The following is a 71,673-nucleotide window of genomic DNA, read 5'->3' on the forward strand; positions in this document are numbered from 1 at the left end:
TTATCAACCCTGATCGAAAGGCGGAGCAGACCCAATGGACCGAATGGGCCAATGGACCAAATGGCCAAATTCAATTCTATATCTTATGGTCTTATGGAGTAAATGAACGCATTGTTGTGCTATATTTTGAGATGGATAGAAAACTGCTTGACAGGGAGGAAACAAAAAATAGGAATTAATGGACGCTTTTCAAATTGGCAAGCAGTAACTAGCGGCACACCACAGGGATCAGTGCTGGGATCCCAGCTAGTCACAATATATATTAATGATTTGAATGAGGGAACAAAATGTAACATCTCAAAGTTTACAAATGATATCAAGTTTGGTGGGAGGGTGAACTGTGATGATGAAGCAGAGATCCTTCAGCATGATCTGGACAAGTTGGGTGAGTGGGTAAATCAATGGCAAATGCATATAATTTGGATAAATGTGAGGTTATTCACTTTGGAAGCAAAAACAAAAAGGCAGATTACTATCTGAATGGCTGTAAATTGGGAGAGGGGAGTGTGCAGCAAGACCTGGGTGTCCTTGTACACCAGTCGCTAAAGATAAGCATATACATGCAGCAGATGGTAAAGAAGGTAAGTGGTATTTTGGCCTTCATTTTGAGAGGTTTTGAACACAGAAGCAGGGATATGTTGCAATTACGCAGGCCTTGATGAAGCCACACCTAGAATACTGTATCTCCTTTTCTGAAGAAGGATGTCTTGCTCTCGAGGGAGTGCAGCGAAGGTTTACCAGGCTGTTTCCGGGGATGGCATGACTGATCTATGAGGAGCGATTGACTAGGTTAGAATTATTTTCACTGGAGTTCAGACGAATGAGGGGGGAATCTCATAGAAGCTTATGAAATTCTATCTAGACCGGATAGATGCAGGATGTTCCTGATGGTGGGGGAGTCCAGCACCAGTCTGAGGATGTGGTGTAGACCATTTGGGATGGAGATGAAGAGATATTTCTTCATCCACAGAGTGGTGAGACTGTGGAATTCATTACTACTGGAAGTAGTTGATGCCAAAACACTGAATGCATTCAAGAGGCAGCTAGGTTTGGACTTGGGGTGACTGGGATCAAAAGTTATGGGGAGAAAGCAGGATTATGCTATTGAGTTGGACGATCAGCTGTGATCATAATGAATGGCGGAGCAGGCTTGAGAGTCTTCCTAATGGCCTCCTCCTATCTTCTATGTTTCTATGTTTTTATTTTCTCAGTTATATTACCAAACTCCTCCTTTTCCCTGACTTAGGTCCCAGCCTTTCTTTCAAACCTTGCATGTTGTTGCAGGTCCCTGAGCAATCCCTCCCTCCTCGCATAGTCATCGATTTCAGGAAGCGTAGTGGAGGGCATGCCCCTGTCTACATCAATGGGAGTGAAGTAGACATGGTCGAGAACTTCATGTTTTTAGGTGTCCAGATCACAAGCAATCTGAACTGGTGCCTCCATGCAGAAGCTATAGTTAAGAAAACCCACCAATGCCTCAGTTTTCTCAGAAGACTAAGGAAAAGGATATAGGTCAGTTAGAGACTTGGATGGAGAGATGGCAGATGGAATTTAATCCGTTCAAATGTGAGGTAATGCATTTTGGAAGGTCTAACACAGATAGGAAATATGCAGTGAATGGCAGACTCCTTAAGAATATTGATAGAGGGATCTGGGTGTACAGGTACACAGATCACTGAAAGTGGCAATGCAGGTGCAGAAGGTAGTCAAGAAGGCACACAGCAAGCTTACCTTCATCAGCCAGGACATTGAGTTTAAAAATTGGCAAGTTATGTTGCAGCTTTATAGAACCTTAGTTAGGCAGCACTTGGAACATAGTGTTCAATTCTGGTCGCCACACTACCAGAGGATGTGGAGGCTTTGGGGGGTACAGAAAAGATTTACCAGGATATTGCCTGGTATGGAGAGCGTTAGCTATGAGAAGTTCTCACTGGAATAACGGAGTTTGAGGGGTGATCTGATAGAAGTCTACAAGAATGTGAGAGGCATGGACAGAGTGGATTGTCAGAAGCTTCTTCCAAGGGTGGAAGAGTCAATTACGAGGGGACACAGGTTTAAGGTGCAAGGGGCAAGATTTACAAAGAACAAAAACAGCCCGGGAAACAGGCCCTTCGGCCCAACGAGCCCGCGCCGCCATTTTAATGTTACCAGTCCCCCCCTCCACCCATGACCCTTATCTATTGTTTTTATGGCAATCCACATTGAAGGAAACTAATTTAGGGACAATTTATTACTTCCAATCAGCCTAATAGCACATCTTTGGGGTGTGGGAGGAAACCGGAGCACCCAGAGAAAACCCACACAAGCACGGGGAGAATGCACAAACTCCCACAGACACTGGCCCAACTCCACGTGTCTGCACAGCAAACAGTGATAGTCACTGAGCTGTCGTGTTGCTCAGCATCTGGTCCAGTTTAAGCACACACTAACGACATGAAGCACTAGGCCAATCTCGAACATTCAAGAGCAGCCCAAGTACGACCCATCGCATGTATGCCCCTCGTTGGAGAACAAGGCGGACTGACTTAAAACCTGTGAATTAAAAGAGAAAAAACATTATTATCATACCATATCCTTTTACATTACCAGGAACGTCCCACTGCTAATGAACTTTATTTAAAACAATCTCCTATATCTTCCCATCTCCAACCCACTCATGTTCCTGTCTAAGTTACTCTTAAACAACACCAGTGTGCCTGCCTCCACCACCTTACTTGGCAGAGCATTCCATACCCCCACTACCCTCTGTGTGAAAAACCTCCAATATCTGTGTTATACCTCACCCCCCTCACCTTAAGCCTGTGGCCCCTCGTACTATGTGTCTCTAATGTAGGAAATAGCTTACCTTTGTTTACTCTATCTATTCCCTTCATAATCTTATATACCTCTATTAGATCCCCCCTCAGTCGCCGTCTTTCAAGGGAAAACAGCCCCAATTTGCTCAATCTTTCCTCATAACCCAGTCCTTCCATACCAGGCAACGTCCTGGTAAACCTCCTTTGCACTGTCTCCAGAGTCTCCACATCCTTTCAGTAGTAAGGCGACCAGAACTGGATGCAGTACTCTAAATGCGGCCTAACCAACGTTCTATACAACTGCAACATTAGACTCCAGCTCTTATATTCTATACCCCGTCCTATAAAGGCTAACATACCGTAGGCTTTCTTCACAACCTTCTCCACTTGTACTGCCACCTTCAAAGACTTGTGCACTTGCACCCCCAGGTCTCGCTGCATTTCTATACTCCTTATGGGCTTACCCTTTATCATATAACTTCCCCCTACATTATTCCGGCCAAAATGCATCACCTCACATTTATCCGGATTAAACTCCATTTGCCATATATCTGCCCAATATACCAGCCTATCAGTATCCCATTGTATTGCCAGACACTGCTCCTCACTGCCCGCCAATCCAGCCATCTTGGTGTCATCAGCAAATTTGCTGATGACACCACTTACTCCCTCTTCCAAGTCATTTATATACACTACAAAGAGGTCCCAGTACTGAGCCCTGCGGCACACCACTAGTGACAGACCTCCAGCTAGAAAAGGACCCTTCCACTACTGCTCTCTGTCTCCTCTTAGCAAGCCAGTTCTCCACCCGTCTAGATACCTGGCCTTGTATCCCATGAGCCTTAATCTTTTCTACCAAATTTAGAGATGTACAAGGCAGATTTTTTACACAGAGTAGTGGGTGCCTGGAACTCGTTGCCAGGAAGGTAGTGGAAGTGGCTATGGGGCGTCTTGACAAATGCATGACTAGGATGGGAATAGAAGGATATGGTCCCCGGAAGTGTAGGGGTTTTAGTTCAGTTGGGCAGCATGGTCGGTGCAGGTTTGGAGGGCTGAAGGACCTGTTCCTGTGCCTTAATTTTCTTTGAAATTCAACATGTCTGTTACAACTCTCACCAACCTTTACAGATGCACCATAGAAAGCATTCTTTCTCGATGTATCTCAGCTTGGTATGACTCCTGCTCTGTCCAAGACTGCAAGAAACTACAAAGGACCATGAACGAATTCCAGTCCTTTACGCAAACCAGCTTGCCATTCAATGACTCTGTCTACACGCCTCACTACCTCAGAAAAGCAGCCTGCATAATCAAGGACGCCATGCACCCCAGACATACTCTCTTCCACCTCCTTCCGTCAGAATAAAGATACAAAAGTCTGAGGTCACACACCAACCAACTCAAGAACAGCTTCTTCCCTGTTGCCATCAGACATTTGAATGGACCTACCTCGCATTGTTGATCCTTCTCGGTTGAGCATACCTTTCAAAGAGAAGGAAAGGAGAAGGTGCAGAATGTAGTGTTACGGTCATAGCTAGGGTGTAGAGAAGGATCAACTTAGTGCAAAGTACTAGAGTTTAAAGAGCTAGAATTAGAAGGTATGCTGGGCACAGCTTGCAATAAGTCACTTCACTCCAGCGCCATCTTGAGGATAAGGGGTAAACATTTTAGGACTAAAATGAGGAGAAATTTCTTCACCTAGAGGGTGGTGGATGTGTGGAATTCACTACCACAGAAAGTAGAGGTCAAAACATTGATTTCAAGAAGAAATTAGATTTAACTGTTGGGGCTAAAGGGATCAAGGAATATGAGAGGAAGAGGAGATCAACATATTCAATTTTTTGATCAGCCATGATCAAAATGAATGGTGAAGCAGGCTCGAATGGCCATATGGCCTACTTCTGCTGTTAGTTTCTAAGAACCCATTCAGTTCATTCATGTCTTGTTAGAGAAGGACTTCTGCCAAGTCCGAATGATACATGACTTCAGTCTCACATGACTCTTCCAGCCTGAACATTGAGTTCAACAACTTCAGAGCACGAAGTCTCCCTCCCCCAGCTTCACTCCATTTCCATTTATTTTATTTCTTATTTTCATCTTATTCCTCCGTTTTTATTACTTCATATTCTTATTTTCCCACTTCTGAATCTTGCCTTCCCAATCCTGCCTTCCCCCACCCCCCCCAATCCTGAGCCATGTTCCTCAGTTTGTCCTCTGACAATCTCTCCCTTTGTTCTGACATTCATTCATTCTTTAATGGACGCTTATAGCACCTTTCTCAGCCTTTACCATCAGCATTTACATTCCATTCACATTTCAGCTCTGACAAAGGGTCATCTAGACTCGAAACATTAGCTCTGTTCTCTCTACTAATGCTGTCAGACCTGCTGAGATTTTCCAGCATTTTCTGTTTGTGTCCGCAGTATTTCGCTTTTATCATTTACGTGCCCTTCGTCCAATTATAATATAAATCATGTCCTATTTTCTTTTGGCTTTAGCTCTGAAGAAGGGCTATCCTAACTCAAAATGTTGGCCCTATTCTTTCCCCACAGATGCTGTCAGACCTGCTGAGATTTTCCAGCATTTTCTGTTTTTTGTTTTAGGTTCCAGCATCTGCAGTATTTTGCCTTTAGGACTCTCTCAAATGGCGTAACAAGCCATTCAAGAAAGTGGCTCAACAACACCTTGTCATAAGAACATAAGAACATAAGAAATAGGAGCAGGAGTAGGCCATCTAGCCCTTCGAGCCTGCCCCGCCATTCAATAAGATCATGGCTGATCTGTTGTGGCTCAGTTCCACTTTCCCGCCCTCTCCCCATAACCCTTAATCCCCTCTCTTATCAAGAACCCATCAACCCGCTTCTTAAAAATATTTAGCGAGGCAGCCTCCACCACTTCAACGGGCAGAGAATTCCAGAGATTCACCACCCTTTGCGTGAAGAAGTTCCTCCTCAACTCCGTTCTAAACCGCCTCCCCTTTATCTTGAGGCTGTGCCCCCTAGTCCTACTGTCTTTTTTGAGCGGAAAGAGTCTCTCCACCTCTATCCTATCCATCCCATTCATCATCTTATACGTCTCAATGAGATCTCCCCTCATTCTTCTAAACTCTAACGAGTACAAGCCTAGTTTATTCAGCCTCTCCTCATAGCTCAATCCCCTCAACTCCGGTATCAGCCTAGTAAACCTCCTCTGCACTCCCTCCAGGGCCAAAATATCCTTGCGCAGGTGCGGCGCCCAAAACTGCACACAGTACTCCAGCTGCGGCCTCACCAATGCCCTATACAGCTGCAGCAAGACCTCCCTACTTTTATATTCAATCCCCCTCGCTATGAAGGCCAGCATCCCATTCGCCTTCCTGACCACCTGCTGCACCTGCAAGCTGGGTTTTTGCGACTCATGCACAAGGACCCCGAGGTCCCTCTGCACCGTCGCCTGCTGCAGTTTTTCGCCACGTAAGTAATTGTCAAGGGATAGACAATAAATTCTGGGCTTGCCAATGAAACCCACATCCTGTGAATGAATAATAAAATGTTATTAGGCATTACAGAGAAATTAAGTGGGTGATCTGCAACATGAGGCATCACGTAACATACAAAATCAACATTTTAAAAAGCTCAAACGAACAGCACTTAAGGGTAAAATTTGAACCTTTATTCAAAGAAACACTTTACAATGGTTTAAAATAAATAAATTCACTCCCCATAAATCCACTGGTTTTGGAGCCTGTGAACAGGGCAGTTGTGAACATGGATTTCAGTAGTTTAAATGTGAAGCCATGACAATATTTTGAAGGATGCCAGCAACATTTCTCCATTAAAACCGTATCATAAACACAACACAAAATAATAGTTCTGAGTATATTATTTCTAAGTATACACACAAACACAAATTTTGTTAGATAAAACACAGAGAATTTCAGTGTCCTTGGCATCTACAAATTCTGCAAGTGAAGGAAAAGTTTCTAACGTTCAGGAGAATTTAGCAAACAAATTTCAAAAGATAGAAAATGATCTCTGACTAGAATCAAGTTTAATCAGGTTAAATTTTTGCAATGGAGACCTTAAACAGCTGCGTAAAGTTAATTTATTAGTCACAAGTAGGCTTATGTTAATACCACAATGAAGTCACTGTGAAAATCCTCTAGTCACCACTCTGGCGCTTGTTCGGGTAAACTAAGAGAGAATTTAGTGTGGCCAATGCACCTAACCAATACATCTTTTGGACTGTGAAAGGAAACCGGAGCACCCGGAGGAAACCCACGCAGACACGGGGAGAACATGCAGACTCCACACAGACAGTGACCCAAACCAGGAATTGAACCCGGGTCCCTGGCACTGAGGCAGCAGTGTGAACCCACTGTGCTGGTAAAACTGTTTTTAGACAGATATTTGAAAATTTATGATTGTGGGCAGCACAATATTTTGCACTGCTGCCTCACAGCCTTGGGGGCCCAGGTTCAATTCTGGCCTTGGATGACTGTCTGTGCAGAGCTGGCACGTTCTCCCCATGTTAGTGTGGGTTTCCTCCGGGTGCCCCGGTTTCCTCCCACACTCCAAAGATGTGCAAGTTAGGCGGATTGGCCATGATGAATTGCCAGGGGAATTATAGGATAAATATGTGGTGTTACAGGGATAAGGCTTGGGTGGGATTGTTGTTGGTACAGGCTCGATAAGCCAAATGGCCTCCTTCTGCACTGTAGGGATTCTATTGATAATCAGTTAGTTGTATGTTCAGCTTGTTTTCAGTCAGTCATCAGTTTCCACTAACTTATGTGTCAGGGAGATTAACAGGGTAAATATGTGCATTTATGGGGTTTGTGCCTGGGTGGGACTGTTGTTGGTGCAGGCCCGATGGGAATGAATGGCCTCCTTCCCTACTGGAGGGATTCTATTCTATTCTAAGTCATAGGTTTAAGATACATTCCAGAGATCTGAAGAAGAAATCTAAACAGCCATTACTGAGGGAAATGGAGGTGCCCTCTTTAATGGATACTAATTGGATATCCCAGGTGGATTGAAAAGATCCCATTGCATGATTAAGAACAGCATAATTCTCTCTCGTTTCTTCACTAATATTTATCCCTCATCCACATCTAAAAATCTGATTACTGAGTCATCCAAATTTTGCCATTTGTTGGATTTGCCACATGCAAAATTGGCTGTCATAGTTCACAGAATCCTTATAGTTCAGAAGGAAGCCATTCAGCCCATCAAGTTTGCACCGATCACAATCCCACCCAGGCCCTATTCCCATAACCCCACATATTTACCCTGCTAATCCCCTGGCATTAGTGTCAATTTAGCATGGCCAATCAACCAAACCTGCATACCTTTGGATACATATTGCTATACAGTGAAAAGTATTGCTTATTGCACACTATACAGACAAAGCATACTGAGCCTCCTCCCACCTTACTGCATTTAGCTCTTATCAACATAACCCTCGATTCCTTTCTCTCTCATGATTCTCTAACTTGCCCTGAAATCCTACAATACAGATGCTCAAAGGCAGTTCACTGGTTTCAAAGCACTTTGGGGCATCTTGAAGTTGTGAAAGGTTTAAAGTTTATTTATTAGTGTCACAAGTAAGACTTACATTAACACCACAGTGAAATTACTGTGAAAATCCCCTGTTGCCATATTCCAGCACCTGTTCAGGTCCACACACCTGACCAGCGCGTCTTTCAGAACGTGAGGGGAAATCACAGCACCCAGTGGAAACCCACGCAGACACGTAGGTGGTACATAAATGCAAGTTCTTTCAATCCATACTTGCTGTGGTGGGTGTTATCCAGTGTTATGCCCCCATTTTTCTTTCCTGGAATTCAGACACGCTGCTGAAGGATGCATTCATCCATTCTTTCAGGTTTGTTAATAATTTGCAGCAGTCAGAACATTCACTTGTTAGGCCAATTCTGAATTGATTTCATGAGACAAGATACCATTCATTGCCCTCCTGTTATACTAATGGTGGTTCTCACATGACATACCATTAAATTATAAATAAATTGAAGGTTTGAGCGACACTTTGCTGTCTGAACTTTGTGCACTAAGTTTTAAACAGTACATTAGAGAGTATTTACGATTAAGCAAGGGAACTTGACCCACAAATAAACATACGTAAGTTCTAATATTTCCCATCTTTTGTACATAAGTCACATTTAATAATTAATGTTGAGCTCGTAAATCATTTCAAATGCTTATGCACATGTCACCAAATTTCAAACTAGTGTATTTAAAGCGTGTCCTGAAGAAGTCACATTGGACTCAAAACGTTAACTGATGCTGCCAGACCTGCTGAGATTTTCCAGCACTTCCGGTTTTTACTTCAGATTTTCAACATCTGCACTATATTGCTTTTATTTAAAATAAAGCACTTTAGAGGAAGAGGGGTTTTTGTTACATCGACTATATTATTTAGTAACAGCAATGTGATGAATAAGAGGAACCACAGTGCAGATTTAATATAGGCTTCAATGATCTGAGCACCTTGTGACACAGCACTGTCTAATGCCCTGAATGCAGTTGGCTTAGACTTAAGTTCCAACCATAACATTAATCAGTCTTTCGGATGCTGACTGATTCATTGGACGTGTCCTTCAGTTTTATTACACTCCGATCTCAAAGTTAATAATAAACAGTACATAACAGGGTGAGTTTTAAACACAAATAGAAAACTGAATTTTGAATACAGCTGCACAGAATTCAGTGTGCGCGACATGCAAAATTTTGCTAAGTACTTGTGTTACAAATGCAATATTCTTCAATCAACTCAATGTCAGCAGGTACAGTTAGTCACTCCAAAACTTTACTGCTGCAACATAAATAGGTACAAATGTAAAAATCGATGTCTGTAATCAGCGTTCTACAGAGATTGCTTAAACGGAGAAGGAAAATCATTGGCTAAATATCATTAGCAGATATTAGCTCAGAGGTTATATTTGCCTTTTAAGTGTTCTAAGTTTAAAGTTTATTTATTAGTGTCACAAGTAGGTTTACATTAATATTGTAATGAAGATACTGTGAAAATCCCCTAGTCGCCATACTCCGGCACCTGTTCAGGTACACTAAGGGAGAATTTAGCATGGCAAATGCACCTAACCAGCTCGTCTTTCAGACTGCGGGAGGAAACTGGAGCACGTGGAGGAAACCCACACAGACACAGGGAGAACATACAGACTCCACACAGACAGTGACCCAAGCCAGGAAGCAAACTGTGAGGCAGCAGTGCTAACCTCTACACCACCTAACGTTCCTTCTTTCAGTTTGTTTTTTGGCCAGAACTATCAGAACAGCTGTACTGAGTTTTTGCTTTTTGAATAGCAAGACTTTAATTACAGAGATTTGTGTAAATTTTACTCATAGAAATTATTAATTTTGAAGAGGGGACACTTTCCATGGTATATGCGTCACCTGGCAAGACTTGTGAATAGAATGAATCATGCAGATTGTACATTAGCAATATGCATGTAATTACAAATAATTATTTTAGTGCAGAACATTCCTACACAAGATTATTGTGTATAACTACAAAGGGAAGGAATCACTTTTAAAGTATTGATAGAAATTATAAATATTCTCCCAAGAGAGTTGTGCTATATCTCTTGGCATCACCTTGCATATTTTAAACAGGATTTATTTTTCTTCTCCAAGGATGAGATTCCTACTGTAGTAAGTTCCATAGGCGGCGGCCGCCTTATGGTATTTTGTCACTCTTCATCTGCACAGTTGGGTAATGAGCACCAATGGGCTGCAGAAGCCCAATTCTACCCACATCCGATGAACATATCTGTAGCATCCGGATGACAGAGTAACTGTCAAGAATGAGAACCCCAGTGACTCTTTTTCCTCCTCTCCTGAAGTACCTTCCCAGGTATCATGGCACCCGCTATGGTGCTCCCACTGGCACCCATGCTGTTTAGCTGACACTTGCACAGGTACCAACCTCAGTGATCCAGCATTAAATCATCTGACAAATATATAAAATAGTTGCTTCAAAACAAAGGGACATGTTCCCATTTTTCCACCTCCCAGCCCCTAGCTCCTCATAATTCCTCTTTAGCATGGGTTGGCAGTCTTTTTTCTCCCAGTGCTGATTCACCTACATTGTGCACAAGTGGCTCAATGGAGGCTCCCCTTGTGGTTTTATCCAACATCTGTTCGGGAACCTTTGGCAGTGGACTGCCCGAGAACAGAGGGAGGAGAACAAGTTCAACCGCAATACCACCTCAGTGTGTACACCGCTTAAGTGTACTTATTAGTATCACAACTAGGCTTGCATTAACACTGCAATGCAGTTACTGTGAAAATCCCCTAGTCGCCACACTCCGGCTCCTGTTTGGCAGCACTGAGGTGGAATTTAGCCTGGCAGATGCACCTAACCAGCGCGTCTTTTGGACTGTGGGAGGAAACCGGAGCACCCAGAGGAAACCCACAGGGAGAATGTGCTGACTCCGCACAGACAGTGACCCAAGCTGGGAGTCGAACCCAGGTCTGAGGCAGCAGTGCTAACCACTGTACCACTCCAGAAAGGAGAAAAGAGACACTCTCTACTGAGTGCAAAATTATAACCTGTTCGGAAATTACATCCAATTTCCAAACAGGTTATTCAACCCAACTGGTTAGTGTTTATGCTCCACTTAAGCCTACCTACTTCATCTCAACCTATCAGTATATCTTTCAATTCCGAGCTACCTCATCTAGTTTCCTCTTAAATGTGTCTACACTACTTGCCGCAAATATTCCTTGTGGTGGTGAGATCCACATTCCAGTAGCTCACCAGAATTCTTTACTGGATTTATTTGCAACTCTGTTCAGCATTGACCCGATCTTAAACCTGCAGGTGGGGCGGGGGGTCTATGGGGCCCACATTAAGGAGTCTAAAAGAGATGAGAGGTAAGCACCAGAAAAGGCAACTTATCAAAAACACTGAAGGAAAGGATGGTTTAAAAAAATTACATTATACAGGAATTTCACTGTGTCTTTGAAAGCTAATGTTTTAGCTGTGTAAAGGACTCGTACTCAAGAAACCTGGAAGCCCCTGAGATAAATCATGAAAACAGCAGCACAGAAACTATAAAAAGGATGATTATGTTTGGTTCTTGGAATGAGCCAGCAGTCATTTATCCACATTGTTAAAAGCTGCACAGGAAAAAGTAATTTTCTGCAGAAAACCATCTGGCCTTGATACAATGGACAGAGTAGGAAGTTCGCTCTCCATGGTGTCACTAATGGTCAATTTCATTGGTCAGAACATCTTCATATTAAAACGAGAAAAGGGACAGAAGGCATCCAGTAATTTTGGCAGCATCTGAACAAGAGAAACAGGTTTGGGTGGTGCTACTCACCATGGGTGTTGACTAAAGCACACAAAAATTTCTAATTGAAGAGAATGGATGCAGTCTGCTGGATGGACAAGTCATTATGGGATGGGCTGAGCTGAGAGTAAACATGAGTGCAAAAGGTTTGCTGTAACAGTCACTTCAGTTAGTATATGAACTCTAAAAGCAGAAGGATAAACTGCATCTCCTTTTGAGTTTAACAAAGAAACTCAATTCTTCCCTTCACAAACAACTGAATTTGTCATTTTACATAACAGTTTACAATGAAGGAATGGGCCACTTACGCAAACTGGTCTGTTATAGTATAAATGCTCCACGCTATTTGGAGCATTCAAAGTAAATCTTCGTCATTGGTGCTTTTGCTGTAAGTGGTTAATTTGGCGAGGAGAAGCCAATTATCCTGCAATTAGGTGTATGAAATATTTATGTCAATGAATTGATGACGCACGAGGGAAATATGCTCACGAGAAGACTCACCGCCCTCAAGTTCCATACAGTACTTAGTTCTGTAACATGTCTCACAACGCCAGGTTAAAATCCAACAGGTTTATGTGGAATCACAAGCTTTCGGAGCTTCTTCAGCAGGTGAGTGATTAAATTAACTTTAACCTAGTGTTGTGAGACTTCTTACTGTGCCCACCCCTGTCCAACGCCAGCATCTCCACTTCACATACTTAGTTCTGAGAGAGGTGGTGGACTGGAAGTGCTTCTCAAGTGGAAGATAATATTGCCACTGTGACTATCTACTTGACTAGTTAGTTTCTATAACTCTTACACTGATACCGTGAGCACTGTTTGCATCCTCTGTTCTGGACATGTATTTTGTTTTTTGAAAAAACAGAACCAGTGGAACATGTTACTGGATCTCAGTCAAGTTGATTTTATTGACAGCTGCGACTTTGAAAATTTTGTCCCAAGTCTTTCAAAATGATACTTGTTTTAAATTTTTACATTTTAAGTGTTAATGGGAAGTATGAACACTTCTTTCATGTTTTGTTCATTAAAAGGACAAATTATCATTCAGTTCAAGCCTAATTGCCTTTTTTTTAAATAGTGAACAACACTGGATGTCCTTCCCACAAGATTATAATTCCCCTTTCATGCAACTTTTGATCACGGTTACAAGTTGAGGAAATCCAGAATTGAAAGTCACCTGGCCATGTGGGTTATTAAATGTTTAACAGCACTCTAACATGGCCATTTGGTGAACCCTGATAAATACCAAATTACGAACCTCTTCATCGTGCCTACAACAAAACGAATTCATGTGTTTAACAACGTCTCAGGTTCAGACAAGGAACAGTACAGCATGTACCCCAATTCATCAATTTCTTCATCTTTAAGTTCCAAAAACAGATTGACTTTGGTATCTAAGTTGCACGGCAAGAAGCCTTGCTCCAGGTAGCTTATCAGCTCTTTGAGAATCAGCAGGAATTTATCGGCCAGCAAGTCCGGTGACCAGTCCGGTTCCTTTTCGCAACCATGGAGGATCACGTTGGTCAGCTGACTGGCAGTCAGCTTGTTGAGGACAGGGCTGGATTTGCAGATGGCTTTTAGTATCTTCAGGCAGCAGCAGCGACAACCTCCATCCCTCTCGTCTAGGGCCCGCAGCTTGACGGTCTCCGCAGTTCGGAAGCTTTGCCGCCACATGTTTTCGTAGCGTCCGTCCCGGTGCGGTTTGGCAATCAGCATGGTCTCCTCCATCACAATCAATGGCAAGAACTCAATAAATAATGTTTTACTCGTGTCATACTGAACCTCTAAAGTCAGTGTTTCGGACGGGACCACCGGTCGAATGACAAGGTCCAAGATGCTGCCTATAGCTGGCCAGTTGATGGTCCCTGACAAGGCCTTGTCAAATGTCTCGTTGACGACTTTAGGTGAGAGGTAACCACCCACAATGCAGCGGTCCCAGTAACTGCTGCCGCGGGGGAAATATTCCATGTTTTCCCTGCGGACCAGCCAGAACCCAGGGACATTCATAATGGTCTCCTCCCCTGGGATTGCAGCCCAGAGGTTCTTTTCTAGGATCAATGGAACCATCAGTTGGACATGATCTGCAGTGACCACCTAAAGGATCAGACACAAGTAAACTCAATTGATAGGACGGAGAGCGTGATTTTATCAAGACAAGCATTTAGCAACATGCGAACGCCATAAAACATGACTAATCAAGATAATAAAATTCTAAGTAGATTGAGATCATTGATTATATTCAGGGCAGATTCTTCAACAACATATTCTGGAACAGACCTGATAACATGTAATGAGCATACAATTAATTAGTTAACTCACAGTAAAGGGCCTTCTTGATACATGATCATAATATGATTGAATTTCACATTCAATTTGGGTGAGAAATGTTGTCTGAAACAAGAGGGTTAGAATAAACAGATAATTTTGTAATGAGTGCTATAGGGATCAGTGCTGGGATCTCAATATATATTACTGACTCAGACGGAGAGACCAAAAATAGAAATTACTGAAATGGAGAGAGACTGCAGAATGCTGCAATACAGAGGGACCTGGATGTCCTCGTATATGAATCACAAAAAGCTAATCTCAGGTAACACCATGTAATTAGGGAGGTAAATGGAGTGTTGGCCTTTATTACAAAAGGTATGGAGTATAAAAGCAGGGACATCTTGTTGCAGCTGTATGCGGCATCGGTGAGACTGCACCTAGAGTACTGTAAATGATTTTGATCTCCCTACGGAAGGTGAATATATTTGCATTGGAAGCAGTTATGAGGAGGCTAAATAGGTTAATTCCTGAGATGTCTTTATTGAGAAATATTGAATTTGTCAGAGTGGCACGGTGGCACAGTGGTTAACACTGCTGCCTCACAGCACCAGGGAGCCTGGGTTTGATTCCAGTCTTGGGTTAGTGTGTGTGTGGAGTTTGCACTTTCTTCCTGTGTCTGTTCCAGTTTCCTCCCACAGTCTAAAGATGCGCGGGTTAGATGGATTATGCTACACTAAAGGGCGGGTTACGTGGATTGGCCAATGTAAATGTATGGGATTACTGGGATAGGACAGAGAGGAGGGCCCAGATGGGATTCTCTTTCAAAGAGTCAGTGTAGAGGATGACCTCCTTCTGCATTATATGGATTCTATGGTTTTTTGGGACTATACTTATTGGAGTTTAGAGATGATTTATATTGAAGCAGAGATAAAGAGGAGCTTTCTCTCACAGAGAGTCATTAATCTTGGGAATTCTGTTACGTGGAGAGCAGTGAAGACTGGGTCATTGATAAAGAAAGGCCTTTGTTAGCCTTTGTCATGAGCGGATTTGAGTACAGGAGTAACAAAGTCCTGCTTCAATTGTATAGAACCTTGGTTAGAACGCATCTGGAGCAGTGTGTGCAGTTTTGGTTCCCTTACCCAAAGATTGGAGTTAAACACAGAACAAAGTACAGCACAGAAACAGGCCCTTCGACCCTCCAAGCCTGTGCCCCAACTAAAAATAAAACCTTCTGCCCTTACTCGGTCCGTATCCCTCTATTCCCTCCCTATTCTTGTGCCCATCCAGATGCCCATTATATGTTGCTAATGTGCCTGCTTCCATCACCTCCTCTGGCAGCACATTCCAGGCACCCACCACTCTCTGCATGAAAAACTTCCCTCGTACATCTCCCCTAAACTTTCCCCCTCTCACCTTGATCCTGTGCCCCCTTGTGATTGACACTTCCACCTTTGGAAAAAATCTGACTATCCACCCTGTCTATGCCTCTCATAATTTTGTAGATCTCTATCAGATCTCCTCTCAGCTTCCATCTTTCCAGTGAAAACAATCGGAGTTTATTTGACCTCTCCTCACAACCAACACAGCTAAGCACAATCTTACTGAATGGTGCAGCTGGCTCGATAGGCGGAATGGCCCATTCCTGTATCTTATGGTCATATTTATTACTGTGTTTTTCCCATGCCCTTCAACACTCACATGACCCAAAGATTAAGAACTCAAGAAGCTGGCTATTATGGGGTGAATCTTCCCAATCAATAGCAGGATCGTAACAGGCTATGAATCTGTCACCCAGGAATTACCAGCTCATAAGGTGAATAATTCTAATAAATCCAAGTTGATTAGATCCACAACAGATTGCTTGTCTTTTTTGGATTATCGTTTTCTATCGTAAAAAAAGTTATTGTAACTTTCATAACGTGATGAAAGCAAACACTTTCCTATTACATAGAAAATAGGAGCAGGATTAGACCATTTAGCCCTTTGAGTCTGCTCCGCCATTCATTACGATCATGGCTGATCATCCAACTCAGCAAACTGATCCCACCTTTCTCCATATCCTTTGTTTTCTTTAGACCCAAGTGCTATATCCAACTCCTTCCTGAAAACATACAATGTTTTGGCCTCAATTTTTTTCTGTGGCAGAAAGTATGTTTCCAAATCAGTGTGACACTGCCACTCAATGGAATTAGATTAAACCCAAACCTGTCGGTCGTCATGCAGACTGCCACTGAGATACATATCCCGAAGGGGCACATCGGAAAGCTTGGTGTGGATGAAATTCTGCAGTTTTGTGCAAATGTCCATTGCAGCCTGCTTGGCACGGCTCATTTCCGCAACGGCGAGGACGACGTGTTTACAGGAGTACACAAACAGTTTATCCTGCATGGCTCACCACTCTCTGAATAGTTGAGGTAAATATGCACCTTCCTTGACGCTATCCAACACTGTGCCAGGCTTGCTCTAACCAATACTGCTGGAGTATTTTGAATTCTCATACACGTTTTATCCTGAAGTAGATTATTGAACTAGTGCCACCTTATAGGCATTTTATATTGCACAGTAAAAGTTGTTGTATATGAACAATCAAGACCCCTGCATTTGTTCCTCTGTATTTAAATATCATAGAATCCCTACATTGCAGAAGGAGGCCATTCAGCCCATTGAATCTGCACCAACAACAATCCTAACCAAGCCCTGTTGTAACCCCACGTATTTACCCTGCTAATCCCCCCGACACTGAGGGGCAATTTAGTATGGCCAATCAACCTAACCCGCACATCTTTGGACTATGCGAGGAAACCGGAGCACCCAGAGGAAACCCACGCAAATGCGGGGAGAACGTGCAGACTCCACACAGACAGTGACCCAAGGCCAGAATCAAACCCGGGGTTCCTGGCGCTGAGAAGCAGCAATACTAATCACTTTGCCACCTTGTCGCCCCTTTCTTTAAATTGTTTCCTGATCACTATTAACAAGACTAGTTTTTCAATTCCAGATTTATTGATTGAATTTAAATTCCACCAGCTGCTGTAGTGAGATTTGATCCTCAGAGCTTTATAGGCCTCTAGATTATTAGTTGGTGACATTACCACCATGCTACCTTTTCCCCCTATGGTCGAGCATGTCATCATTTGAATCACCATTTGCTCTATTAGTACTTCAATTTCATTCTTTTCAACTTCTGAAAATACCCTGCCCTGTTTATTCATCCGAGGTTCTCAGGAACATTATTAAAAATAAACAGAATATCCAAGAGGAGACCAGAAAAGAACCGAGTGCATGGGACATAACTCATTACCATTTCACAGCCCAACTCTAGGATACACTAACTCTCCATTTGCACGTCTTGAATTTGAATGGGACAACAGCTAAGTTACAGCTGTGGCTCAGTAGGTTGCACATCAACTGGTTTAAGACCCATTTCAGAAACTTGGCCACACAATATAGATTAACACTCCATGCAGTGCCAAGGGGGTGCTGCACTGTTGGAGCTACCATTTCTCGGATGAGACGTTAACCCTCATCTGCTCACTCAAGTGGACTGAGGCGATCTAATGGCATGAATCTGAAGGGCTGTTGAGTTCCTGCCAGTGTCACAGCCCACATCCCTTCATTAACATAAAAACAGGCTACCTTGTCGCTACCTCTTTGCAGCAAGTGGGGCCTTGCTGGATGCAATTTCACTGCTGTTTTGCCCTATATTAGATGAGACTTCAAAATGACCTTATTTGCTGTAAACAGCTTTGTGTGGCATCCTGAGGGAATGAAAGGTGCTATATAAATGCAAGTTCTTTCCTTCACCATCAACATGATAATCAGAAAACATAGACCAGACCTACCTAACAGCCCCAGCATGATCTAACAGGGCATACACCATTATCATGACTTGAACTAACCTTCTATTTGGGGGACAGATGATCAGTTAAACCCCCACACTTCCATCTCCCCGTTATAATATTACTGTCTTTCTGCTAAGTCTGTATGCTACATGCCACTCTGCCACAGAGAAAGTAATGTGGAGATGCCGGTGTTGGACTAGGGTAAACACAGTAAGAAGTTTCACAATACCAGGTTAAAGTCCAACCGATTTACCTGTAGCAAACACCACTGGCTTTCGGTACAGGCTGTTCCTTCGTCAACTCACCTGATGAAGGAACAGCGAGTTCCGAAAGCTAGTGGCGTCTGCTACAAATAAACCTGCTGGACTTTAACCTGGTATTGTGAGGCTTCTTACAGTGAAAGTGGACAGGAAGTCTGCTTCCAGATCAGTGTCATGATGTGGAGATGCTGGCGTTGGACTGGGGTAAACACAGTAAGAAGTCTGACAACACCAGGTTTAAGTCCAACCGATTTATCTGATAGTAAACTCGCAAGCTCACAAGCTTAAGATAGTAAACTCGCAAGCTCTGTCTGAGGCCAGAACTCTCCATTCGCCTGACAAAGGGGCAAACCCCAAAAGCTTGAGAGTTTACTATCAAATAAATCGGTTGGACTTAAACCTGGTGTTGTCAGACTTCTTACTGTGTCCAGGTCAGTGTGACACTGCTGCTCAACAGAACTAGATTAAACCCAAACCTGTAGTTCATCATATAGACTGCCACTGAGGTACATATCCCGGAGGGGCATATCGGGAAGCTTGGCGTGGATGAAATTCCGCAGTTCTGTACAAATGTCCATTGCAGCCTGCTTGGCTCGGCTCATTTCCGCAGCTGTGACGACAACGTGCTTACGGTAATACACAAAGAGTTTATCCTGCATGGACAAGCGAAGACGAGCCTTCTTCAAATCCATTTGGCTTTTCTTGCTAGCACCTTTGGAAGTACCTGTGTCAAGACACAGAGTGGAGTAAATGCAACTGGTTCATTTAACACCGACAGTACAAGCCTGAATTGTACATTATGGAAATCAAACTGTTCAGACAGTAACATTGTTTTGATGACTCATTCAACCCTGTAGCAGACAGAAAACTGAAACACTTAAAACAGCAGCGAGGATGTTTCAATTTTACAACAATGCCATCTAATGAACTTTTCTTTCCCGGTCTTAGTAGGGTATTTTAAAGAATAATAAATCCCTTAACATTGCAGTTGACTGAACAACAAAGACTGCCAATATAAAATTAGTATTCATTAAAGCAACATTTTTGACAGTGTCTGTAATGTCAAAAATCACTCCAAGGCACTTTACAAGGCATGTTTAAGAGGATCAGATGCTAAACCATGTGAAAGTAAAGGGAGCTCATAGAATCCCTACAGTGCAGAAGAGGCCATTCAGCCCATAGAGTCTGCACCAATTCTCTGACAGAGCATTTTACCCAGGCCTTCCTCCCTGCCCTATCCCTGTAATCCTGCACATTTACCATGGCCAGTCCCATCTAACCTACACATCAGAGACAATTTAGCGTGGCCCTAATTCTACCCAACCCGCACATCTTTGGAGTTGACGAGAAAGCTCGATCGAAAAAAACAGTTTAAGGATTCAAACATAGAGAAGGGATTGAAAGGAAACAAAAGGGAAGACCTGTACTTATAGAGCGCTTTTCAGGGCCTCAGGATGTCCCAAAGCATTTTACAGCCATTTAAGTGTAGCCACTGTTGTAATGTAGGAAACACAGCAGCAATACAACAAACAGCCTCAAAAAAGCTATTTTGTATTATTATAAGTCATATTGATTGCCTAGATGAAGGTTTAAGCAGCAGGAACTTAGTTAGACAAGACAACTGAAATAAACTATTTTATCAAGGCAGAGGTCAGAGGATAGAAGGGTGTTAATAATTTGATTTATTATTGTCACACATATTAGCGTATAGTGAAAAGTATTGTATTAGCATATATTGAAAAGTACTGTGCGCAATACAGACAAAGCATACCATTGATAGAGAAGGAAACAAGAGACTGCAGAATGTAGTGTTGCAGTCAAAGCTCGGATGTAGAGAAAGTCAACTTAGTGCGAGCTAAGTCCATTCAAAAGTCTGATGGCAACAGGAAGCTGCTCTTGAGTCGACTGATTCATGACCTCAGACTTTTTGTGTTTGTTTCCTCGACAGTGAAGGTGGAAGAGAGAACGTCCGGGGTGCGTGGGGTCCTTAATTATGCTGGCTGCTTTTCCAAGACAGCGGGAAGTGTAGACAGAGTCAATGGATGGGAAATTGGTTTGCGTGATGGTGTGTTGGTTTGGTGGAGGAAGCAAGGCTGCAGAGTTGCGGCACTTATGAGATTAATGGTGAGGCTGAGAACTTTAAATTGGGTCTGTGCTGTGCAGTGTAGGTCAGCAGCGAGGGTTACCACGCCAACATGGCTTAAGACAGAACATGACAGAGGAGGATTTTGAATACATTTACTTTTACGGAAAAAGGGGAATTGGAGGCCAACAAGGAAGATGTTGAAGATACAAAGACTAGATTTGGGAAAAGCGTACATGAGAGCGGGTGTTGGCCTCATGGTATTATCGCTAGATTATTAATTCAGAAACTCAGCTACTTCTCTGGGGACCCAGGTTTGAATCCCGCCACGGCAGATGGTGAATTTGATTGTCGGAAAACCCATCTGGGTCGCTAATGCTCTTTAGGGAGGAAATCTGCATCCTTACCTGGTCTGGCTGACATGTGACTCCTGAGCCACAGCAATGTGGTTGACCCTTAACTGCTCTCAGGCAACTAGGGATGGGTAATAAATACTGGCCAGCCAGCGACACCCATGTTCCACAAATGAATAAAACAAAGAAAAAAATAAATAAAATTTATTCATTGGTATCCCAAGTAGGCTTACATTAACACTGCAATGAAGTTACTGTGAAAATCCCCTAGTCGCCACACTCCGGTGTCTCAGGGAGAATTTAGCATGACCGATGCACCTAATGTAGGAATGTAGAGGGTGAAACTGCAGAGATGCAGAAGGGTACTGTGCAAGATTGAGAAGCAATTCAGGCTCGAACTGGATGTCAATGTTGGGCAAGGACTGAATCAGTTTGAACAAGTGCCCAGGGATGGGAATGAAATCAATGGAAATGGAACTGGGTTAATGGCAGAGACAAAGTTGTGCAGTACATTAATTTTGAGTGGGGTAACATTACGTTGGAGAAATATAACACACCAAGCCAGTACAGTAATATACATTCCCGTTAATTTCCTAACTCTTAAAATGCTCTTTTAAAACATTTTTTCTCAACATGCAGTCATTCTCACTTGGCAGCACGTCTGGATGATTTTGATCATGGGTCACTATTGCTCCTCGCTGAACAGATACACTTTCCCCAAGTTGTGTATGATGATGCTGCAGTTTTGGTAAAGGAATGATTGTCACACTGGTATAAGTTAGACGTTATGATGAATGTCACTGCTGCAGAATGGAATGATTTGTCAGCCAGCACGGTGGCACAGTGGTTAGCACTGCTGCTTCATAGCACCAAGTACCTGCGTTCAGTTCCCGGCCTCGGGTCACTGTGTGGACTTTGCATGTTCTGCGTGGGTTTCCTTCCAGTGATCCAGTTTCCTCCCACAGTCTAAAGATGTGTGGGTTAGGCTGATTGGCCATGCTAAATTGACCATAGCTATCAAGGGATTAGTAAGGTAAATATGTGGGGTTATGAGGATCGGGTCTGGATGGAATTGTGGTCAATGCAGACTCGATGGGCCGAACGACCTTCTGCACTGTCGAGATTTTAAGATCCTCAGTATCGACTTACTGAGGCTGAACCTCTCCATGCAAAATGACTCGACATGCAATTTCAAAACCCTCCATGGTAGTCAGTACTGGTCACATAACCAACAAATCAGATTAGAGAATCACTGTGCTGCCGCATCTAATCATGGTGGAGGTTACACAAACATCTCCATCCTCAGTGACAGCAGAGATCAGCACGTGTGTGTAAAATACAAGACTGAAAGTGGGTGATTCATCCAGCCTCCTCCTGAGATCATCGCCATCACAGATTCCAATCTTCAGGCAATTCACTTCACTCCCAGTGACAACTCAGAAACTGCCAATTGCACGGAAAATAGCAACTATGGGTCCCAACCACATCCTGGCTCTACTGCTAAAGATCTGCGTTCCAAAACTCCCTCACCTACCACTGCACCAGTTGCTTCACCATGATTATTTGCAATTTGCACTTTCTATAATCATAGAATCCCTACAGTGCAGAAGGAGGCCATTCAGCCCATCAAGTCTGCACTGACCACAATCTCACCCAGACCCTATCCCCATAACCCTTTGCATTTACCCTCCTGACACTAAGGGATAATTTAGCATGGCCAATCCACCTAACCTGCACATCTTTGGACTATGGGAGGAAACTGGAGCACCCAGAGGAAACCCACACAGACACGGGGGAAGAATGTGTAAACTCCACGCAGATAGTGACCCAAGGCTGGAATTGAACCCGGGTCTCTGGCACTGAAAGGCAGCAGTGCTAACCACTGTGCCACCTATAATGATACAGTGCATCATACATATAGTCAACCACTTATTTTCCCCAACAATTTACCTGCTTCAAAGCTCATGCTATCAGTTGGCAGCGTCTGTAATGATCTGCTGACATTTAATTTCATGTCCCTGGTCAATAAACGTGGTGATGACCCAATCCAGCTGGGCTCCTCCCAGCTTTGCTTCCCAGATCTCAAATCCATCTTGCTGGGGCTACTTGGGGCACTGATCGCTCGGTCATACATCTGTAAAAAAAACACTTCAAAAGTAATTATATTGGTCATGACTACAATACTTACCGTACATCCCAGAGTCTTCTATCTCATTTTTTCATGGGGTGTAGGCATCACTGGCATTTTTGTCAATCCCTCATTGCCCTCAAACTGAATGTTTCAGAGGGCAGTTATGAGTCAGTCACATTGCTGCAGGTCTGGAGTCACACATAGGTCAGACCAGGTAAGGATGGCAGATTTTCTTCCCAAAAGGACATTAGTGAACCATTTGGGTCTTCAGGACAATCAATGATAGTTTTGAGATCACCATTGCTAAGACTAACTTTATAATTACAGATTTATTGATTGAATTTAAATTCCACCAGTTGCTGTAGCGGAATTCAAACCCGTGCCTCCAATGCATTAACCCGGGCCTCTGAATCATAGAATTCCTACAGTGCAGAAGGAGGCCTTTCAGCCCATCAGGTCTACACTGAAGAGCATCTTACCCAGGCTCTATGGACAGCACGGGGCAATTTAGCATGGCCAATCCCCCTAACCTACACATTTTTCCTCCAGAGCACCTGGAGGAAACCCACGCAGACATGGGGAGAACGTGCAAACTCCACACAGACAGTCACCCAAGACTAGAATTGAACCTGGGTTCCTGGTGCTCTGAGGCAGCAGTGCTAAGCATTGTGCCACTGTGGTACCCTGGCTTACTAGTCCAATGACATTACCATTATTGAGTAAAGAAAAACATTCTTTAGTTTGGTACATGAATAGGGAGGGAATAGAGGGATACAGACAGAGCAAGGACAGAAGGATTTTTTTAGTTTAGTTCAGGCATCATGATTGGAACAAGTTTGGAGGGCTGAAGGTTCTGTTCATGCGCTGTACTTTTCTTTGTTTAGCAATTTTAACATCTCCCGCTTAGGCCATCATGCTTAATGAACACAACAACAGAAATTACAAGCAATGTTGGTCCCAGAGTTCTTCACTGGATTGCTATCAAACTAAATCTGACACTAAGCAACATTAGAATAATTGATTAAAAGCTTGGTCAAATGTGTGGCATTTAAGGGTATCTTTAAAGGAACAGAAATGTTGGGAGGCAATTCCATACCTGAGGGACGAAACAGTTGGATGCACAGCTCCCAATAGTGGAGTGATGGAAGTCATTCACTATCCGGAACCTTATGAGTGCAGACGTGCTGCAGGGTTGTAGGACTGAAAGAAGCTAAAGAGATAGGGTGGTCAAGGCCTTGGAGAGATGTAAAGACAAGGATGAAAATATTGCAATTGAGCAAACTGCCAGACTAGGAACTGCCACTGATCAGCGAGAGCAAGGCGACATGCAAATGAGGCCTCGTGCAAGTTAGCTCACAAGTAGTAGAGTTTTGGACCGGCTCAAGTTTACTGAGGTTGCAAAACAGGAGACCAGTCTCTCTACGGAACCTGACAGCCTAGCTTGAGAAGAAGAACATGGAGTTGAAGGAGGGAGCAGAACAGATAAATGCTGAAAGAAAATGAGGGCCCTACCCTCTTAACGGCCAACGTTGCAATGCCCAACATAGCTGCTCCACCAACACCTAGCACCAGCCTGGCATTCGAGAGGACAAAGTCAATGGCATTTCCAATTCCATTGTCTCCTTTCTTGCTTTTCCCTTCTCCCACGCCAGCCATCTTGAATAGTGTATACCTGGAATGAAAAATAATTTCAATAAGATTCAATTTTATTTCAAAAAAATGATTTTGAAAAATATTTTCTTCCAAATCTTTCCGGTGGTATTTTGGCGGTGGGGATAGGAGAGGGCTTGGTTAGTTTTTAATTCACAAAATGTGGGTGCCATTGGCAAGGCTGACATTTATTAATCTCAATGCAATTAAGTGTCTTGCTTGGCCATTTCAGGAGTTAAAAGTCAGCCATGTTGTTGTGGTCTGCAGTCTGCAGTCACATGCTGGCCTGATCAGGTACAGCTGGCAGATTTCCTTCCCTGAAGCATGAGTTTCTGAGAGTATTTTATTCCAGGCTTATTTAATTAATTATAGGGCAGCACGGCGGCACAGTGGTTAGCACTGTGGCCTCACAGCACCAGCGATCTAGGTTCGATTCCCAGCTTGGGTCACAGTCTGTGTGGAGTTTAAACGTTCTCCCCGTGTCAGCGTGGGTTTCCTCCAGGTGCTCCAGTTTGTTCCCACAGCCTGAAAGACGTGCAGGTTAGGTGAATTGGCCATGCTAAGTTCTCTCTCAGTGCACCTGAACAGATGCTGGAAAGTGGCGACTAGGGGATTGTAAGCCTATTTGCAACTAATAAATAAATTTTACTTTAATGACATTTAAATACCTCGGCTGCTTAATTAAGTAAATCTAGAGTAAAAAGCTAGTGTCAGTAACGGTGACTGTGAATCTATCCTGATTGTTGTAAAAACCCTTCGTTCACTCATGTCCTTTAGGGAGGCAAACCCTGTCATCCTTGATCAGAGTGGCCTTATCCTGACTTCAGAACCACAGCAATGGTGGTTAAAACCACTCTCTTGAGCAACCCCTCAATCCACGCAGTTGAATTCAAGACGGCAACTCACTACCACGTTCTCAGGGAGAATGTGTGCAAACTTCATAATTCTATGATAAATGCTGGCCTTGCCCACCTGTTATGAATGAATTAGAAAGAATAACATGTACATCCTCTATGGCCTTAACATCATCCTACAATGGAGCATCAGTGCCATGGAGAAAACTATTATTTATTTGTTGTTGTCATAGAATCATCACAGAATCCCTACAGTGCAGAGGAGGCCATTCGGCCCATTGACACTGCACTGATAACTATCCCACCCAGGCCCCATCCGTGTAACTCCACATATTTACCCCGCTAATCCCTCTTACCTATGCATCCTGGAACACTAAGGGGCAATTTGGCATTGCCAATCAACCTAACCATCACATCTTTCAGACTGTGGGGGGAAACCGGAGAACCCGAAGGAAACCCAAGCAGATACGGGGAGAATGTGCAAACTCCACACAGCCAGCGACCCAAGCCGAGAATCAAACCCAGGTCCCTGGAGTTGCGAGGAGGCAGTTTTAACCACTGTGCCACCATGTCACTATAAAACCCCAAATGCTACAGCGCCTGTTTTTTGTATTGGCCTGTAATCACACTTTCAGACAACCGTGTCTGAGGTCCCTTTGTTAGTCACATCCTTCAGAGTCTTCTGTTCAGCGTATAGTTCCAAATTTATCACTGTGGACTTCTCCGTGTAAAATTCCATTCAACCAACACTTGTCCCCCACCCAATCTACATTCTTCTGAAGTTTTCATATCTAACTGAGAGAAGCCATGATCTAAAGGAACGGTGGAACAGTCTCCTGCTCTTACAAGCTCTCATGAGCTGAAAAAGAGTTAAGGTTCCTGTGCTTGATAACTATCCAGTAATCCCACCAGAGAGAACTGGAACAATTTTATATGGGAACAACATTGAGTTTGTCTCTAATGGCTATGCAGGCCACTGAAACTTGTGGGAATTAGGGAAGGTACAACAGGTTTGTTCATACCTGTGGAATCTTACCCCAGCTTATGTCACCATATTAGGCAGGAAAGCAGAGAGAGAAAAAAAGGGACCCAGATGCAAATAAAAATCCATTGCTAATAAACTATTGCCATGCAGTCAACACAAATATTGTTATAAATACATTCATTTCTTTCTTAACTATAGTGTCAGCATGGGGGGAGCCTGGACAGGTTGTTGTTGATGTGGACACCTAAAAACCTGAAGCTTTCGACCATTTCTGCTTCGTCTCTGTTGATGCAGACAGGGGCATGTTCTCCTTCACGCTTCCTGAAGTCGATGACAATCTCCTTCGTTGACACTAAGGTAGAGATTATTGTCATCACACCATTTCACCAGATTCCCTATCTCACTCCGGTATTCCGTCTCGTCATGTGCTGTCACCCTAACTATGACTAACACTCCATTCTGCACTCCCTCATTTCCTTCTCTATGAACAGTATGCTTTGTCTGAAAAGCGTGCAAAAAACAATACTTTTCACTACATCCTCATACGTGACAATAATAAATAAAATCAAATTTAATTCTTTCTCTGGAAAGATGGGCATTTGTTGCCCTCAAGAAGGTGGTGGTGAGCCGCCTTCTTGAATCATTTCAGTCCATATGGTGTAGGTACATCTACGGTGCTGTCAGGAAGGGAGCCCAGGATTTTGACCCAGCGACAGTGAAAGAACATGAAACTTTACCACATGAAAGTGCACAAAGTGTTTCAAAACAAACTATGTGGCCAAGAGATATTGAGGCATCTCCAAGACCTGTTAACGTGGCAGGAATTGTAAGTTTATGGATCACAACATGTTGATCATAACTTAAAGACAAAGATACACAGAAAGTGACACAAACTAAGACACGCAAAATCAAACCCAGCACTGCAGGGAGATTCCCCCCATCATTAGACTTTCTCAAAGTCTGTTCCTTACTCGGGTCACACTGATGTACACTTCTACAGAAGTTGGTCAAAGGTCAGCAGGAAACCCATGCTGACCTTCCTTATCAAACCATGACTACTTCAGCTGAGGTCAATGAGTTCAGAGTTCAAAGTTCAGGCCTTTCTGGTCCAATAACTCCACCGAAGATTAAGTTCCAAAAGGAAATTTTGTTTTCTTAAAAATGTAAAATAATGAATCTCCACCCGAACTTGATGCTGACCATCAGGGGTTGATTTGTTGCGGTGTAGTACTATATGCATAAGTAGCCATCCAGGACCAGTCCCAATTATCTCTCTTGCTTTGAACTTGATGTCTATTTACATTATTGGAATGATGAAGTTTATAAGGTTGTGCTTTTGGACTGTCTCTTCAATTTGGCTTAAAACAAACAGGGTTGCGTGTGAAACGAAAACAGAAAATGCTGGAAAAACTCAGCAGGTCTGGCAGCATCAGTGGAGAGAGAAACAGAATTAATGCTTCGAGTTGTGTTAACTCTGATTCTCTCTCCACAGATGCTGCCAGACCTGCAGTTTTCCAGCATATTCGGATTTTATTTCAGATTTCCAGCATTCATGGTATTTTGCTTTTATTTTTGGGTTATGTGTGACCTAGTCTGAAATCTGCCTGACAACAAGCCTGGGTAACGGGGCTGTTAAAGATTAAAGGAAGACACAGATTGTTTTCTGGGTAGAATTTGCAAGGTATTGTCAGATAATTACCCAATTCCCTTTGAAAGCCACAGTTTAATCTGCCTCCTCCACACTCACAGGCAGAGCATCCCAGGTCCCAACCACTCGCTGGATTAAAAATGTCTTATGTTCCTTTTGGGTATTTAGTCCATCACCTTAAATCAGAGTCCTCTGGTTCTCGAGTCCAGTACATATAGTTTAGCACAGCCCTTTCCCCTTTAATGTCACATAGACTTTCTATATGGAGTTCCTCAACAGTGATGAAGAAACATAGAAAAATGGCAGCAGGTGGAAGCCATTGGCCTTCGAGCCTGCTCCTATTCATTTTTTTAATTCTTTCATGGGACATGGGTGTCACTGGCTGGCTAGCATTTATTGAACATCCCTAGTTGCCTTTGGAGGGCAGTTGAGAGTCAAGCACATTGCTGTGGCTCTGGAATCACATGTAGGCCAGACCAGGGAAGGATGGTGGATTTCCTTCCCTAAAGGACATTGGTAAATCAGATGGGTTTTTTTCCAACAATTGACAATGGTTTCAGTCATCAGTAGATTCTTAATTCCAGATTTTTTTTCAAACTCCACGATCTGCTGTGGTGGGATTTGAACCTGGGTCCCCAGAACATTAGCTGAGTTTCTGGATTAATAATCTAGCAATAATACCACTAAGGCCATTGCATTCATTATGATCATGGCTGATCATGCAACTCAATAGCCTGATCCCACCTCACTGCCTCCCCCCCACCCCCCCAATATCCTTTGATCCCCTTTGCCCCAGCTGCTATATCTAACATCCTTGATATCTCAGTACTCAGGATACCAACCAGACAATTCTTACTGTTGCCTAGAGAACTCCAAACCCTGCCCCCAACTAACTCAAATGGGAAAACTCCTGATCTACATGCTGTATTCTCAGGTTGGGAAATCCGTTTACCAATTGTGGTCTCAGGGAACACCTAAGCTAAAGGTTTTTAGAGAAGAACAGTGTCAAGAATTTAAGAAAAAACATACCTAGAAGTTTGGAAACAGATGTTGTACGTTGGCTCTGGATTAAACCAGGCCTCCGAGCTTGTTGTTTAGAAAGTAGATGCCTTTCTCCAATTGCTTAAGTTTCTCTTCTTCGTTGGTGAGGTGCTGGTTCTTTCTGAACTCCTTCTTGATAAAGGTGTAGTAGTAGTCTCGGTCCGTGTACCGGAGATTGCGTCCCTCACGCAGGAGAGCTCGGTAAAGATTCAGCACTGCCACACGTGACCAGGCCGCCATGTCAAGAAGCATCAACCAGGGAAATCGGCACTGCTGTCCAATCAATGTGAATTTAATTCTGCCATATCTGTAGTAAAATAAGGGGAGGTAGACAAAATAGATCAATGACAAAACATACAGCACGGAAACAGGCCATTCAGCCCAAAAGATCAATGCTGAACTTTATTGACTCATCATAGAATCCCTAGTACAGGAGAAGGCCATTTGGCCCATCAAGTCTGTACCAACCACAATGCCACCTAGGCTCTATTCCCGTAACCCTACATGTTTACCCTGCTAATCCCCTGACATTATCATCAATTTAACATGATAATCAACCAAACCCACACATCTTTGGACATATATTGGTATACAGTGAAAAGTATTGTTTCTTGCACGGTATACAGACAAAGCATACCTCAACATAAGCCTCGATTCCTTTCTCCTTTGTGTTTATCTAACTTCACCTGAAATGTATCAATTTTATTGACCTCAACTGCTCCTTGTGGTAGCGAGTTCCACCACTCTCTAGGTAAAGACATTTCTCCTGAATTCCTTACTGGATACCAACATACGAACAAGGAGGAGTAGGCCATTCAGCCCCTTGAGCCTGCTCCGCCAGTCAGTAAGATCATGGCTAATCTGCTAATAACCTCAAATCTGCATCCCATCTACCCCCCCCACCGATCATTCCCTTGCTTACCAAGAATCTATCCAACTCTGCCTTAGAAATATTCAAAGGCTCTGCTTTCATCACCTTTCAGAAAGAGCTAGAAAGACTCACAACCCTCAGAGTGAAAAAAATTTCACCTCATCACCATTTCAAATGGGCAATCCCTAATTTTTAAACAATGATCCCTTTCCCACAAGAGGAAACATCCTCCCCACATCCAACCTATCCAGACCTCTAAGGATCTTAATGGTGACTATCATATATTTATGTCCTCTAGTCTTGTACTCCCTCAATAAGTGGGAATCATAGAATCCTTACAGTGCAGAAGAAAGCCATTCGGCCCATCAAATCTGCACTGACCACAATTCCACCCAGGCCCTATCCCCATAACCACATGTACTTACCCTAGCTAGTGCCCCTGACACTAAGGGGTAATTTAGCATGCTAATACACTTAACCCACACATCTTTGGACAGTGAGAGGAAACCGGAGCACCCGGAGAAAACCCATACAGACACAGGGAGAACATGCAGACTCCACACATACAGTGACCCGAGGCTGGAATTGAACCCAGGTCCTTGGCAGCGTGAGGCAGCAGTGCTAACCAGCTATCTACATCAACTCAAACAAATCCCTCATAACTTTAACAACATCTAGCCAGTCAAGCTTGGAAATCTCTTTCTAGAGTAAAGAGCCCCACCCCATTCAACATATTCATCAGCATTGGAAAGAGGGATGTAAAATGAAGAACAAGCTTGTTCTTTAATGGAGCAAAACAAGATGGGAAAGAAAACAGGACATCTGATCACATTTGCATTGATATTTTTCACATCTCTGATCCTTCTGCACCATTCAAACCAGGTCACTCCAGGTACAGCAAACAGAATCTCATCTTTCTCCTGGACAATGCACTGAACTAGACCAGCTTAGCCTTTGTCCTTATTTTCTCAGAAACGTGGCAGTTCTATCAGATGGCAAGGGTAGTTGAGATATACAGCCTTCCCACAACCTTACAATTTTTGTACATCCACATTATTGCTCTCTCGCCCAATCTGTTTCCCTTCCTCTGGGAGTATCCCCTTCAAACGAACATACAAAATTGGAGAAGCAGACCATTCGGCCCAATAAACCTGCTGCGCCATTCAATACCTTCATGGCGGATCTGTTTATGTTTCAAATTTGATATTCCCATCTACCCCCAATAATCTTTGATTCTTGTTAGACCAGCGACTCAATCTACCTCCGCCTTAAAAATATCCAATTATCCCATCTCCACTCCCTTTCTTACCCTGCAAGTTTCCAACCTGTGCCTCACTCACGTACCACCTCAGTTCCAATCTCTTTAGTGGCTGGTGATTTTTTTTATTCATTTGTGGGACATGGGCATTGCTGGCTGGTCAGCATTTATTGCCCATCCCTAATTCCAAGAGGGCAGTTGAGAGTCAACCACATTGCTGTGGCTCTGGAGTCACAGGTAGGACAGATCGGGTAAGGACAGCAGATTTCCTTTCCTAAAGGGACATTAGTGAACCAGATGGATTTCTGCAACAATCGACAATGGTTTCATTGGTCATCAATATATTCTTAATTCCAGATTTTTTTGAATTCAAATTCACCATCTGCCGTGGTGGGATTCGCACCTAGGTCCCAGAACATTAGCTATGTTTCTGGATTAATAGTCTAGTGATAATACCAGTAGGCCATTGCCTGTCCATCTTCCCTTTCCTGTAGAAGTCCACATTCTCTCCATACACAAATGAAAGTTGCAAGGTGTTCAGAGTCTGTCATGTTGCAGAGCAAGAGGACTGGATTGTACCTTTTCAATCTATTGCCCACTTCATATTTCTAGCAGCAGCCAAAGTGGTGGGCGATGTGGAACTCACTGCCTAAAAGGATGGCAGAGACAGAACCAGAAACCCTCACTACATTAAAAAAAAACACCACTTGGATATGCACTTGAAGTGCTGTAACCGACATGGCTACAGATCAAGAGCTGAAAGGTGGGTTCAGACCCAATAGCTCAGCATTGACACGAGGCACAAAGTGATCTCCTTCTGTGTGTTAAATATTTCTATGTTTATGTTGGAACTCAGATTTAATGGGAACTGGTGGAGAGGAAGTCAGCTTGGTCTACCTTTCATTCCAGGTGCTAATGACCCTATTGCGTATTAGCATTTTTTTCATTCTTAATTTTAAGATTTCCAGCATTCGTACTTTTCTGACTCTCTTCTCATTACTTCAATATTTTTGCATCTTTCATTTGCTTTCACTCAGGAGGGATCTGACTCTTTTCAATGCCTTCATTCCTGTTGCATACTTTATCTCTTAATTTCTCTCGTGTTGCCAGAGATTATCTTTGTACACCACTCACTATTTTAACCACTTTCCAAAAGACCTGGTTTGCTGACAATTCAACCTATTAATCATCTCTGTAACACTCAGCATTTTTGACTTATTTTCTTACTCTCGCACTCCTTCTCTCCCATTAACATAGAGAGGAATCTGGGCGTGCAGGTCCACAGTTCCCTAAAAGTGACAATACAGATGACCAAGGTGATTAAGAAAGCATATGGCATGCTGGCCTTCATCAACCAGGGCACTGAGTACAAGAGTTGGGAAATCATGTTGCAGCTATATAAAACCAAAAGAAGAAAATACTGGAAAACCTCAGCAGGTCAGGCAGCATTTGTGAGGAGAGAAAAGAGCTGACGTTTTGAGTCCAGATGACTCTTTGTCAAAGCTGGTCAACTTTGACATAGGGTCATCTGGAATCAAAACGTCAGTTCTTTTCTCTCCTCACAAATGCTGCCTGACCTGCTGAGATTTTCCAGCATTTTCTCCTTTGGTTTCAGATTCCTGCATCCGCAGTAATTTGCTTTTATGCAGCGATATAAATCTTGGTTAGGCCGCATTTGGATTACTGCGTGCGGTTCTGGTCATCACACTACCAGAAGGACACAGAAGCTTTGGACAGAGTGCAAAGGAGGTTCACTGGGATGTTGCCTGGTGTCGAGGGTGTTGGCTATGAGGAGAGGTTGAATAAACTAGGATTGATTTCACTGGAAAGACAGAGGCTGAGGGGAGACCTGATAGAGGTCTACAAAGTTATGTGAGGCACTGATAGAGTGGATAGTCAAAGGCTTTTTCCCCAGGTGGAAGTGTCAATTACAAGGGGGCACAGGATCAAGGTGAGAGGGGGAAGTTTAAGAGGATATGCGGGCAAGTTTTTCACGCAGAGAGTAATGGGTGCCTGGAACACACTGCCAGAAGAGGTGGTGGAAGTAGGCACATTAACAACATTTAAGAGGCATCTAGATGGGTATGCAGGCAGGGAGGGAATAGGGGGATAGGAGCCTAGTAAGGGTAGAAGGTTTTTTTTAGTGCAGCCAGGGCATCATGATCGGCACAGGCTTGGAGAGCCGAAGGGCCTATTCCTGTGCTGAACTTTTGTGTGGAGTTTGCACATTCTCCTTGTGTCTGTGTGGGTTTCCTCCCACAGTCCAAAGATGTGTGGGTTAGGCTGATTGGCCATGCTAAAATTACCCATCAGTGTCCTGAGATGTGTAGGTTAGAGAGATTAGTGGGTAAAATATGTAGGGATGTGGGGGTGGGATTGTGGTCTGTGCAGACTCCTCTCTCTGTACTGCAGGGTTTCTATGATTTGATTTTTCTTTGTTAATTCTGTTTCAGTCCCATTGAAAGGCTTGTTTATTTTGATGTTTTGGGGCCCAGGTTCAATTCCAGTCTCCATTAAAGCAAAATAGTGCAGGTGCTGGAATCTGAAACGAAAACAGAAAATGCTGGAAATTCTTAGCCCATCAGACAGATCTGTGGGGAGTGAACAGAGCCAAGTTTTTGAGTTTAGGTGACCCTTCGTCAGACAAAGAGTCATCTAGACTAAAAACCTTAGCTGAGATTTTCCTGCCCCTTTTCTCCACACTGACACGCACTTGTTGTGTAATGCTAACAGCTCTCCTTTAATTCCCTCCTGAGAAAGGTGAAAAGCCACATAAATATACCTAAAAACTAGAGAGAGCTGTGAAACGCCTCACTCATTCCACATGACTCACCATTTCCACCTGTTCTTTTCATCACTATCTTTCTCATTTTAGGCCGTGGTCTGAGGGTCTTTCCCTTCTGGAAGTTTCAGCAGTAAATGGAGGCTGAGGGTCTAGGCAACTGAAGGTACAGCGAATATATCTGGGAATGCGCAAAAGGCCTAAGGCAAGAGGCAGAGATAACAGAGCTTTAGGAATGGAGCAGGCCACAGAGATACTTACTGAGAAGAAAGGCCAATGAGGTATTTGAAAACAAGAACGAGAGTTTTAAAATTATTGCCGAACCGGGAGCCAGCAAGCTCAGGACGATGGGTACCACTTTGCAGAGGGACCTGGGGTTCCTTGTACATGAGTTGCAATAACCCAGTCTGCAGGTGATCAAGAAGGCGAATGGGATGCTGGCCTTTATAGCGATGGGGATAGAACATAAAAGCAGGGAGGTCTTGCTGCAACTGTACAGGGCACTGGTGAGGCCGCAGCTGGAGTACTGTGTGCAGTTTTGGTCGCCACGCTTGCGCAAGGATATTTTGGCCTTGGAGGGATTGCAGAGGAGGTTCACTAGGCTGATACTGGAGATGAGGGGTTTAGGCTATGAAGAGAGACTGAATAGACTGGGTCTGTACTCGTTGGAGTTTAGAAGGATGAGGGGGGATCTCATAAAGATGTATAAGATAATGAAAGGGATGGATAGGGTAGAGGTAGAGAGATTCTTCCCGCTCAGAAAGGACAGCAGGACTAGAGGGCACAGCCTCAAGATTGGGGGAGGGGGGTTGCAGTTTAGAACGGAGTTGAGGAGGAACTTCTTCACTCAAAGGGTGGTGAATCTCTGGAATTCTCTGCCCGTTGAAGTGACGGAGGCTGCCTTGCTAAATATATTTAAGTCACGGGTAGATAGGTTTTTGACAGATAAGGGAATTAAGGGTTATGGGGAGAAAGTGGGAAAGTGAAACTGATCCACTTCAGATCAGCCATGATCTTATTGAATGGCGGGGCATGCTCGAAGGGCTAGATGGCCCACTCCTGTTCCTCTTTCTTACGTTCTTATGTGAACAGGACTTGATATGGGTTAAGACACAAGACATCAAAGTTTTGGATGTCAAATGTATAGGACATGCATGAAGGGAGGCTAAACAGAAGAGCTTTGGAAATGTCAAGTCTGGAGATAATAATGGCACGGATGAGGATTTCAGCAACAGGAGACAGATGAAGGCAGTCTTGATAAGGGAGCAGATATGTAGTCAGAAACTTGTTTCAAGGTCACTTAGGGTGCATTGGTTTGCAAGCAGCCTGGTTGAGCCTCAGACAGTGAGAGAGATGGAGTTAGTGTATGAGGAACAGGGAATGTAGACAGTAGCACTTATTTTTTCATGTAGTACAAACTGTTGCTCCCTTTGAAATTTGGTATTCTTGCATCTGTCCTGATGAGTGCAAGGAAACAATTTGTCCTTTTTCCAATAGTGAGCAGTTTTGGAAGCGGGAGCAGGGCCTTGTAGTCCATTACATGGTCTAACCAGTTCTGACAGAGGAAGGCTAAACTAATACCATCTTCAAGAGGGAAACTCTTTCACAACATCTTCCAGTTTTGCAACCGCCCCCCCCTCCCGCCCCTACAAATGACTCAGTTCCAATGTTTTCTCCCATTCTAGTCTAGGTAAGAAGGAAGATAAAATACAATAACATACGTTAAATCCAAAATTACAGAGGCTGTTTTAACTTTTAATGCAACTATCTGTTTGTATTATCAGGTACAAATAAACACTGAAGAATCCCTACAGCAATTTGATCCATCAAATCTTCACCTATTCCACCCCACCCCCCCCCCCACACACACACACACACACACACACACACACACACATAAAGCATCTTACCCAGGCCCATCCTCTGCCTTATCCCAGCAACCCGACATATCCTCACATCTTTGGACACAGAGGGGCAATTTAGCATGGCCAATCGACCTAATCTGCAAGTCTTTCAGACTGTGGGAGGAAACCGGAGCATGCAGAGGAAACCCATACAGACACAGGGAGAATGTACAAACTCCACACAGTGAACCAAGCTGGGAATTGAACCTGAGTCCCTGGTGCTATGAGGCAGCTGTGCTAACTACTATGCCACCACACCACACAGAAAGCAGTTAGCAAATAGACAACAGTTTAACATCCAGAAAAGTACTTATGACTCTTTTAACTTTTGACCTCATCTGTGCCCAAAAATGTTCACCTGCATTTCACCTTAAAGAACACCGACTTGCTGTGGAATATTCCAGCATTTTCACTCTCACATTTCAAACATGTGATGTTCTTTAATCAAAATTTACAGCCCATCTGTAACTGCAACACTATATTCTGTAATCGCTCCATCCCTTCTGGGGCAGCACAGTCGTTAGCACTGCTGCCTCACAGCTCCAGGGACCTGGGTTTGATTCCTGGCTTGGGTCACTGTCTGTGCAGAGTTTGCACTTTTTCCCCCCACCCCGTGTCTGCATGGGTTTCCACCGGGCACTCCAGTTTCCTCCCACAGTCCAAAAGACGTGCTGGTTATGTGCATTGGCCATGCTAAATTCTCCCTCAGTGTACCCGAACAGAAGTTTGGCAACGAGGGGATTTTCACAATAAATTCATTGCAGTGTTAATGTAACTTATGACACTAATAAATAGACTTAACTTCTCTTCTATGCATTCTATGAACCATATGCTTTGTCTGTATAGCATGCAAGAAAAAATACTTTTCACTGTATCCCAAAATATGGGACAATAATAAATTGAATCAACTCAAAATTTGGATCTGAGGCCTTTGTTTCCTTACCTCCGCCAACATGTTTTTTTTTAATATCAATCAACAGGATTTTTTAAAATATCAATCAATCATAATTCCAAATGAATACCACAGCCTGGTTTAAATGGATTTAATGTCATTAATAAACAGACCCAATTTTGTTTAAAATTAGTGGGTGAGTAGTTTAAATGGATTTAATGTCATTAATAAACTGACTCAACTTTGTTTAAAATTAATGGGTGAATAGTTTAAATGGATCTAATGTCATTAATAAACAGACCCAATTTTGTTTAAAATTAATGTCAAGTTGACCAGGATCTGGATGACTGACAGCGGAAGTTCCGCCCAGCGGGCTCTGATTGGCCCGTACTCCAGCGGGGCAGCTCACTGATTGGTTCTAGCCCCCTATCAATCATGTATGCTCAGCAGGCTTCGTTAACGGCGAGAGGGGGCCGAATACTTCGGACAAACCGCGCGACTTTATTACCCTAAACACACCGAGCCCCAGCAACGAGCGGCCAGGCCCGATTGCGGTGGATCCCGGAGTGAAGCGACCTGGTTAAATGGCTGGCTTTTACCTTTTGGGCTTCCCCTGCTCCCCGCTCCGACCTCCGCGGGAGGACCAACAAGATGGCGGCAGCCCGACAATTACCCGGGGCACGCGCTGCGTCATGACGTCACCGGCCGCCCGGGTGGGGCGGGGCCAGGAGCAGCTGCCAATCACAGAGGGGAAGGCGGGGCCACTAGCAACTGTCAATCACAGAGGGGAAGGCGGGGCCAGGGGCAACTGTCAATCACAGGTGGGGCGGCGCCAGAAGGAGCTGCCAATCACTGAACCGGGGGCGGGGTCAGGTATCCACTGGAGACTGGGTAAATGGGGTTGGGGGGGTAAATGGGGTTGGGGGGGGTAAATGGGGTTGGGGGGGTAAATGGGGTTGGGGGGGGTAAATGGGGTTGGGGGGGTAAATGGGGTTGGGGGGGTAAATGGGGTTGGGGGGGTAAATGGGGCTGGGGGGAAAGTGGGGCTGGGGGGAAATGGGGTTGGGGGGGAAGTGGGGTTGGGGGGCAGAAATGGAGAAGTGGGTTTGGGGGTGTAAGTGGGGTTGGGGGGTAAGTGGGGTTGGGGGCAGAAATGGGTAAGTGGGGTTGGGGGGTAAGTGGGGTTGGGGGTGGAAATGGGGTTGGGGGGAATGGGGAAGTGGGGTTGGGGGTGGAGGGATTGGGGAGGAAGTGGGGTTGGGGGTGGAGGGATTGGGGAGGAAGTGGGGTTGGGGGTAAGTGGGATTGGGGCAAAGTGGAGTTGGGGGGAGTGGGGTTGGGGGGGTAAGTGGGGTTGGGGGGATAAATGGGGTTGGGGGCAGAATTGGGGTTGGGGGAATGGGGAAGTGGGGTTGGGGGTAAGTGGAATTGGGGCAAAGTGGAATTGGGGGGAGTGGGGTTGGGGGGAGAAGGGGGAGTGGGGTTGGGGGGAAAAGGGGGAGTGGGGGGGAAAGGGGGAGTGGGGGTGGGGGGGAAAGGGGGAGTGGGGGTGGGGGGAAAGGGGGAGTGGGGGTGGGGGGAAAGGGGGAGTGGGGGTGGGGGGAAAAGGGGGAGTGGGGGTGGGGGGAAAAGGGGGAGCGGGGGTGGGGGGAAAAGGGGGAGCGGGGGTGGGGGGAAAAGGGGGAGCGGGATTGGGAGGGGAGAATATGGCCTTGGGGAGAATGTGAGGTTGGGGAAATGGGGAGTGTGGGGCAAAAGTAGGGAAATGTGTGATGGGGAATGTAGGGAGAACAGGGGAACGTGGAGGGGGAGGGGGTTGGAGATTTGGGATTGGGGTGAGGAAGTGTGTGTGTCTGTGTGTAGGGGTGTGTAAACGGGTAGGGGAATTTGGGTGGGGGGTTAGGGTTGTTGGGTGTATGTTGGAAGGTGTGGGGGGTGGGGAGGGGGAGTGTTGGGGAAGTAGGGAGGTTGGGGATGTTGAGGGTGCTTTGGAAGTTGGGTGTGGGTTTTGAATTGATTTATAGAACGGAGAACTTAGAATGGAGTTGAGGAGGAACTTCTTCACTCAAAGGGTGGTGAATCTCTGGAATTCTCTGCCCGTTGAAGTGGTGGAGGCTGCCTCGCTAAATATTTTTAAGATGCGGGTTGATGGGTTTTTGATAAGCGAGGGGATTAAGGGTTATGGGGAGAGGGCGGGAATGTGGAACTGAGACACGACAGATCAGCCATGATCTTATTGAATGGCGGGGCAGGCTCGAAGGGCTGGATGGCCTACTCCTGCTCCTATTTCTTATGTTCTTATTATTGTTGCATGTATTGAAATACAGTGAAAAGTATTGTTTCTTGCACGTTATACAGAGAAAGCGTACCGTACATAGGGAGAAGGAAAGGAGAGGGTGCAGAATGTAGTGTTACAGTCATAGCTAGGGTGTAGAGAAAGATCAATTGGGTAGGTCCATTCAAAAGTCAGATGGCAGCAGGGAAGAAGTGTTCTTGAGTCAGTTGGTGCATGCCCTCAGACTTTTGTATCTTTTTCCTGACGGAAGAAGGTGGAAGAGAGAATGTCTGGGGTGCTTGGGATCCATGATTATGCTGGCTGCTTTTCCAAGACAGCAGAAAGTGTACACGGAGTCAATGGATGGGAAGCTGGTTTGCGTGATGGACTGGGCTTCCTTCATGACCCTTTGTAGTTTCTTGGGCAGAGCAGGAGGCATACCAAGCTGTGATACAACCAGAAAGAATGCTTTCTATGGTGCATCTGTAAAAGTTAGCGAAAGTTATAGCAGACATTCCGAACTTCCTTAGCCTCCTGAGAAAGTAGAGGCAGTGGGCTTTCTTCACTGCAGCATCGGCGTGAGGGACCAGGACAGCTTGTTGGTGATCTAGACACCTAGAAACCTGAAGCTCTCATCCATTGCCACTTCATCCCCATTGATGTCAATAGGAGTATGTCCTTCACTACACTTCCTGAAGTCAATGAGTATCTCCTTCGTTTTGTTGACATTGAAGGAGAGATAATTGTCATCCCACCAGCTCATCAGATTCTCTTTCCTGTACTCTGTCTTGTCATTGTTTTGAGATCCGAGATCAGACCCAATGCGGTGGTGTCATCAGCAAACTTGAAGCGGAATTTGGCCATACAGTCAGAGGTGTATAAGGATATAGTAAGGGGCGGAGGACACAGCCTTCTGGGGCACTGGTGTTGAGGCTGATCACGGAGGAGGTGTTGTTGCCCATCCTTACTGATTGCAGTCTGTGGGTTCGGAAATCTAGAATCCAGTCGCAGAGGGAGGAGTCGAGGCCCATGCTATGGAGATGAGTTTCGTGGGAATAATGGTGTTGAAGGTTGAACTGTACCTGATAAATAGGAGTCTGACATAGGTGTCTTTGATAACTACATGTTCCAGGGTTGAGTGCAAGGCCAGGGAGTTGGCTTCTGCTGTGGATCTGTTATGACGATAGGTAAACTGTAGTGGATCCAAGGAACTCTGGGAGGCTGGAATTAATTTGTGCCATGACTAGCCTTTTGAAGCACTTCATAACGATGGATGTCAGAACCACCGGCTGTCAGTCATTACGGCACGGCTGCCTGGCTTTTTTTTGGTACTGGATGATGGTTGTTGTCTTGAAGCAGATAGGAACCTCGGATTGGTGTAAAGAGCGATTAAAGATGTCTACGAATACCCCTGCCAACTAATCTGTGTAGGATCTGAGTGCACATCCGGGTACCCCATCTGGGCCAGTCGCTTTCTGTGGGTTGACTTTTGAGAAGCTGACCTGTCGTCTCTGATGGTGACCTTGGATATGGGTTCGGCTGAGGCTTCCGGGGTGGAGGCCATGTTTTCACTGACTTCTTGCTCGAATGGGGCGTGGAATACATTGAGCTCATCAAGGAGGGGTGCCTTGGAACCTGTGATTTTACATGCCTTCATCTTGTCACCTGTTATGACTTGCAGACCTCTCCATAGTTGGTGGGAGTACATGTGGCTGGCCTGGAACTTTAGCTTGTCCAGTACTGTCCCTTAGCACCTTTGCTGGATCTCCTCAGATCATATCTGGATTTCTTGTATAGGTCAGGGTCACCTGACTTGAACGCCTCAGAGTTGGACTTCAGCAAGCAGTGAATATCCCTGTTCATCCATGGTTTCTGGTCAGGAAACACATGGATTTGCTTCTTTGGCACACAGTCTTCTACACACTTACTAATGAAGTCAATTACTGTAGTGGCGTACTCATTCAGGTTGGTCGCAGAGTTTTTAAATACTGACCAGTCCACTGACTCCAAGCAGCCCTGTAAGAGATCATCTAATTCCTTAGACCAACATTGCATGACTTTCTTTGATGGATTCCCCCACTTCAGTTTTTGCTTGTAAGCTGGGAGCAAGAGCACAGCTTTGTGGTCTGATTTGCCAAAATGTGGACGGGCGATGGCGCAGTAGGAATGTTTGATATTTGTGTAGCACTGGTCTAGGATGTTTGGGCCTCTGGTGGAACAGGAAACATGTTGGTGGTAACTTGGTCATATGCTCTTGAGCTTGGCCTGATTGATGTCCCCTGCCATAATGAACAAGGCGTCGGGATGTTTCGTCTCAAGGCTATTTGTGGTGGTGTAGATTTTGTCCAGCGCAGTCTTCGTTCATGGGTTGTGGTAGGGTAGGGGGAGTTTGGGTGAGTATGTGTGGCCCATCCCTAATTGCCCTCAAGGTGGTGACGAGCCACCTTCTTGACCCACTGCATTTCATCTGGTAGTGTAAGGAGTACCAAGACTTTGACCCAGTGACAATGAAGGCACAGAGATATAGTTCCAAGTCAGGCTGGTGTATTTTTAAGCTGTGTCCTCTAGATGTAGCATGTTCCACTGTGGGAAACATCCATTTATCATCCACCCTGTCAAATCCCCTTAGGAACTTAAAGGCAAAATATTGCAGATGCTAGCATCTGCAACAGAAAATGCTGGAGAAACTCAGCAGGTCTGACAGCGTCTGTATTGAGAGAATAGAGCCAGTGTTTGGATGATCCTTCATCAGAGCTATTTTTGCTCCTCAGAAACTTGTATGTTTCAATGAGATCATCTCTCATTCTTCTAAACCCCAATGGATACAAGCCCTCCCTGTCCAACTATTCCTCATAAGGTGACCCCTTCCTACAAATGTCAAGCGAGCCTTCCCTGAACTGGTTCTAATGCTTTTTTTAAAGTAAGACCAAAATTATACACCATACTCTAGATGTGGTCACACCAACATCTCGTACAACTGCAGCAAAACACCCTCACTTTAACATTTCATTCCACGTGGGCAGCCGAGTGGTACAGTGGTTAGCACTGCTGCCCTCACAGCACCAGGAACCTGGGATCACTGTCTGTGCGGCGTCTGCACATTCCTCCCATGTCTGCGTGGGTTTCCTCCCACAGTCCAAAAAACGTTCTGATTAGGTGCATTGACCCAAACAGGCACTGGGTGTGGCAACTAGGGGAATTTCACAGTAACTTCATTGCAGTGTTAATGTAAGCCCACTTGTGACTAACAAATAAACTTTTAACGTTTCCCTCGCAACGAAGAACGGCCGATGCAGGAGTACAGTGAATGGCAGCTCAAGCTCAACAGTCTGTTCAGTCTTCTGCTCCTGTTTTCCATGGGGGTTATGTTAATTCTAGTCTAAAAAACACAACTGATACTCTATCAACTGTTCATTTAAATCCAAGATTTATATTTTTGTTATCCAGAGATATTAAGGGATTCGGTGGTGGTGGTGGTTGGGGGGGACGACAGATCTGTGGAGTTGGATCGCTGATCAGCCATGATCTCATTCAATTGCAGAACAAATTCGAGATTAAACAGCCACTTCCCATTCCTGTAGGCATCAAGTTTTATGGGCCAACAGTGCAGAAAGGCCCTGCCCCATTTTGCAATGTATCTGTGGAGGGCTTGAAGTGCCTGAATTTATATCTTTTCCAAAGGCAAAAATCCAGAGGAAAAACTCATGAGCAACGGGCTAAGAATACTCTTCAATCTTTTCAGATATACTCAGCCCCTCAAGACATATTCCAAATGCAAGTTGCATTCACGTGATCTGTTGTGTTTTTATTAATTCATGCTTTTAGTTTCTCTTTTATCCAAACATTGTTAGGTATTATCAAGGAAATGCAAGTCTAACCAATCAGCTACACACAATATTCAAGCTGTTTACAATATCCTTCAATAAAAGACAACAAGGCAAGAGACAGCAAGTATTTTTTTAATTGAAAGACTTGGTGTGATATTTAATATTCGATAACCAATGGACATGAAATCACCAATAGATAGGTCACAGAGGCAGAAGTTTTGTAGAGATAGCTGTTGGATCCACTCATGACCAGTTGTCCAAAGGAACTGGACATTAACACCTCAGTCCATTAGGTGCAGATTCAGTTGAAATTTAGTTAAGAGATGGACAGTAACATCTGCTATTGTCCGCATGAACACCAGAGGGATGAGAGTACAGTGTGGTGTTAGTTGAATTACAAATTCACCAACCACCAAGGATTTGTTATAATAGTAACTAGTTATTATTTTGGAATACATACAGCTTGAAAACCGAGCAATTTGTTTTCTTCACTGTTCCAGTATCAATTCATTCAAAAGACTAGAAATGTTCCTCTTCAATATCACTTCATCAACTACAAATTGCCCGTATCTGTTCATACTGAGCAAGAGGCGCACCAAGAATGTATATATCATAAACAGGGCAGAGGGCAAATTATTTTGCTACCAAGGTGTGAGAGGTGGGCTTTTGATCTCTGGGCCACGTGCAAACAAGAGATGTACCTGGCCATTCAGAAATCAAAAGCCCTAGTTACATCATCCATCACCGTGTTCTAGGGAAGCAGCAACTTCCTTGGCTGACCCACTTACTGCTGTGGGTGCAGATGTTCCCTTACCGGGGGTTGATTTTCTTCAAGCTTCTGTTGAGCTGCAAAAGAAAAATAAATTTGCGTGAAACGTTTTGGCCTGTCGAGGCAAGGCAGCCACCAGCAGGTCTCCTGGTATATCTTACAGCAGCGAGTGTTCTGTAGTGGACAATATATTATTTGTCTACTGTTCAAAGGGGGCTGTTCTGTATCTCTATCGCAGACCGTAAGACTTAGGCGCAGAATTAGGCCATTTGGCCCATCGAATCTGCTCTACCATTCAATCATGGCTGATATTTTTCACATCCCCATTCTCTTGCCTTTTCCCTATAACCCAATTCCCTTATCTCTGTCTTAAAGACACTCAATGACCTGGCCTCCACAGCCTTCTGCAGCAAAGAGTTCCAAAGATTCACCAGTTTCTGGCTGAAGAAATTCCTCCTCGTCTGTTTTAAAGCATCATCCCTTTAGCCTGAAGTTGTGCCCTCCGGTTCTTGATTTTTCAACACCAGGTTTTAGTCCAACCGATTTATTTGATAATACTCAAGCTTTCGAGGGGACTGCCTCTTCGTCAGGTGAATGGAGAGTTCTGGCCTCAGACAGAGCATATAAAGCACAGACAGTTTATATGCTCTGTCTGAACTCTCCATTCACCTGACGAAGAGGCAGTCCCCTCGAAAGCTTGTGAGTATTATCAAATAAATTGGTTGGACTAAAACCTGGTGTTGTCAGACTTTTTACTGTGTTTACGCCAGTCCAACGCCGGCACTCCCACATCTTGTTTTTTCTACCAGTGGAAACATCCTCTCCATGTTCACTCTACCCAGGCCTCACCGTATTCTGTAAAATCCAATAAATTCAATAAAATCCCTCCTCACCCTTCTAAACCCCAACAAGTACAGATCCAGAGTCCTTAACTGTTCCTCATACAACAAGCTCTTCATTCTAGGGATCATACTCGTGAACTTCCTCTGGACCCTTTCCAAGGCCAACACATCGTTCCTTAGATATGAAGCCCAAAACTGCTCACAATACTCCAAATGGAGTCTGACCAGAGCCTTATACAGCCTCAGAAGTACATCCCTGCTCTTGTATTCTAGCCCTCTTGATATGAATGCTAACATTGCATTCACCTTCCTAACTGCCAACTGAACCTGCATGTTAACCTTAAGGGAATCATGAACAAGGACTCCCAAGTCGCTTTGTACTTCTGATTTCCTAAACATTTCTCCATTTAGAAAATCGTCTAAGCCTCCATTCCTCCTTTCAAAGTGCATAAATTCATACTTTTCCCTATTCCATCTTCCACTTCTTTCCCCACTCTCCTAACCTGTCCGAGTCCTTCTGCACCAGCCGCCGCACACCCCCCCCATCCACCCACCAACCCCCCCCACCCACCCACCCCCACCCTATCCCCTTTTTTAAAAATTGGAAATATATTTATCTCCTTCTTGAAACCATTTAATGATTCAGGCTCCACCGCGCTTGGGGGCAGCAAGTTCCACAAATTCACCACCCTCTGCGAGAAGTAGTTCCTCCTCATCTCAACCAAAGTCCAATGGATGCAATTCCATTGTACACAAGGAGGCCCAAATGGGAAACTCCATCAAAAGATCACAACGTTAGGGAAATAGAACAATTTCATATGGTACGGTGAAAGGAGCTCCTTCCAAGAGGGAGACATATTGGCAGGACCAACGGGATGAACGAGTACACTATCATGGGCAGGAGTCTTAGTAGTGTTGAACAGCAGAAGGATCTTGGGGTCCGGGTCCACAGGACTCTTAAATCGGCCTCACAGGTGGAGGATGTGGTCAAGAAGGCGTATGGTGTACTGGCCTTCATTAATCGAGGGATTGAGTTTAGGAGTCGGGAGGTAATGCTGCAACTTTATAAGACCCTTGTCAGGCCTCACTTGGAGTCCTGTGCGCAGTTCTGGTCGCCTCACTATAGGAAGGACGTAGAAGCTATTGAAAGGGTACACAGGAGATTTACAAGGATGTTGCCTGGATTGGGAGGCATGCCTTATGAAGATAGGTTGAGGGAGCTGGGACTCTTCTCCCTGGAGAGATGAAGGTTGAGAGGCGACCTGATAGAGGTTTATAAAATGTTGAGAGGAATAGATAGGGTGGATTCTCAGAGGCTATTTCCCCGGGTTGAAATGGTCGCTACGAGATGACACAGATTTAAGGTGCGAGGAGGCAAGTACAGAAGTGATGTTAGGGGTAAGTTTTTCACTCAGAGGGTGGTGAGTGAATGGAATCGGCTGCCGTCAGTGGTGGTGGAGGCGAACTCGCTGGGGTCTTTTAAAAGACTTCTGGATGAGTATATGGGATTTACATATAAGAACATAAGAACATAAGAAATAGGAGCAGGAGTAGGCCATCTAGCCCTTCGAGCCTGCCCCGCCATTCAATAAGATCATGGCTGATCTGTTGTGGCTCAGTTCCACTTTCCCGCCCTCTCCCCATAACCCTTAATCCCCTCTCTTATCAAGAACCCATCAACCCGCTTCTTAAAAATATTTAGCGAGGCAGCCTCCACCACTTCAACGGGCAGAGAATTCCAGAGATTCACCAGAGATTTAGTGGGATTGGGGGTTATAGATAGGTCTATGGATTGGTAGGTGTTGATGTGATCGGCGCAACTCGTGGGCCGAAGGGCCTGTTTGTACTGTAGTGTTCTATGTTCTACATTATTACACTATATCTGGTTAGGTTCATCAATCTCCAGCATTGCTGGACACCAGAAATTCCCCAGAATAAAGATAAATAACCGCTACCATTCTGTATCAGTGAAGAATCTTTACCACATTACCAACGCTTTATTGTCACGACACTTCGATATATGTTACCTATGGTAGGCTTGGCGACGATAATATTTCAACTCCCATTTGATATAACTCAAAATTTTAAAAAAGGGTCTCAACACTGGACCTGGAGAACATCATAGCAAACTTCCTGTAACCCGAAAAATACCTATTGACCATTTCTCTCTGTTTCCTGTTACTCTGCTAATTTTGTATCATTGCTATTGTCCCTTTTATTCCATGATCAATGACTTTTCTCACAAGTCTGCTGTGTGGCATTGCATCGAACACTAACAATCCTGCAGAACTGCAACCAGACAAGAGACAGTGAGAGTCAGTCTCCACTTACCATTTTGAACCTCCATATGAAACAGTTCAGTGAATTTCGCCTTGTGGTAAAAGTCAGAGATTGAGAAGCACAGGTCACTTCACGTTCCACGGTGTCATTACCTTGTCTAGGAGGAACTTAATGAAGTGAAGGATAAAACACTCAGACTCACCTCTTCAAATTTGTGAATCTGCCTAATGAAGAAGTCACCGTATCGCCGGGCCACTTTGGTGTCTGCGATGTGGATCATGTCCTGAAAGCAACCAGAAATCCAAATGTTTCTATTGGGAAAGGCAAGCTCAGGTGCTCTTACTGTGCACACCCCAAAGGCTCAGGTTCAATTCCCAGCTTGTTCTGTGAATGCGGTACAATTGGCCTTGAACCCAAGGTTACCCATCCCACCACCCCCCCACCAACCACATTCCAATGTTTAATAAGTGATGTAACCCAGAGAATGGGAGAGGGTTGCTGTTGTGGGGAAGGGGGAGTGGGGAGAGATTGTGAGCAGGATGGGGAGAGCTGTTGAATGGGTCATGGGAGTTACTGAACACCATGTGGGAAATTTACCTGTGTCAAGTAGTGGATGGCCATCAGGGACGTGTGGAGTAAGTGACGTGAAACTGGTAGAATATGAAGAGAGGGAGGTGCCCTTTCACGGATAAAACTCACCTTATCGATGTAGAAGTCTACCTCAGAAGCAGACTGAAACTCGCCATCCAGGGCCGAGATCCCACTTGTCCACACAAGGTTCTTCATCTTGTGCTTGAAGACCAAGAGGTTGATTCGGAACTCCTGCTCTGTCATGTCGAGAAATCCAGCCAGCTTGACCACAGGCATTGTGGTGTACAACTTCAGGAAACTGGAAAGGGAGAGAAACCAACCAGAAATCATCAAGCAAGAGTGAGAGGCACAAACTGCTATTGGCCTCAAAACTGGCTGCAATACATCTTCAGACGGTTATTAAGTAAACCCTTTAGGAGGGAGAGAGCGGGCGGGACACACACACACAGGGAGCAGGCGGGAGGAGTGGGACGCAGAGGGAGTGGGTGGGGGGGGGAACACGCAGAGGGATCGGGAGAATGACAGAGGGGGAAACCTATTTCACTGAACAACTTTTATTCTGCCCCATCCTTGCTACTTGCTAATTTCATTCCACTGGGGTAATTTAACCTAAAGTAACTTGCCATGAGTTCTTGCACCTATTTTATCACAATCGCACTAACAGATGGCAATGACATCAGGGTTTCCTGTTACCGAGTCGAGTCACAGATGTTTACAGCAGGGAAACAGGCCCTTCAACTTGTCCATGCCAGCCTTTTTTTAAAAACCCCCAAGCTAGTTCCAATTGCCCGCATTTGGCCCACGTGCCTCTATAGCCATCTGACCCATTGTTGCATTCTGAGTTGATGTACCTGCGTATGGTAGACAGTACAGACTGTTGCTGAACCTCATCCATAAACACTTTCAGCTGTTGTAGGAAGGGCTCCTTGTGGTAGTTGGGATGGACTGAGTCGTAATTTGGCACCACCGGTGAGAGGAACTTGGGACAAGCAAAACTGAACAGCTCCTCAAATATCTGCATCTCTCTGTCAGGACGGAAGGAAAGAGCAGTTATAGGCATGAGGGAAAAGAATACAAACTGGGAGGCTGTTATCAAAAAGCAATCCATTGCAAAAGCACAGCAAACCAAGGAGAAAGTCCAACGTGCAAATTTTTACCGCATTTTTAATACCAGATAAATACCTGCTGGCTCTGGTGTTGCTTCAGTGTTCCAATAATAGCAGCCACGTCTCAGTATAAAGAATATTATGATAGGGACTTGCGGGAATCTACTAAAATATCTCGCAGCACAATGGCACAGTGGTTAGCACTGCTGCCTTACAGCGCCAGGGACCTGGGTTCGATTCCTGGCTTGGGTCACTGTCTGTGTGGAGTCTGCACATTCTCCCTGTGTCTGTGTGGGTTTCCTCTGGGTGCTCTGGTTTCCTCTCTCAGTTAGGTGGATTGGTCATACAAAGTTCTCCCTCAGTGTACCCAAACAGGCACTGGAATGTGGCCAGAATTTTCACAGTAACTGCATTGCAGTGTTAGTGGAAGCCGACTTGTAACAATAATAAACTTTAAAAATCTCCTTTCCCTACTGACCTAGGGAAGCCACAAGTGCTATGGTAATATAAAACAAGGGCAACCCATTCTAGAACTGGGACTGATCCTGTACCTAGCAGACTAATTTCTCACCCTATTTGTCTACATGCTTACAAGTAGGAAAGTCATAGAATTACAGAATCTCTACAGTGCAGAAGAGGCCATTCGGCCCATTATGTCTGCACCAACTTGACATCTTACCTAGACCCTCTCTCACGCCCTATCCCTGTAAGCTCACACATTTACCATGGCTAATCCATCCAACCAGCACATTTTTGAACACTAAGGGGCAATTTTGCATGGCCAATCCACCTAACCCACACATCTTTGGCCTGTGGACCAGAACACCCAGAGAAAACCCACACAGACACAGGGAGAATGTGCAAACTCCACACAGTCACCCAAGGGTGGAATCAAACGCAGGTCCCTGGAGCTGCGAAGCAGCAGTACTAACCACTGTGCTGCCCGCGAGAGTAATAGGCTTCAAGTTACTAACCAATCCAGGGTTGTTTTCAGTGCAAAATGTTTAAGAACTAAAAGTGATTCTATTTATACATCGAGAACAGTTTAAAATGTAACCTCAGATGACTTGCTCTGAAACAATCAGCTCTGAAATTATCATTGTGACTTGCGTTATGACACCAGTAGGTGGTAATGTTGCGACACCAGTACTTAATTCTTTCTGCAATGGAGAAGGTACCAAATTCAACTTGAGTTTACTGCATTTTTAGGAGAAAAGGTGGATAAATACCTGATGCAGGGGTTTCTGATCTTATTACAGAGGCAATACAGAAAAGCTAGTCACATAGCCTTAACTTCTGAAAACTATAAGATATTGGGGCAGAATTAGGCAATTTGGCCCACTGAGTCTGCCCTGCCATTCAATCATGGCTGATAGTTTCTCAACCCCATTCTCCCACCTTTTCCCGTAATCTTTGATCCCTTTACCAAACTTGGTAACTCTGTCTTAAATACACTTAATGACCTGGCCTCCACAGCCTTCTGCGGCAATGACTTCCACAGATTCACCACCCTCTGGCTGAAGAAATTCCTCCTCATTTCGGTTCTAAAGAATCATCCCTTTACTCTGTGCCCTCGAATCCTAGTCTGTCCCACTAATGGAAACATCTTCCCCACATCCACTCTATCCAGGCCTTTCAGTATTGTGTAAATTTCAATGAGACCCTCCCCATCATCTGTATAAATTCCACGAAGTACAGACCCAGAGTCCTCAAATGCTCCTCACACATCAAGCTTTTCATCCCTGCGATATTTCTCGTGAACCTCCTCTGGACCCAGCATATCCATCCTTAAGATACCAAAATTGCTCATAATACTCCAAATGTAATCTGACCAGAGCCCCAGAGCAGTTGACTATCCCATACGATGGCCTGGTTTACAAGATGTAGGTAAGGTAAGCAAGGGATGGTGGTATGTGGGGCACTATCAGAATGGAAACTAACAGCCAGTGCAGTTTCTCAGGGGTTGGTTCTGAAGTTGCTATTTCAGAGAATGGGATACGGTAGCTAATAATGTTAATATTCCAGAGACATCTAAGCTTCCTAAACAGATGTTGACAATGGAAGGACACAAAAAAGTCTCAGCTGTCAATTCAAAACCTGTTATTATTTCACAGGGTCCCTACTGGTTCTCAGTTTCAGAAGGGCTGGGTCAATGGACAGACAGCTGGAAGATGAATCAGAATCCCCACAGTGCAGAAGAGGCCATTTGGACCATTCAGTCTATGCCAACTTTCTGACAGATTATTTTACCCAGGCCCTCGCCCTCACCGGAACACAGCTAATCCATGTGACCTGCACACCTTTGGACACTAAGGGGCAATTTAGCATGGCCAATCCCCCTAACCTGCACATCTTTGGTACAAAAACAGAAAAATGCTGGAAAATCTCAGCAGGTCTGCTGTCAGACCTACTAAGATTTTCCAGTAGATTTCTGTTTTTGTTTCAGATTCCAGCATCTGCAGTATTTTGCATTTATCTGTACATCTTTGGACTGTGGGAGGAAACCAGAGCACCCAGAGGAAACCCAGGCAGACACGGGAAGAACCTGCAAACTCCACACCTGAGGCTGGAATCAAACCAGGTCCCTAGCGCTGTGAGGCAGCAGTGCTAACCACTGTCCCATTCTCATCATGCCCCCCATGAAGCTGAACATGGGTCTGTAATAACAAGACTGGGGCTTACTGCCTGAGGTAACAGAGTAGGGAGGGGTCTGTGGAATATGCTGAACAGGTGATTAAAACCATTAGTTTAGAGATAAGGGCTGGAACGTTATGGCCATTTACGCCCTGCCACCGCTGCGAGCACTGCTGCCTCATAGCACCAGGGACCTGGGTTCGATCCCCAACTTGGATCACTGTTTGTGTGGAGTTGGCACGTTCTCCTAGTGTCTGCATGGGTTTCCTCCAGGTGCTCCGGTTTCCTCCCACAGTCTAAAGATGTGCGGGTTAGGTGGATTGGCCGTGCTAAACGGACCCCAGTATCAGAGTGATTAGCAGGGTAAATACGTGAGGTTACGGGAGATGGACCTTGTGGTCGGTGCAGTCTCGATGGGCCAAATGGCCTCGTTCTGCACTGTAGGGATTCTAAGCGAGGACAGAGAATATGACGCTCAGCCAAATCTCCATTCACTGCAGCTGGACTAGAGAATCTCGCTTGTGCGAAAAGCTGGAAAATTCCAGCTAAGACCTTTGGGTGAGTTTGGATCCGGGTTCTGTCAGCACTGATTTGAAGAATAGTGATAGAAGTTTAAAACTTAATACTGGCAAGCATTTATATCCATAGAACATCCCAAATGCTTTGCAGCTAGACCTGAATTGGTTAAGCAAAGTTTCCTTTGTAAAAGTTTCCTTTTTACAAAACTATGCTGACTTGACTAGCCTGATTTTTTCCCCCCACATACCCTGCTGTAATGTCTTTAATAAACAGTTTTGAACATTTTCCCTGTTACAGATGTTAAGCTAATGTCTAATTGCCCTTGCACTGAGTGGCTTGCTAGGCCAGCTCAGAGAGAAGTTAATACAGATGTAGGTAGGTCTGGAGTCACATGTAAGGATGGCAGATTTTCTTCCCAAAAGGACACTTGTAAGCCCGATGGGTTCCTGAGTGAGGTTAACATTGCTTCCATTAATCCGTTCTTTACTGCCCATTTCCAATCAGCCACTAATTATTCCAACAGAAACATCACTTTAGAAAGCAACTACTGAATAGGGAAGTGTACGAAGCTACAGAACACAAACCCATTAAGGCCTGTTATCAAACCCCTTCATGATCTCCATAAGATGCAGAAGTAGGCCATTCAGCCCACTGAGTCTGCTCTGCCAGGTGGTCTCAAATCACCTCGACTCCGTAACCTCCTCCAGTCCTGCAATCCTCCGAGATCTCTGTGCTCCTCCAATTCTTGCTTCATGCACCATCCCGATGTTCAGTGCTCCACCATTGACCCCTTCAGCTGCCTAAAGCTCATAGGAACTCCCCCCGGCATCCAAACTCACCTCACTGCCCAAGCCTGTGATCACTTGCCCCAATATCTCCTGACAACATGGTTCATGATCAAAATTTGTCGTAGAGAATGTTCTTGGGAAGGATGTTGGGACGTTTTACTACATTATGGGTGCTATATAAATGCACATTGGTGTTTTAACGTGGACAATGCGTCATTACTGAATAACTGCAACGTTAAAAATAGATGGACGAGACAGAGAAGGAACCTACCCTTTCTGCATCCGCAGCATTTTATCTCCATACTTCTCTCGCAGTTGAGTGTGGATGCTCTCATCAATCCTCATTGGGTACAGCGTCAAGGCAATTGCCAACAGACTATGCATCTGCTCATTTTGTTTGTTTATCTACACATTGATTTAAAAAGGGGCGGGGGGGTAGAGAAAGAAAGAAAGTAAACGAGGTTTTTAATATTATTAGTAATTATTCTAATGCATTTGTGGACAATCCCACACAATTGTTTGGAAAACCTAATATGTACTCATTCAGTTTGAGCTAGAAAAAATGCTCAGTTGTAATTTAAATTCAATCTCCAAAATATAGAGAAAGATAGGCTTGCATTTATACAGGGCCTTTCATAACCAGAGCACATCTCGTGACAACCAATGATGTACTATTGTGGCGACTGCTGTAAGGCAGGAAACATAGTAGTGTCTCACAGCGCTTGGGACCCAGGTTCGATTCAGACCTTGGGTGACTGCGCGGAGTCTGCACGTTCTTCCCACGTCTGCATGACAGTTTCCTCTGGTTGCTCTGTTTCCACCCACAGTCCAAAGATGTGCAGATTAGGTTAAATGGCCATAAAATTGCCCCTTAGTGTCAGGGTAAATAGCCGGGGATAGGGCCTGGGCGGGATTGTTGTCAGTGCAGGCTCAATGAGCCAAAATGGCCTTCTTAGAACAAAGAACATTACAGCACAAACAGGCCCTTCGGCCCTCCAAGCCCGCACCGACCATGCTGCCCACCTGAACTAAAACCCCTATCCTGCCAGGGACCATATCCCTCCGTTCCCATCCTATTCATGTATTTGTCAAGATGTCACTTAAGACACCTCTTCTGCACTGTCAGAATTCCATGATTTTATATCGTGCATTCACTACTCTAGACATTTCAAAGTACTTGACGGTCAATTAAGAATATTTTAATTGTAGCCATTGTTGCAATGCAGGGAAGGTGACAGACAGTTTCCAGGTGGCAAGGTCCCACAAACAGCAAATCTGTTTTTGTGAAGTTGATGGAGGGACAAGTAATGGCCCCAGGACATCAGGGATAACTCCCCCTCTCTAACCACTGTGCCACCGTGCACAATGCAAGACTTTCTTCTGCTCTTAAGTCACTAATCAGTGGCCACTGCTGGAAACTCAACTTTAACGTGCATAGTATGGACACAGGGTTAGGAACAGGTTTGGCTGCAATTGCCACTATCTCAGTACTCCAACAAAATGACCATTTGGGCGAGGCAGGAGGGTCAAGCATTGAAGAATTGGCAAGACCAAGAAAGGTGACGAGAAAACCAAAATAAAATGTTAACATTGTCTGCTCTTGCTAATTCCTTGTATTTGGGGCTTGTGGAATATATAAATTATCCAGCAGTTTGAAGATAAACAAAAGGAAGCATTATTTGTGCTAAAATTGGATCAAGCTACAACTGAGGGGAAATACAGCAGACATGTGCAATATCATATACAACTTTCTTTCTTAGGTTTACCATCTCATATTTGTAAGTTGAACGCTGGAACATGTTCTTGGTTCTCTGAATATAGAGCAATATGTTGGCGAACACACGGATCGAATCTTGGTACCGACGCATCATCAGGTAGGCAAAGCCCACGTAATAATAAGTTGTAACTTGGCACTCTGGCACTCGGGAGTACATACTCTGCAATGGAATCAAACACAAACTGGTTTAATGAAGGAACGCAGCTCCTAACATCATGTTTCCACCATAACTAGAAGACAAGTAGATTTGAGCTAAATATCTCCAAAACATCCCTACAGTGTAGGAAGAAATCATTTGGCCCATCAAAGCTGCACCAATCGCAATCCCACCCAGGCCCTACTCCCATAACCCCATATATTTACCCTGCTAATTCCCCTGACACTAGGGTCAATTTAGCATAGCCAATCCACCTAACCCACACATCTTTGGAGGAAACTGGAGCACCTGGAGGAAATCCACACAGACACGGAGAAAACATGCAAACTCCACACAGACAGTGACCCAAGGCTGAAATTGAACCAGGGTCCTTGGCACTGTGAGGCAGCAGTGCTAACCACTGTGTCAACAGGATGTCCAGACTGAATTACTGTGGTGTAACACTCGTCCTAGATTCGGGTGATGAGGGGACAGCAGATGATTTGGGTAAAACAATTTTCCTTCCTGGTTACCTGAGCACTGTGATTGTTACAACTAATAAAAGCAAATTACTGTAGATGCTGGAATCTGAAACTAAAAGTGAAAATGCTGGAAAAATCTCAGCAGGTCTGGTAGCGTCTGTGAGGAGAGAGGAGAGCTGATGCTGAGTCCAGGTGACTTTGTCACAACTGGCAAAGGATCATCTAGGCTCGAAACATCAGCTCTTTTCTCCCCTTACAGATGCTGCCAAATTGTTACAAGTTCACCATGCGTGCGGCAGACTAATTCCTCATTAGCATTAAGGATTAAGGCTGTCATTAGTAAGAGAGAGTTGTGCCAGGAGCTGGCAGTACATCAGAGGTTGCGAAATTTATTAGAGAAATATTTGAGCCTCGTTCTATTGTCTCCCCCACTAGTGGAGGTGAACCAACGTTTAGGGAGAAAACAGGAACTCGGGGACAACTCGCGGTTCAGCTTGCAATTCAATACTGGGACTAACTTGGAAAGGCAATATCTGAACGGGTAAACAAATGCATTTAACTCACAGCCTCACTTTTCATTTTAAAAGCTATTTTAATTTATTACCTACAGCTCTGAGCATCGATTACTCTGTTAAAAGCTGCAAGTTAACCAAGAGCAGGTGATTCTACATCCCACTCTCATCGTTTCTCTGCCTTCTCATCTGCTGAGGTCCCAGAGGCATTTTCAAGTGGTCATTATTTGTAGGAGGAGGCCATTCGGACCATCATGAGCTTTGACGATGATTAACCTTAAAAGGCCCCAGCCTGATCTCAACCAGTATCTGCACAGGAGTCACTGCCCAGTAATCAGGAAGCAGAGCTCTTGGAATTCAGAAACGACAGCAGGACTAGAGGGCTCAGTCTCAAGATAAGCGGGGGGCAGTTTAGAACAGAGTTGAGGAGGAACTTCTTCACTCAAAGGGTGGTGAATCTCTGGAATTCTCTGCCCGTTGAAGTGGCGGAGGCTACCTCGCTAAATATATTTAAGACGCGGCTAGATAGGTTTTTGGTAGGCAAAGGGGATTAAGGGTTATGGGGAGAAAGCGGGAAAGTGGAACTGAGCCACTTCAGATCAGCCATGATCTTATTGAGTGGCGGGGCAGGCTCGAAGGGCTAGATGGCCTACTCCTGCTATTTCTTATGTTCTTATGAATTGCTCTCTCTCTCTGGGAACAAACTCATAGAATTCATACAATACAGAAGGAGGCCATTCGGTCCATTGAGTCCACACCGACCATAGTCCCACCCAGGCTCTACTCCCGTAACTCCACATATTTACCCTGCTAGTCTCCCTGATACTAAGGGTCAATTTAACATGGCCAATCCACCTAATGTGCACATTTTTGGAAACTAAGGGGCAATTTAGCATGCACAGCCCACCTAACATGCACATCTTTGGGCACTAAGGGGCAATTCAGCATGGCCAATCAACCTAATCTGCACATCTTTGGACTGTGGGAGAAAATTGGACCACCTGGAGGAAACCCATGCAGACATGGGGAGAATGTGCGAACTCCACACAGACAGTGGCCTGAGGCTGGAATTGAACTTGAGTCCCAGGCGCTGCAAGGCAGCAGTTCTAACCACTGTGCCACCCTACCACCCATTGCCTGACGGCAATGCTCACGCTCCCAACCATGACTCAGCTCAATCAGCAAGGCCTTCCCTGGGGCATAAGCCAGGGTTTCCTGGCCTTTATGTATGGGAACGGAAAATGCTTCACTCAAAAGAAGAGCGGGTAAGACCAAAGTTTCAGGAGATGTCACAAAGCTGGCATGACAAGAATCGCTGCTCCCCCAAATATTTTTACAGAGCGAGTTTCCAAATTCAACCCTGTCTACAAGATGGAGCAGGATTGAGGCCAGGTATATGCCCAGATGGATAGCCCACATGGAAATTACAATATAATTCTCTGCAAACATGACACTTAATAGCACTTGCAGATGTTCAGAGGGCTTTGAAGTTACTCTAAATCCAGCTCCAGAAAATTGTGCATCTTGAACAAAGAAAACTCCCGCATTACCTGACATATACATTCCTTTTCTCTTTCTCATTGAATTAAAACATCGTTAGGTTCTGGCTTATTACATAGATTTAAAAAGAATGGCAGACCCCAGTGTTATATTCGGCTCATAAATATCTTTATTTCCACTGAATGGTATGTTGAACAATTTCTCTTGCAATGGAACCACATCACTCATCACCCACTGTAAAATTAACTGCAGAATGAGAGACTAACTGCTGGTTGAAATTGGCAGGATAATTAATCTCAGTTCAGAAGCACAAAAACGTGTGTGACAATGGGACGCACCTTTTTATTGAGTTCAATGTTCTCAAGCACTTTAATGGCCTGGTAGTAATCTCCAAGGAGTGAATGGAGACGCAGCAGTCCTACCAAGCTGAAATATCCCAGCATTTTGTATAGGGAGTGACGTCCGTACTCCCCGGCGACACTTTCAGGGTCCCCTGTAAACAGATGAACAGTAGAAGATGTCAGCGCATGAGTAAATGTAGCTGTCTGAGGGCGATCGATTTGAAGTAACATTTAACTAATGTTGAGTAACGTTAAAGCAACATTTTGGTTCGGGAGAGAGCTAGCTGCTTCAGCACCTTTGGATGGGTGGCACAATGGTTAGCACTGGCTGCTTCACAACACCAGGGACACAGGTTCAATTCCAGCCTCAGCTGACTGCATGCATGGTTTGCACCTTCGCCCCGTTTGCTCCGGTTTCCTCCCGCACTCCAAAGATGTGCGGGTTAGGTTGATTGGCCATGGGAAATTGTCCCTTAGGGTCAGATACCCCCTATCAAGATAAATACATGGGGTTATGGGGACAGGACCCAGATGGGATTGTCATCTGTGCAGGCTCGATGGGTCAAATGGCCTCCTTCTGCACTGTAGGGATTCTAAAATTCTCTGAAATTCTGAACCACATGTGGGCAGCACTGTGTATTCCAAATTGAAAATAACCTTTCAAAATTAAATGCATCACTATATATAAACAAAATATGTAAAATGTTAACAAGACATGGGGCGGGGGGAGGGCGGCACAGTGGTTAGCACTGCTGGCTCACTGCGCCAGGGATCCACGTTCAATTCCTGGCTTGGGTCACTGACTGTGTGGAGCACGATCTCCCCGCGTCTACGTGAGTTTCCTCCGGGTGCTCCGATTTCCTCCCACAGTCTGACAGACGTGCTGGTTAGGGTGCATTGACCCGAACATGCGCCAAAGTGTGGTGACTAAGGGAATTTCACAGTAGCTTCATTGCAGTGTTAATGTAAGCCTTGCTTGTGACATCAATAAACTAACTTTACACTCACATAACAATATTTTTGGAATTTAGGCTGGCCAGCCTCCATCTAGTGGCAGAAGCTGGTCAGTGCAAGGTAGCTACTGAACTTGGAGGAACCCCTGCACTGATCAGCTTCAGTGGGGGGACACAACCCAAGGCTCCTGTGTGAGCCTAGCAGTGGGTCAGGAATGAAGGCAGAAGCAGAGCAGCATGAGCTGCGAGGCAACCAGAATATCAACAAAGAAACAGAACAAAAGAAAACCAAGTTTTCGCAGCACAGGACCATCCGCACTTACCTCCACTAGTGTAGACCTCCAGTTGCCGGTTGATGTTGGATTTGTCAACTAGCGAATGCAGGACATTGAGGACACTGTGAACATTCCAGATTTTAGGATTTGACCGCAGGAATTCAATCTCCTCCTCTGTCTTCTTGGCTGTTTTGCAGCGGTACTGACTAAAAGACTGGAACTGTAAGAGAAAGAATAAAAGGTTTCAATGGAAGACATCGATGAGGTTATTACCTAATGGGAGAGCCAGATATGGGGCAAATCTCTGATGAACGGCAATAAAGACTGCAGGAATTTTTTTTCCTGCAGAGCAATCTAACGAAAGCACGTCTCGATTTGTTTTCAGAATAAAACGTGGGGCTTATATCTACTGTCTGCTCAGTATTCAGAATTATAACAGGCCAAAGGTGCATTCTGATCCTTCACTGGAACTGTCACTTTAACAGCACTGGTGTGGAACGTTGTAAGCTACAAGGTTTGTTCCGATACAAATCTTAGGAAAAATAGGTTAAGTAACCCAGTCAACATGCCCTTCAGCTCATAACTGCATGTTTGACTTGCGTGGTCCAAATGGCAAATACACAAGATTTATTATATTCTCTATTCTTATTATTCTCTATTTTAGATTATATTCCTACACTAGGCAGCATGGTGGCTAGCCTGCTTCACAGCGCTGGGGACCCGAGTTCAATTCTGGCCTTGTGTGACTCTGTGCAGAGTCTACACATCCTCCCCATGACTGCATGGGTTTCTTCTGGGTGCTCCGGTTTCCTCTCCCAGCCCAAAGATGTGCGGGTTAGGTGGACTGGCCTTCCTAAATTGCTCCTTAATGTCAGGGGGATTAGCAAGGTAAATACGTGACATTACTGGGATAGAGCCTGCGCGATTGTTGGCAGTGCAGACTCGATAGGCCAACTTGCCTCCTTTTGCACTGTAAGGGTTTTATGATTCAATCTTTCATGGGATGTCCAGCATTTTCATGACTAGCCCAGTATTTACTGCCCCCGAGAAGTAATTAGTGAGCAATCCACTTGAACTGCTCACTGCAGTCCATAAGGAGTAGGTACACCCATGTGCTGTTAGGGAAGAATTCCAATATTTTGACCCAGCAACAGTGAAGGAAGTAATATAGTTCCAATCAGTCCATCAAGCAAACCAGCCTCCCATCCATTGACTCTGTTTACACTTCCCACTGTCTCGGCAAAACAGCCAGCATAATTAAGGACCCCACGCACTCCAGACCCCACTACCTTTCTTCCACCTTCTTCCTTCGGGAAAAGGATACAAAGGTCTGAAGTCACATACCAACCGACTCAAGAACAGCTTCTTCCCTGCTGCTATCAGACTTTAGAATGGACCTACCTCGCACTAAGTTGATCTTTCTCTACGCCCTAGCTATGACTGTATTCTTCACTCTCTCCTTTCCTGCTCTATAAACGGTACGCCTTGTCTGTATAGCATGCAAGAAACAATACTTTTCACTGTATAGTAATACATGTGACAATAATAAATCATATCAAAAGCCAGAATGGTTTGTGGCTTGGAGGGGAAACTATAAAGTGGTGGGGTTCCCATGCACCTGCTGCTCTCGTCTTTCGAGGCTACAGAGGTCACAGGTTTGGAAGGTGTTGTCGTAGGAGCCTTGGTCAGTTGCTGCAGTGCATTTGGTAGATGGCACACACACTGCTACTATTTCAAAGCAAAGCCGAAATTACTGAGTATCAACTCTGACCTCCATTCATTGTTGAAAACTACCTTTTATTTCTGTTCTTCCTAGATGTAGCTTGGAACACAAATAGAACACGGGTGGCACGGTGGTTAGCACTGCTGCCTCACAGCGCCAAGGACCAAGGTTTGAGTCCCGGCTTGGGTCACTGCCTGTGGAGTTTGCATGTTCTTCCCATGTCTGTGTGGGTTTCCTCCAGGTGCTCCAGTTTCCCCCCCCCAGTGTGAAAATTGTGCTGGTTAGGTGCATTGGCTGTGTAAATTCTCCCTCAGTGTAGCCGAACAGGCGTCAGATTTTCACAGTAACTTAGTTGCAGTGTTAATATAAGCCAACTTGTGATACTAATAAATAAACTTCAAACTTAAACTTGACTTTGCAAGACTGGATGAGTCTCCCTGGTGATTTCTTAGTTAGCTTCCCTCACCTATTGCACCCTAATGACCGAGATGAGAACTACTAATTGTCAATAACTAGCCAAGCCTGAATTGTCAATCATCATTGAGACTCAAAACAAAGAGAAACAAGAAGGCCACTCAGCCCCTCCGAGCTCTGCAAATACATGGCACCACTGGAACACAACAGTAATGTTCAATCGAGGCTCAGGCAAGTTATTGAAAGAAAAGGCAGGAAGTCACCTGATAAATGAACTCATCAATGATGTCCCACAGCCACTGGTTTGGGAGCTCCAGAGGAACGGGGCCATCTGCATCTGAAGGGACAAAATTATTTGGATTTAAAGTTAGTAGGTTCTGAAAATCCAACAATTGAGTCTCAATTTAATGTCATAGTTGCAATTTTCTCAATAGCCACTCATTGATTCCCAAATCAGTTTGGCACCACATTCCCAGAGATTCATGGTCCATACGCAGTTAAGAAACACCACTTATGTCTAACTGCTTAGGTGTCGCTGTAACTAGTAAACCAGATTATCTCAACATTTTATCTGCTTTAATTCAGCCACCAGACACTATTGATTTTTAAATGAAGTCCAATCACATCATAAGACCAAAAGATATAGGACCAGAATTAGGCCATTCAGCCCATCAAGTCTGCTCTGCCATTCAATCATGGCTGATAGTTTTCTCAATCCCATTTTCCCACTTTTTCCCCTGTAACCTTTGATCCCTTACCAATCAAGAACCCATCAATCTCTGTCTTAAATACACTCAATGACCTGGCCTCCACAGCCTTACGTGGCAATGAATTCAACAGATTCACCAAACTCTCTGGCTGAAGAAATTCCTCCTCATCTCGGTTCTAAAAGGTCATCCCTTTACTCTGAGTCTGTGCCCTCAGATCCTAGTCTCTCCTACTAATGGAAACATCTTCCCTGCGTCCATGATATCCAGCCTTTCAGTATTCTATTAGTTTCAATGAGATCCCCCCTCTTCTTTCTAAACTCCATCGCGTACAGAGACCCAGAGCCCTTAGACGCTTCTCATACATAAAGCTTTTCATTCCCGGGATCATTCTCATGAACCTCCTCTGAACCCTCTTCAAGGCCAGTGCAGCGCATCCTTCCTTAGCTACAGGGCTCAAAATTGCTCGCTAATACTCCAAATGTAGTCTGGCCAGAGCCTTCAAAAGACTCAACAGTACATCCTTGCTTTCGTTTCCTAGCCCTCCCAAAATGAGTGTTAACATCGGACAGCAAAGTGACAGTGGTTAACACTGCTGTCTAACAGTGCCAGGGATCAGAGTTCAATTCCAGCCTTGGGTGACTGTGTGGAGTTTGCATGTTCTCCCCCTGTCTGTATGGGTTTCCTCCGGATGCTCCGGTTTCCCCCCACTCTCCAAATATGTGCGAATAAGGTATATTGGCCATGCTAAATTGGGCCCCTTAGCGTCAGAGGGGGTAGCTAGGGTAAAGGATCTGGTTGGGATTGTGAGTGGTGCCGAGTCGATGGGCCAAATGGCCTCCTTCTGCACTGCAGGGATTCAACGATTCTATGCATTTGCCTTCCTAACTACCAACTCAATTAAGAACATAAGAACATAAGAACATAAGAAATAGGAGCAGGAGTAGGCCATCTGGCCCTTCGAGCCTGCCCCGCCATTCAATAAGATCATGGCTGATCTGTCGTGGCTCAGTTCCACTTTCCCGCCCTCTCCCCATAACCCTTAATCCCCTCTCTTATCAAAAACCCATCAACCCGCTTCTTAAAAATATTTAGCGAGGCAGCCTCCACCACTTCAACGGGCAGAGAATTCCAGAGATTCACCACCCTCTGAGTGAAGAAGTTCCTCCTCAACTCCGTTCTGAACCGCCCCCCCTTTATCTTGAGGCTGTGCCCCCTAGTCCTACTGTCTTTTTTGAGCGGGAAGAGTCTTTCCACCTCTATCCTATCCATCCCATTCATCATCTTATACGTCTCAATGAGATCTCCCCTCATTCTTCTAAACTCTAACGAGTACAAGCCTAGTTTATTCAGCCTCTCCTCATAGCTCAACCCCCTCAACTCCGGTATCAGCCTAGTAAACCTCCTCTGCACTCCCTCCAAGGCCAAAATATCCTTGCGCAGGTGCGGCGCCCAAAACTGCACACAGTACTCCAGCTGCGGCCTCACCAATGCCCTATACAGCTGCAGCAAGACCTCCCTACTTTTATATTCAATCCCCCTCGCTATGAAGGCCAGCATCCCATTCGCCTTCCTGACCACCTGCTGCACCTGCAGGCTGGGTTTTTGCGACTCATGAACATTAAGAGAATCCGGAATATCAGAACTTACTAGCTGCAAAACCTAAATGAAGTTGAGTGGGAGAAAGCTCATATGGAATAGGAACACCAGTGTGAATCAGTTTAGTCAAATGGCTCCTTTTGGTGCTGTAACCTCTATGTAATGTGTATTGGGCTGTCAATAGTGGAAAAGGGAGAGATGCTTTGGGCTTGAAGCTGTCCACCTTCTTCAGCGTCCTATTGTTCAAGTGTCTTTCAGTTGTTTAATCATAATAAACATTACTGTTAGTTATAGGGCGTGCCTTTTGTTACAGCAGCAAAATATTGATGCTGGAAATCAATTCTGATGAAAGGTCACAAACAAAGAAAATTACAGTACAGGAACAGGCCCCCTGGTCCTCCAAACCTGCATCGACCATGCTGCCTGACTGAACTAAAATCCCCTTCCAGGGACCATATCCCTCTATTCCCATCCTATTCATGTATTTGTCAAGATGCCCCTTAAAAGTCACTACTGTATCTGCTTCCATTACCTCCCCCAGCAGCAGGTTCCGCTACTCTGTGTAAAAAATCTGCCTCGTACATCTCCTTTAAACCTTGCCCCAGGCAATTGACTCTTCCACCCTGGGAAAAAGCTTCTGATTATTCACTCTGTCCACATCTCTCATAATCTTGTAGACTTCTATCAGGTCTCCCCTCAACCTCCGTTGTTCCAGTGAGAACAAACCAAGTTTCTCCAACCTCTCCTCATAGCTAATGCCCTCCATACCAGGCAACATCCTGGTAAATCTTTTCTGTACCCTCTCCAAAGCCTCCACATCCTTCTGGTAGTGTGGCAACCAGAATTGAACACTATATTCCAAGTGCATCTAACTAAGGTTCTACAAAGCTGCAACATGACTTGCCAATTTTTAAACTCAGTGCCCCAGCCGATGAAGGCAAGCATGCCTTATGCCTTCTTGACTACCTTCTCTATCTCTTTCAGTGACCTGTGTACTTCTAATCCCAGATCCCTTTGCCTATCAATATTCTTAAGGGTTCTGCCATCTACTGTGTATTTCCTATCTGTATTAGACCTTCCAAAATGCATTATCTCACATTTTTCCGGATTAAACTCCAGCTACCATCTCTCTGCCCAAGTTTCCAATTGGTCTATATCCTGCTGTATTCTCTGATGGTCCTCATCGCTATCCACAAATCCACCAACCTTTGTGTCATCTGCAAACTTACTAATTCAAGGCTTGAAATGTTAAACTCTTCTTTCTCTTCACAGATTCTGCCTGGCTCACTCAGAGTATTTCCAGTTGTGTGTGTTTCTATCTGTGCTTTTCTACTGATCAGTTTCAGATTCCAGGGTTGACCAAAGACTGAGAGGATCACAGAATCATACAGTGCAGAAGGAGGCCATTCGGCCCATCAAGTCTGCACGGCCACAATCCCACTCAGGCCCTATCCACATAACCCCATGCATTTATCCTAGCTAGTCAGGCCCCTGACACTAAGATGCAATTAGGCATGGCCAATCCATCTAACCTGTACATCTTTGGGCAGTCAGAGGAAACCAGAGCACCCAGAAGAAACCCAGGCAGATATGGGGAGAACATGCAGATTCACACAGACAGTGACCCAAGCTGGGAATTGAACCCAGGTCCCTGGCGCTGTGAGGCAGCAGTGCTAACTGCTGTGCCACTGTGCCACCCAAGATAATCCCTATTCAGCAACAACAATCACACTTGCAATGCTCTCCTCTTTCCTCTCACTACCCAACCCCATAGAGGCACAGCAGGGCCAGGTGAGAGGGAAAAAACAGCAAGAACAACAACTATTTTACTGAAAATCTACTTACTCAGAATGTAGTTGAACAAATTGCAGTAGTTGTAGTATGATTCAAACCTCTGCTCCAACGTAGGCCCTCCCTAGAAAGTAAAGAGAATCAATGAGGATCAGTGAAATAGTTCCCCAAACTAATAGTTGCCCAGACTGTACTGGAGCTTAAAGTCCATCGAGGCTTAATTCTACTTAACCACCTTTTGACAAGTTAATATCAAACTGCTGGCTCTAGCACAGTGTTGTGGAATTTCCAAATCATTGATGCAAGCTCTCAATATATCTACAACAATGGCATCATGATTACTACTCTTTCAATTAAGCATGAAGACCATACAGTCATAGAACGTTATAGCATGGAAAAAGGCCATATGACCCATCAGCCCCCCCGCTATCCAACTCCCCTCTCACACACCAAATCCTTACAGTGCAGAAGGAGTCCATTTGGCCCTTCAACTATGTATTAACTGTCCCACAGGTAATCTAACCCAGACCCTATCCCCGTCAGCCACACATTCACCCCGCTAATTCCCGCAATCTATGCATCTTGAGAAACTATCATGTTACATTTTAAATTAAGCAGCACAGGAATGAAAACTACAAGGAAAAGCTGTGCGTCCAAAAAGGCCAATGAAAAATAGCATGAAGAATATTATTCCTGTAACAAGGTTAAAATGTTGAATGAATAAATGAAATAACGGTGTCTTAAGACTTACGCTGACTTTAGCGTATATGTGTCTGTAGTAGAGCTCCTTGTACAGAATAAGAAAAACAGCATCTGCAGAAGATAATTTAGAAGGTAAATACACAGCTGACTGGGCCTCAGGTACTTGTTCGCAGATGTAGTAATAAATTAAGTTTAAGTTCATTTATTAGTGTCACAAGTCAACTTACATTAACACTGCAATTAAGTTACTAGGAAAATCCCCTAGTCACCACACTCCAGATCCTGCTCGGGTACACTGAGGAAGAATTTAGGCCAATGCATCTGACCACCACACCTTTCGGACTATAGGAGGGAACCAGAGCACCCAGAGGAAACCCATGGGGAGAACATGTAGACTCCACACAGGTAGTCACCCAAGCTGGGAATTGAACCTGGGTCCCTGGCACTGTGAGGCAGCAGTGCTAATCACTGTGTCACCGTGCAGTACATGAATTAATTATATTCAAGTGAATGTGCCTCTGGAGTTTCACCTCCACTCTTAAAATACAGAGGAGCAGACTGAAACTGAGGTTGGCAAGGTCTGGAAACACATGCTTGTAACATGTCTTGCCGTAAATAAAGTGCACACAAGAGAAGTTCCAGTGCTGTCCTTCACTGCCTGGCTTTCTGCAACTAGGACAAGACCATGAGAAAGAAAATTAACAACCAACATCATATTGTGCAAGGTGAAAATGAGAACTGTACCATTTCGACAGATGGACGCAATGGCTTCTGCCTCAGGCCAAGGGGAGTTTTTGAAGAATCTTTCTGTCAGTTTGTTCCAGCTGAAGAAACAGGAGAATTAAAAAATGTTAATCAAAATTTCAGTAACAGTTCACATTACGACAGTATAATATTCACACCAGACACACTTCGCCGACTAGTTTTGTGCTGAGTTTCATCAATTGTTTTAAAACAAATACAATTCAGAAATTATGGCTCAGTGGGAACATGGAGCATCAAACTAGCTTCAACAACAGGTGCCCCAGTGACGACCAAATAATTGCCACCAATAATTCAAACTGAAAGTTCAGGAGAAAGTTAAGGCCAAAGTTCCTGGGTTGGGGGGCATACAAAGCCAGTGGGACGGGGGGCGGTGGGGTTGGACGCGTGCGAGGCCAGTGCACGCCCCCCCACTTTTAGCAAGATGTAGACGAGTGCGAAAGCAGTTTGGAAAGTATAGCAGGGGATGCTGAAACCCCTGCTTATTAAGAGCCTTTAACACAAAGTAGATTAGTCTAAAATACTGACTACAATGTGCCTTATGTATATATACCAATGGTATCATGATGTGCCTCCTACATATATTATATGACAGTATTGCTTTAACTATGTATTATATAAAATTGCAATATTAATGAATTTTTAACAAGTATTGTAACTTTGAAATGTGGTTTTAAAGGTATTTGTGAGCCTTGGCCAAAAGCAACTGCCCCACATTATAATGGGAAAAAGGAGAACCATTCAGGCAACATTCAAATGGAACAATGAAGTATAGAACTTAATCGGTGAAAGGTTTTGGAAGACCTTGCAGCTGTGAGGTACTAGATAATGGAATGAACAGAAGGATTCAACTGACAATTAAAATGATTAGGACCATTCTGCTCCTCACTCTTGACCTGATAAGGTATAGCTAGTTAGACAGGGTGACTCCCTGACTCCCTTTTAGTTCTCATAGTATGCAGGTGGCAGGAGTGAATCTTGAACCTGTCAGGCGTGCCTAAGCAAGTGCTAAGCAACGGAGGAAAGACTTTTGGGTCCAATTAGTCAATGAATTCCTAATTTTGCCAGGAAGTAGAATGATGTGGATGATGTGTAATTAATAAGGGTGGCACAGTGATTAACACTGCTGCCTCACAGCTCCAGGGACCTGGGTTCGATCCCCAGCTTGGGTCACTGTGTGCGGAGTCTATATGTTGTCCCCGTGACTGCATGGGTTTCCTCCCACAGGCTGAAAGACGTGCTGGTTAGGTGCATTGGCCATGCTAAATTCTCCCTCAATGTACCCGAACAGGCGCTGGAGTGTGGCGACTAGGGGGATTTTCACAGTAACTTCATTGCAATGTTAATATAAACTTACTTGTGACTAATAGATAAACTTTTAATTGGACCATCCAATTTGTATGACATATTGGGCGGGGAAACAAATCTTCAAAAATAGTACATCAGATGTGTTCATAATGTGAGAAGTAGTGTAATTTTTAAGGCTGCAAGAGCTAACAGTACAATCAGCAGTGATGGACGAGTTCAGCAGCATACAGAAAGGGGGAGGCACATGACAGTTAACTAGGTTACACGAAACAGATAACCGCAGTGATGAGATTAAGCGCAAAATGGGAGTTGAGAGAGTGTTAATTGAAGGAATGACACAATACAAGCCATTTACAGTGTTTAAAGTTAACAAGGTTAACAGCCAAATAAGGGGGAATAACACAATACAAGCCATCACAATGTTTGAAAAACAGTATAAAATGTGCTGCAAATCTATGTAAGGTGTGCCTATTTTGACTAGACACCCGGTCTTGCAAGAACGACAAATAAAATCTTGCTCCTTCAGAACTTGACTTGACTAAATTGTTTAACTGTGAGCTGTGTTTCTCACAATTGGGGGCTCGTCCGGGATCCTAACATCCCTGGTAGGGAGGTTGCCGGTGACAACTGGGAAGACGCGTCCCATTCCAAATTGAATGGTCCCAGGTGTTCATCGGTGGACTTCTCTGCCACTGACTGTTGAGAATCCTAGGAAAGTTGTTCTGAACGAGTAAGTGGGAAACGATAGGCACCGTCATGTGGTCGGGCAACGCTGCGGACCAAGGTAAGAAAAGTGACTTTTAAGTATTGCCTTGGCGACCGGGTCGTGGTAGGTAAACCATGGGAAGTGGGGGTAGTAGGACAAAGTCCCCCGGGAAAGGTGCTGGGAATCCGCGGAGAAAGGGTGGGGCCCCAGGGAACATCCCTCCAGAAAGTCCTTTGGGACGGATGTTGGAAGAAGGGTGGGGCCCCAGGGAACATCCCTCCAGAAAGTCCGTTGGGAAGGATGTTGGAAGGTTTGGGCACTAGTACTAGGGATAAAAACAAGACGACAATGATGAAATATTGTGTTTTGTTTGGGTGAAGGAACCAATCAGGAGTCCGTCCGTCTTCTGGCCAAAGTACGGTTCGGTTGAGGATTGGGTTTGTCAGATTCTTAATAAATATGTGAGACAGAAGCAGCCGGCGTCCCAGGAAGGAATTGATCATGCAAGTTGCTGGATAATGTTAATTTAGGGGCTGCGGGGGAGGTTATGTGATGAGGGAGCAGAGGAAAGTCGAATAAGGGAGGTGCCCCTAGGGGCACTGGAGTTTGTGGATGGGTCACGAAGTATATAGATGGATCAGCATGAATGGGACGGACCTACAATTGGTCTGAGCAGAAAGAGGTAGAGAGAAGTATGTCAGTGGAACTGGGAACCCTGACATGGGCTTTTACTGAGGTGCGGGGAGAACGCTAATAGTGGTTATGTATTTGGAATTGTGCATGACTATATGACTGTTTGAGAGAGAAAGGGATTTGTCACGACATGAGGCACCCGAATCAAACATGGTCAAATTTATTAGAGGCCAGTGAGCTCCCATCAGTAAAGGGTTAAAAAGAGACAAGCAGGCTGACTCTGTATGGTACAGAGAGAGAGAGAGAGAGGGTGTAACTGTGTAATTGAGACCCTCATGTGATGTAATAGATATAGCCAAAGTGAATTGCTTTAAGTTTTTAAGTTTACTAAATTATGTAGGGATCGGACAGAGATTTGAATTCTGCCAAGTGGGAAAGGTGGCATTATATTGCATTTTAAAGTTGTGAGGAGAGATAACCATTCAGGCACATAGTAGATTTGATTTTGTACTTGCCTGTGTTGGTTACAAAGGCAGAGCTGTAGAAATAATTAAACATATAGATTGCACATTAGAATGCTTTCAGTATTTCTTCGTGCATCTGTGCTCCAAGTGATGTTTTGTTTTATTGTACCAGAATTGTAAGAAGGTGCAAGGGTCTTGATTTAGTGAGGATATTTAATGGTGATAAAAATAAATCTTATTTTGGATTTTCTGAATCAGGCTTTAGTTAATTAAACTGCTGTACTTTGACTCACAATTAGTCTCAGAGGTATCTTTACCTACAAGGATTGGTGCTGAAACCTGGGATCTGTTTACGGGTCCGGTTGAATGGCCACAACTGGAGCTCCGGAACAGATTACCAAATTTAAGGGAGTGAATCAAAGTACAGTAGGTGCTCATCTGTGATGAAAAAGTGTGAGTGTGTGTGAGAGGTCTGAGCTGAGCACGTACAGACAAGGAGGCATCTGTCTTTACACCTAGCCCTAGACCAGTTGTTAAGAGGGGTAGCCCCCTACGCAAAGCTCAGGAGTTTGAAGTGGGTGTAAAGGCTAGAGAAGGATGCCTGGGGTGTGATGTTCAGACGTGAGTAAGAAAGAAAGCCGGCTTAATAGTGTGAGCTTAAAGGTGTAAGCTCACGAGTGTAAGCGGTGGTACGGAGGGGACTGATCACCCCTGATAGGTATCACCGGACTGTGATAAGAGCGACCTAGGGGTGGGATCCATTTCACCCACTAGATCAACAATGGAAATGATTGAAAAAAAAGGACAGAACTAAGAAAATTGGAATTCTCTTAGTTCGAATTAATTGAACAGGTTTAAACCAGATTAATTGAACACATCTCAGTCTTGGGTAAAAAAATATTGGGCTGACGACAAGGAGAAAATTAAAACGTCAGAATCACAGATTAGAGAGTTAGAAAAGAGAAACCAAACAAAGAAAATAGCAGTATTGTTAATACATCAGTTAGCTGGACTAATTGAACAAGTAGTCACTTCCACTAAGAAGTGGAGTGGGGATAAAAAAGATTAAGGAATTAGAATTCAGAGTAAGGGAACTGGAGAAACAAAACCAAGTGTTAGAAGACTACTGCAGGGGGACATCACCTCCCTACCCCGGCAGTATGACCATGAAACTCACAGCGCCTGGGGGTGACTTTAATACTGAGGAGAAGGTCTTTAACCTTGCTCCGGTAACGAGGAGAGGAACAGTGAATAATCCATTGACCAATTTAAATACTTCACACCAGGGAAAGACATCAGATCCTAGTGTCACTGGGAAAACTCCAGTCCTGGAGTTCAAAGGCCAAATTTTGGTATTATCATTGTCCCAGGAAGTATTTATAGTATTAGATATAGCTTTGAACTTGAACTCACAGGATAAGTTTTTCTTTATAGTAGACGATAAGCACAGGTGTTATATTTGGGACATTTAATATTCCAAAGGATCAAGGAGATGCCCGTGGACAGGCTAGCCAATGAAATAGCAAAAGAAGCAACCCTAAACCCACAACCAATTAGGATGCAGGCCCTTATTTCCCTAATGCCCCGTGGATTGAATCCAATCTTTATAGAAAAGGAAAAAAAAAGAGGAGCTGACTGAGATGAGACAGAGAAACAGAAGGCAAAGATAATGGTAGCGGCCGTAGATGAGATTGTGAGGAAGAGGGTGGAACCAATAACTGAGGGAAAGACACGAGGGTATCAGTATGTTGAAAGGAAGGGACGAGGAAGTAGAAAAGGTGGGGCACTAAAAGGTGGGGTAACATAAGGAACCCAACAAAAGGGGTGTTATCACTGTGGAATGGTTGGACATTTTAGAAGACTGTGCCCTGAATTACAAAAAGAGAGGGTAGTCCCTCTCATGAGTATGGATGAAGACTAGGGAGGTCAGGGGTTCCTACCCCCGGGGATCCACCGGGAATCCTTGATAAATCTGCAGGTGGGTCCCCAACAAGAAGATGCGGTGTTTCTGGTGGATACGGGGGCCACTAGATCCTCTCTGAATTTTATACCGAGAGGAATAAAGTTAATCGATAAGAAATTAATGGTATCGGGGTAAAAGGGGAAGGTTTTACAGTCCCCATGTTTGAACCGATTATGCTTAAATACCAGACTGAGCGGATAGAGGGTCAACTCTTATACATACCAGAAGTTGGCAGTAATTTATTAGGCAGAGACTTAATAATTAAATTGGGTTTGGCAATTGGAGTGGAAAAGAACCAATTAACAGTAACCATGGCAGTATTAACAGATGGACAGGAACAGCAAATAGACCCGATAGTCTGGGC

The 71,673-nt window shown here is 44.5% G+C and overlaps 3 protein-coding genes across 5 annotated transcripts in view; all 3 read right to left on the minus strand.

Annotated features, from left to right (window-relative positions):
* Window positions 1-6,421: 6,421 nt before the first annotated feature.
* On the minus strand, window positions 6,422-24,701 carry mief1 (mitochondrial elongation factor 1). Of its 2 annotated transcripts, none has more exons than XM_080217743.1 (4): window positions 24,558-24,701; window positions 22,865-23,048; window positions 18,955-19,202; window positions 6,422-14,202 (listed from the first exon to the last, which is right to left on the minus strand). In XM_080217743.1, the coding sequence occupies exons 1-4, from the start codon at window positions 24,699-24,701 to the stop codon at window positions 13,396-13,398; spliced, it is 1,383 nt and encodes a 460-aa protein (XP_080073869.1). In that variant the 3' UTR covers window positions 6,422-13,395. The 2 variants fall into 2 exon arrangements, with proteins under 2 accessions (XP_080073869.1, XP_080073870.1); XM_080217744.1 differs by lacking the exon at window positions 24,558-24,701 and adding an exon at window positions 24,142-24,497.
* A 4,549-nt stretch (window positions 24,702-29,250) lies between these two features.
* On the minus strand, window positions 29,251-37,603 carry LOC145361777 (mitochondrial ribosome and complex I assembly factor AltMIEF1-like). 2 transcript variants are annotated; one of them, XM_080217746.1, is made up of 3 exons: window positions 37,530-37,585; window positions 34,186-34,334; window positions 29,251-29,530 (listed from the first exon to the last, which is right to left on the minus strand). In XM_080217746.1, the coding sequence occupies exon 3, from the start codon at window positions 29,473-29,475 to the stop codon at window positions 29,251-29,253; it is 225 nt and encodes a 74-aa protein (XP_080073872.1). In that variant the 5' UTR covers window positions 29,476-29,530; window positions 34,186-34,334; window positions 37,530-37,585. The 2 variants fall into 2 exon arrangements, with proteins under 2 accessions (XP_080073872.1, XP_080073871.1); XM_080217745.1 differs by lacking the exon at window positions 34,186-34,334 and having other exon boundaries at window positions 37,530-37,603.
* Window positions 37,604-43,148: 5,545 nt separating this feature from the next.
* eif3s6ip (eukaryotic translation initiation factor 3, subunit 6 interacting protein) overlaps window positions 43,149-71,673 on the minus strand; it is a 39,233-nt gene continuing 10,708 nt past the window's right edge. Inside the window, exons 4-15 of the mRNA XM_080217608.1 lie at window positions 66,218-66,297; window positions 65,523-65,584; window positions 64,826-64,895; window positions 60,938-61,011; window positions 58,586-58,757; window positions 57,307-57,461; window positions 54,328-54,498; window positions 52,833-52,966; window positions 48,366-48,539; window positions 47,623-47,812; window positions 47,126-47,206; window positions 43,149-43,878 (exon numbers count right to left, since the gene is read on the minus strand). Coding sequence (XP_080073734.1) covers window positions 43,843-43,878; window positions 47,126-47,206; window positions 47,623-47,812; window positions 48,366-48,539; window positions 52,833-52,966; window positions 54,328-54,498; window positions 57,307-57,461; window positions 58,586-58,757; window positions 60,938-61,011; window positions 64,826-64,895; window positions 65,523-65,584; window positions 66,218-66,297 — 1,399 coding nt within the window. The 3' untranslated portion in view covers window positions 43,149-43,842. The remainder of the gene's footprint in view (window positions 43,879-47,125; window positions 47,207-47,622; window positions 47,813-48,365; window positions 48,540-52,832; window positions 52,967-54,327; window positions 54,499-57,306; window positions 57,462-58,585; window positions 58,758-60,937; window positions 61,012-64,825; window positions 64,896-65,522; window positions 65,585-66,217; window positions 66,298-71,673) is intronic.

The sequence above is a fragment of the Carcharhinus amblyrhynchos genome, chromosome 35, assembly GCF_965287045.1.
Source record: "Carcharhinus amblyrhynchos chromosome 35, sCarAmb.v2.hapA, whole genome shotgun sequence".
In the NCBI taxonomy this organism is placed as follows: Eukaryota; Metazoa; Chordata; class Chondrichthyes; order Carcharhiniformes; family Carcharhinidae; genus Carcharhinus; species Carcharhinus amblyrhynchos.

What these genes read in the sequence shown, in the direction of transcription:
- LOC145361777 (XM_080217745.1), bottom strand. Translation starts at nt 29,475, where the DNA reads ATGCTTCTTGACATGGCGGCCTGGTCACGTGTGGCAGTGCTGAATCTT.
- mief1 (XM_080217743.1), bottom strand. Translation starts at nt 24,701, where the DNA reads ATGGCTGGCGTGGGAGAAGGGAAAAGCAAGAAAGGAGACAATGGAATT. An exon ending in CAACGTTGGCCGTTAAGAGG is followed by an intron (nt 23,049 to 24,557) that starts GTAGGGCCCTCA and finishes TTTTTTTTACAG; the next exon opens with ATGTATGACCGAGCGATCAG. An exon ending in TAGCATGAGCTTTGAAGCAG is followed by an intron (nt 19,203 to 22,864) that starts GTAAATTGTTGG and finishes GTCTTGACACAG; the next exon opens with GTACTTCCAAAGGTGCTAGC.